General features: G+C 35.5%; 2 protein-coding genes and 2 pseudogenes across 2 annotated transcripts; 2 read left to right on the forward strand and 2 right to left on the reverse strand.

Moving 5' to 3' along the window:
• Positions 1-17,454: 17,454 nt before the first annotated feature.
• Positions 17,455-18,036, reverse strand: LOC145591896 (putative mitochondrial protein AtMg00860 pseudogene; annotated as a pseudogene).
• A 5,521-nt stretch (positions 18,037-23,557) lies between these two features.
• LOC145593171 (small ribosomal subunit protein uS9m-like) lies at positions 23,558-33,998 on the forward strand. The gene is made up of 4 exons (XM_081649679.1): positions 23,558-24,269; positions 25,567-26,007; positions 33,247-33,327; positions 33,451-33,998. Exons 1-4 carry the CDS (start codon positions 23,678-23,680, stop codon positions 33,540-33,542), a joined length of 1,206 nt encoding a protein of 401 aa, XP_081505805.1. The 5' UTR covers positions 23,558-23,677; the 3' UTR covers positions 33,543-33,998.
• A 1,099-nt stretch (positions 33,999-35,097) lies between these two features.
• Positions 35,098-37,232, forward strand: LOC145591562 (amidophosphoribosyltransferase, chloroplastic pseudogene; annotated as a pseudogene).
• A 29,501-nt stretch (positions 37,233-66,733) lies between these two features.
• On the reverse strand, positions 66,734-70,622 carry LOC145593172 (LOB domain-containing protein 1-like). The gene is made up of 2 exons (XM_081649680.1): positions 70,273-70,622; positions 66,734-67,262 (listed from the first exon to the last, which is right to left on the reverse strand). The coding sequence occupies exons 1-2, from the start codon at positions 70,567-70,569 to the stop codon at positions 66,894-66,896; spliced, it is 666 nt and encodes a 221-aa protein (XP_081505806.1). The 5' UTR covers positions 70,570-70,622; the 3' UTR covers positions 66,734-66,893.
• Between the last annotated feature and the right edge of the window lie 1,467 nt (positions 70,623-72,089).

Raw genomic sequence — 72,089 nt, forward strand, 5'->3', positions numbered from 1 at the left:
AACCTGCCCTAAACAGGCCTCTACTTCATTCTTCTCGTATTCATGTGCGCTTTCTGACTAACATGCAATCAACAAATTAACCCTAAACCTGTTTAGTCTATGTTGGTCGAATTTAATGCACAAGCAAAACTATTATTGGCGATCAATCGAATTATAATCATATTAACCCTAAACAAGATTATTAATTATCTTATTAAGCGTGATTACAAGTACAAGTTCCCTTTAAACATGCATAAAAGGCGTGATCAAGCAACATAATAATCATAAATCATAATAATCATGTTAAAGCATAATATTAATAGCAAGATCCTAGGCATGATACTAACAAGATAATAACAAACCCTAGCATGTCACTAAGCATTAAAGATCAAAGCTTTAAACCTAACATGATACTAACATGATATTAGAAAAGAGTAAAAGGCACCCTAAACATGATACTAGAAAGCAATAATAACATCCTAACATGATACTAGGAATTAAACAAATTTAAACATGCTTTCTACAAGAATAGAGCAATGAGATTACATACTTTGATGCCTCGTATCTCTTTCTAATAACAAAATACACGCGTTAGTAACTTCAAGGAAAATATAAAATCAAACAATCAAATTAAATAATTGAAATAGAGTTTAGGGACCAAACCCTCAGAAATTATAACCTTTCACGCCTAGGGCGAAGGCAACTTCGAACTTGGCTAGGTGTGTCTAGATCTCGCGATTGCGGAATTTTGTTTGTAAAAAGCTAGAGAGATGAGAGCATAGAGAAAATATGAATGATGATTTATTGATGATTGTGAATGATTGTGAATTGTTGTTTGTGAATGAATAAAAATGGAGGTTCAGGACCCTATTTATAAGAAAACAGTCCGCAAATAGGTAGAATTTAATAAGGAATAAAACTCCACTCTGTCGTTGCAAAACCGACCTTGTCGCCAAGCGACAGGGTCTGCCGCATGGTGACAGTCCTATCGTTTGGCGACAGCCTAGATTCCTACGCGCTTTCAAACACGGAGTCCACTTATCAATCAAAATCGATTTGTAAAGTCTGTATGAAAATCGAAATTGTATTTTTCATAAAATAATATTTTATTCCAAATAAAACTTATCAAAATATAATTATTAATTCTAATTCTATTAGGATTAAAAGAACCTTCTAGAGAATTCTAGAAGACTATAATTAATTCAAATAACTTTAGGAATATAATTAACATTGGGTCATCCCCTAGATCATTGGGCCGCATGTAAAGATCAAACCGGGCCCAATTTAGTATTTTGGCCATAACTTCCTCATTATTCATCGTAATTGGGCTTATAATATATCGTTGGAAAGCTCTTTTCAAGACTCATCCAACTACACTATTATTGGACCCTTGTCGTGGACCAAACTAAACTGGATTGGCTGTTTTCATAAAATAGAGTTGTTTTCGAAAACAGAAAAATAAAAACCAACCGCAACACCTGACCTTCCACACTTTCACCTCATTCGATTATCATTCGACGCAAAAGGTATTCATCAGTGGGTTTGGTTTTGGGGAGACACATTTGGGTGTCTACAGTACTACAGTTCGCTGCCTCCGAATCCTTTCCGGAGTCAAACTGCATCGATTTTGTAAATAAATAGCCCCCTAATCTGCCGATTTTCTATATTGGAGCGCTAGGCCTTTATGGGAAGTGATTACCCAAAAGGTTCCTCCTTCCTTGCCCAATGATGTGAAAAGATGGCTTCTTAATAAGCCTACCAAGGACATAAAGAAAAATCAGAGTAGAACCAATGTGAAGAACCGTCTAGGTGACAAAGTGATTCCTGTGAAGGAACGTTTGGGTGGGAAAATTGAGTTTAAAACACCTGTGATGCCTAAGAAGAAAATTACTACAAAGGACAAAGGGAAAAGAAAAGCTGACACTTCAGAAAAGAAGGTTTAGGTAGAAAGGAAACATGGAGTCCTAGCTAAAGGAGAAACTATATACTCTAAAATTGAATGTAGGTCCTCTAAAGGATGCCTACTAGCTAAAGCCATGGACAATGAGGAGAAGGAAGATAAAAATTGGAAAAGGTCAAAGAAAGAGAAGAAAGATTGAAGCATTACTGAACTCCCATTTTATTAGACTATTTTAAATTTAAAGTCAATTTTATGCTTTTATTTGAATTCCATTAATAATGTAATTTTTGCTTTATTTTATTAATGAAATTTCAACATTTTTAATTGAATCAACTTTTAAATTTAATTTATTAAAGCAATGAAAAACAAATTTGATTATTTTATTTTCCAGAAATTTAATCGAGTACAGAAGTCGAAAAGTTTCCGAAAAACGCCGAAATTTGCCCAAATATCCTCAGAAAAGCGGCGCCGCTGTTTTGCGTTTGTCGCCGGGCTTTGGTGTCTGTCGCCGGGCGACATGCTATATTGCTCTGCGCTGCAGTTTGTCGGCAAACGACAGACTTCTTTCTGTGGCGCTGCTATTTTGTCGATTTTCTTCTTATTTCTGGGATGCGAGGCTTGTAAAATTTAAAGTGGTCGCACCCTGTAAAGGGTTGCCTACGTATCCTCTCTTAAGGAATCAGGCCAAACGTAGCTCTTTTGAGTGTCCTACTCAAGTAATTATGGGTAGTACTTTTTAAGTTGGCCGAGGTTCGTCATGTTTGAGAACTCATTGTCATCCATGTCAGTTAGTTTTGTTGCACCTCTTGATAGGATGGTTTTGACGATATATGGTCCGGACCAATTAGGCCTAAAATTGCCTTTTGGGTCCAGAACGTTTTTTTCTTAGTGCTTTTAACACCAAGTCTCCTACTTTGATGTTTCTTGTCTTGACCTTCTTATTAAAGTGCCTAGCCATACGGGTTTGATAACATTGGGTATGATGTAGAGCTCATAGTCGCTTTTCATCAAGTAGGGTTAGCTCTTCGTATCTTGCTCTAGTCCATTCGACTTCGTCGAGTTTGCTTTCTAATGCAATGCGTAGAGACGGTATCTCTAGTTCTATAGGTTGCACGACATCCATTCCATAAACCAAGGAAAATGGCGTATTTCCTATTGATGTGCGAATTGACGTGCGATAACCCCAAAGTGTAAAATGGAGTTTGTCAGGCCAATCCTTGTAATTTTCTGTCATTTTCTCGATAATAGTCTCTAGGTTTTTATTAGCTGCCTCAATTGCTCCATTTGCTTGAGGTCTATAGGGGGAAGAAAGATGGTGTTGAATACCATATTTTTGTAACAATTCTTCACATTCAGCTTGAAAGTGAGTTCCATTGTCACTTATCATCTCATGTGGGACTCCATATCGACAAATAATATTCCTTTCAATAAAGAGTGTTACATGTTAGTTTAGCATATGATCGTGCTTCAACCCACTTTGTGAAGTAATCAATTGCTACTAAGATGTATTTATGACCTCCTATCCCGGGGGGGTGATTTTACAGATAATATCAATTCCCCATTTAGAGAATGACCATGGTGAAGTGTAGGTGTAGAGTAGAGACGGAGGAACATGTTGTAAGTTAGCGTAAATTTGGCACTTAGGGCATCTTTTTACATATTGATGACAATCCCTATTCATGGTAGTCCAATAGTACCCTTCTCGCATTATCTTTTGGACTAGCATTTTGAAATTAACATGGGTTCCACAAATGCCTTCGTGGACTATCCTCATAGCTCTTTGGGCGTCTTTTTTCCCTACACATAAGAGAGCTCGTCCCTTAGGTACCCTTTTATGTAACTCGTTGTCTATGAGTACGTATTGGGAAGCCAAGAGTCTTAATGCTCATTTTGCTCTTTTGTCAGCATGAGAAGGATATTCTCCTTTGGTGACGTAATTGAGTATATCCGTGTACCACGGTTCTTCTTCTTCTTATTCGTCTTGGGCCACTTCGTCATCTTCTATGGCTTGAATGTAAGCCTGTTTATGCCTTTTCTCTATGGTTAGAGGCATTTGTTCGATTTCCGCAGGAATCCTAACCATTGAGGCTAGTCTCGCCAAAGCATCAGCAAATTGGTTTTCCTCTCAAGGTAGATAGGTGTATTCTACCTTTTCCAGCTGGTTGGTGAGAGTTTCCAAATAAGTTTGGTAAGGGGCTAGGCTTTCACTCCTTACTTTCCATCTTTTGGAAATTTGGTTGATGATCAACGAAGAGTCTCCAAATATTCGCAATTTCTTCACTGCCAATGCCAAAGCTGTTTCAAGGCCTACCACGCATGCTTCGTATTCGACAGCGTTATTGGTAACGTCAAAATCTAGCTTTATAGAGATTGGAACATGTTCTTCTTTAGGTGATACTAATAGTACTCCAACGCCACATCCTTTTTGGTTTGAGGCTCCATCGAAGTATAAAGTCCACGTATCATCTTCTGTGACCATCGAGTCTTCATCTGGAAATTCGTTGCCATGTATTGGCGTCGAATCTTCTATTGGGAAATCCGCTAGGAAGTCCGAAACCACAGATCCTTTGATGACCTTTTGAGGCATGAATCTTACATCGAACTGGGCTAGATTGACTATCCACCTTGATATGCGCCCATTGAGTGTAGACTTTTCGAAGAGATACTTAAGTGGGTCCATTCGAGAAACTACGAAGACTGTATGCACGAGCATGTAATGTCTTAGATTGGTTGTGGCCCATACCAATGCGAGGCACAATTTCTCAAGCGGTGTGTAGCGTACTTCATACTCGAGCATTTTCTTACTTAGATAGTAGATTGCGTTTTCTTTACCTTCTACTTCTTGTGCAAGAATAGCCCCTATTGTCTCCTTGGTGACTATTAAGTACAACCTAAGAAGGATCCCTAAAAGTGCTGGTGCTAATACGGGAGGATTTGCGAGATAGGCTTTGATCTTTTCAAAGGCTTTTTGACACTCGTCGTCGCATATTACTGGCACATTCTTTTTGAGCTTCTTGAATATTAGTTCGCATATCGTTGTTAGCTTCGATATGAACCTACTTATATATTGCAACCGGCCAATAAATCCTCTAATTTGTTTCTCGATTTTGGGCGGTGGCATTGACATGATCGCCTTGATCTTGGTTGGGTCTATCTCTATTCCTCTAGAGCTTATGACATATCCTAAGAGCTTGCCTAAGGTGACTCCGAAAGCACACTTAGATGGATTCAGCCTCATGTTGTATTTTCTTAGCCTTTCAAAAAATTTTCTTAAGGCTACTTGATGTCCTGGGCGATCTTTTGATTTTACAATCATATCGTCTACATATACCTCGACTTCTTTGTGCATCATGTCATGGAGTAGGGCCGTTGCTGCTCGTTGGTAAGTAGCACCCGCGTTTTTCAACCCGAATGGCATTACCGTGTAACAGTAAGTACCCCACGGCGTTATGAATGTTGCTTTCTCCATGTCTTCTTCCGCCATGAGAATCTGGTTGTACCCTGCGTATCCATCCATAAATGAGAGAAGTGCATGATTTGCTGTATTATCTACTAAAATATCGATGTGTGGTAAAGGGAAATCGTCCTTTGGACTTGCCTTATTTAAATCTCGATAGTCGACACACATTCTTACCCTTCCATCCTTCTTCGGAACTGGGACCATATTTGCTACCCATTCGGGGTATTTGGATACCCTAATAAAACCTGCAGTTATTTGTTTCTGAACTTCTTCTTTTATTTTAAGAGCTACGTCGGATTTCATTCGACGCAGCTTTTGTTTTACAGGTTTTATTCCTAGAATTAGTGGTATAATGTGTTGAGCTATTTCTCTATTAATGCCTGGCAAATCTTCATATGACCAAGCGAATACATCGATAAATTCTTCGAGTAGATTAATTAAATCGGTTCTTTCTTGTTTATTAAGTGTTAATCCGATTTTAACTTCTCTTTTAATGGTTGAATCACTTGAAATATCAACCGTTTCAGTGTCCTCAGTTATCGGTGTTTTATTTTCAAGTGTTTCCATTGCTTTAATAATTTCTTTGTCATTTTCATTGTTAGTTAAACAATGCTCGTCATCTTGGGTTAATGAAGAACACGAGGAGTAAGAGGAAGAAGACATATTATTGAATTCTGAAATCATTACATCGAAAAGAGAAATGTCCTCAGGGACTTGATTGCTAACTATCCTAGGAATAGAATTAGAAACAGGGAGTGTTATGGCTAAAGACTTAGAAGACTCTACAGGAAAAGACTCTGACTCAGACTCTGACTCAGACGATTCTTCAAACATTGGTCCTTGTCCTGTTGTTATTGAGATTTTCTTCCATTCGGAGTAGTCACCTTGACCGCCTTGTGCCATCCTTGCATTGAACCTTCCGCTGGAGTGATGAGCTTTGAAGGGTCAAAGTTCTCGCTTTGTAGGACCGTTTGGATAAGTGAGGAATTATCCTCAACATATTTCGGCTCATCTTTTTCACGCCTAAAGAGGAGTCCCATAACATTAAAGTCAAAGCACGGGGGTGCTTTCTCCTTGTGAATAGGAGTTGGGATCTCGTCTAGAAAGTAACAATCCAGAAAGATTTCGAACCCAGGTTGCCTTATGCCATTTACAACAAAGGGTTCGGGAAATTCATAGCATGGATAGTCTTCTCCTTCTCTTACGAACTGTTCGTTGAGAGTAAGAGAGTACTGGTCCATTGGGATTGCTTTCTTTTGGGTGCGAGCGTTCCTACGCGCCTTAGACTTTTCCTGGGCTCGCTTAAGATCTTCCCAAGTTGGTTCGAAACCAAGTCCGAAAGTATCCAACTTAGGGAGGCTAGGCGATTCCATTTGTTTTGCTATCTCCTTTTTCTTTCCTAGAGTCATTCCGGGAAAGTGTCCCTGTCTCTTGAGAGTAGCATTTACCGTCATGTTGGAGTGGGAGTCGTAACAAGGAGGGGTCCTTTCATCCTCCTCGATTAAGGAGACCTCCTCACTAAAGCCCCACAAGTCTTCGTCATCTTCATCGTGCTCCACATTAATGATCGGATTTTCAACAGCTTTGATCCTCATAGGTGAAGCATCGATTGTAATAGGGATCCCTCCAACTATAGCTTTTACTTGTTGGTGAAGAGAAAAAGGGAATGCCTTGAGGTCATGAAGCCAAGGGTGTCCCAACAATAGGTTGAAGGAAGCCTTAATATCTACCACTTGGAAGGTAGTGGTATGTTCTATTGCTCCCGTCGTTACATTCATAGTGATTTTTCCAAGAGCTTGGCGACGAGTATTGTCGTAGGCTCTTATTCCTTATGTTGACGGGGTTAAGTCCTCATCCCTTATGCCTAACATCCTTGTAGTTCTGAGTGGACAGACATTGTTTGCCAATCCATTGTCTACAAGAGTCATTGGGACATTCATCCTCTTGCAGATTACCGTGAGGTTTAGAGCCTTGTAATGCTTATCACCTTCCGGAGGTAGATCCTTGTCGGAAAAGGTGATTAGATTGGTAGGACTAGGGGGATCACTCGTAAGGAAATTAGCCAACCCCTTAGGAGTGGTATCAGAATCTATCCCTATCTTATCCAAAGCATTCATCATCGCCATCCTATGTTCTTGAGATGTAGCTAGAAGTTTCCATACATTCATTTCGACTTTGGTCTTCTTGAATTGTTTGACAATATCATTGTCCTCTATAATAGGTATGGGAACTTGCTGCATAGCAGGAATAGGTTGTGTGGAGATGGGAGGTTGCATTCTCCCAGATCTTGTGAGGACGTCTATGGGTGAATCTTCTTCATCCCAAAAATCGCTTACAGGATATACGACCGAAAGTGGAGGTTCTTTGATAAGCTTAAGATAGACGTCTTCGTCATCGCTGTCCCAAACCCCATTAATGCTTATATCTTGTTCTTGTGGGATTTGAACTAGTTTTTTGTCATCAATCATCTTCTGAATTTAATCTTTGAATTTAAAACAGTTTTCAATGGTATGTCCTCCTGATTGATGATATGGACAGTAGAATCTATCTGTCCTCTTTAGAGATTCAAATGATCTCGGTTCGAGAGGTTTGACTTTACCATTCTCGGAGAGCATTTTGAACATTTTAGCATAGGAAGTCCTAATTGGAGTGTAGAGTTTATTACTCTTCTTGGGGGTGTCAATTACTTGGAGAGGGAATGACTTCTTCTCCCTAAGTGGAACCTTAGCATGTTTGCTTTGAAGCTCCTTTCTTTGTTCTTTCATTAATTTAATAGCTTCACGTAACAAGTCTATTCCCTTCCACATTGATCGTATGAGAATCTATAATTCTTCCTTGGTTGCAAGTTTTGTTCAGGAGGAAAATCATTAATGGCATCGAAAAAGGTTTCCTCCTCTTCTTCGATAGCATGAGTTTCTTCAATAGGTTTGATGAGAAATGAAGGATCAACATGGTTTTCTTCATCAGAGATAGCCAAGGAATCGGAGAGAGGTGCATTGTTAATACTTGGCTTCTTGCTTGCATGGGGCAATGGTAGCTTATTGTTGCCTATCAAATCTTGGATAGCTTTCTTAAGCTTCCAACAATTCTCAGTAAGATGGCCCCTACCTTGGTGATACTTGCAATGTGCATTGGGGTTCTAATTGGCTGTCCTCTTTTAAACTGGTGGATCCCCGAATGGTCCAATAGGAGTTATAAGACCTTTTGCATTCAGTGGATCGAATGCGGTGTCATAACTCATACCAATAGGAGTAAAATTCCTCCTAAATGGTTTGTTTTGTCCTTGGTTGTTCATAGCAAGGACTTCACTCAAATTAAAGGTGCTAACATTATTTGAGTGGGTGGTTTTGGAAGAAGAAGGGTTGTCATTCTTCTTACCTTTCCAGCCACTGTTGGAGTTGTTGTTAGCAGCTTTTTGTTTAGCTAGGTCATCTTCGATATTAATTCCAATGTCATAGACAGCCTTGAAAGTATGAAGATTATTTTGGTACCTAAGGTGCTTAGAGTACTTTTCTTGGAGATTCTTAATGAACATCCTTACAGATTCTTTCTCACTTGGTACTTCAATCATCCTAGCAGAGGTTTCTCTCCATTTATTGAAGAAAGAAGTGAAACCTTCATTTTCTTTTTGTTTAAGTATTTCAAGTTCCCTATGATCGGTTTCAACTTGAATATTGCATTTATACCTATCAATGAAAGCGTTTACAATTGATTCCCAAGTAGAGGTTTTCTCTTTGTCCAGGGAGAAGAACCATTGTTGGCAAACGGTCTCAAGAGATAAGGAAAATAAAGAATGGAATACTTTTCTATCAATACCCTTAATATTCATTATAGTTTCAAAGGCCCTTAAATGAAAATAAGGATTATCAGTTGCTTTAAACTTTGGGATGTCGTTGGCATTGAACTTCTGCGGAAGAAGCTCCTTGTTCACAGAGACCCCTTGCGAGCTAATGCCCTGGAACCTGTAATCATTAGATATCTTGCTCAAGCTTTCTTGCATGAGCTCCATTTATTGTTGTCTCACAGGGTCATTGATTTGGAGGGTCAAAGCCTTCAAAACCTCAGTAACGCTAGCCATTTGCTTCTTGAGCTCGTTGACTTCTTCTTGACTTGCCATTATCTTCTTAGCTTTTCTTTTCCAAGTGATTGGTTAGTCAAAAAGCTGAACTTGAACGAAGAGGTTATCCTTGATTAAACGCCCTTCCTTTCTTAACCACACGCTGTAAATTAAACCATTTATTTGTTTTGACTTGACTCAAATTGACTTTGACTTTACGGGTTTATAAAGAAAAAGGAAAAAAAGCAAAAATAGGGTATATTTTTGGGGAATATATTTTTGGGGAATCAAGTATATGGGTTCAAACAAGTGGTTAATTGGAGGACTAATATCCGACTTACCCCCCTAAAAAAAATGACGGAAAACACGCGCATACAAGACTCTCTAGACATGGTCAAAGTGTATATACATGTTAGTGTGTGCTTTATTTGTGGGTGTAAGTGACAAGCTTTCTTGCATGAGCTCCATTTATTGTTGTCTCACAGGGTCATTGATTTGGAGGGTCAAAGCCTTCAAAACCTCAGTAACGCTAGCCATTTGCTTCTTGAGCTCGTTGACTTCTTCTTGACTTGCCATTATCTTCTTAGCTTTTCTTTTCCAAGTGATTGGTTAGTCAAAAAGCTGAACTTGAACGAAGAGGTTATCCTTGATTAAACGCCCTTCCTTTCTTAACCACACGCTGTAAATTAAACCATTTATTTGTTTTGACTTGACTCAAATTGACTTTGACTTTACGGGTTTATAAAGAAAAAGGAAAAAAAGCAAAAATAGGGTATATTTTTGGGGAATATATTTTTGGGGAATCAAGTATATGGGTTCAAACAAGTGGTTAATTGGAGGACTAATATCCGACTTACCCCCCTAAAAAAAATGACGGAAAACACGCGCATACAAGACTCTCTAGACATGGTCAAAGTGTATATACATGTTAGTGTGTGCTTTATTTGTGGGTGTAAGTGACATGCTTTGACTCTTGTGTAAGACCTTGGGACTAAGTTTCTAGACTCAATTAAGGACTAAACAAGGGTACTGTTATTAACAAAATAATCGAACTGATTAGCAAACTGTTTAATTAGACTCTTCGTGATGACTCGAGCAAAATACTGAACTGTCGCCGCCCGCTGTAGTGCAGCGCCTGACGACAGGGTTGTCGCCCGGCGTTGCAACCCAGATTTTTGCGCCATTACCGGAGTATTAATCTGGGACTAGTTTCAGTATTTCTACTCTAGTGGACAGGCCTAAAGCCGTACTAAGTCAATTCTGATTAATTTATTCATCCTTGATTACCAAAATTAATTAATTAATTAATTAGGCAAAATCCTTTTAGTCATTAATTAATTTATTTAGACTTAATCACAAGTCAAACAAACGGTTAGGAAGAATATATAAAGGATGCACAACAAATAATGCACAAGTAGTCAAGTAGTCACGACATGATGCAATGAGTTTGCAACCTAACCATGGCTCTAGTTCTCTAAAGTTCGGGACATGGGTTAGTCAAAGAGGGTCCATGGTTATGAGTCCGGATGCACCGCGCGGAAGCGTTACCTTTGGAAGGGTTGGCGCGAGTGGATGGGACCCCGCGAGTTAAACTCACTTCCATGGTTTGGTGGATTCAACATTCTCGGATGTACCCTTTATTGCTCAGAGCGTTTAATCGGGTAGATGGAGCATGAATCCCCAGAGGGTTATGTCCATATGTAGAACACATATGGGTTTTAGAAAAGTGAGAAAAACTCAATCAGGAAGTAGAATCGAGCCAATAGTGCTAGAACTGGTCTAAATTAGAACTCATATTTCTGGCTCGGTATTGGAAGAACGCAGCGCCATCCAACAGAGACTGTCGCCGCGATATAGCCCTGTCGCCTGGCGATAGAATTGTCGCTCGGTGACAGAGCCGTATCTTGGGCGACATGCTCTGTTTTCTAGACGCCGGTTCCTACATGCCTCAACAGCTTTCTGTGTTTATAATATTTTCCAGTTTTTCGCAGCATTATTTCGGTTCTAGTTGTGAAAGATATTCCTCAAATTTCCTACGTGTAAAAACTCCTATGTTTTTTACTCATTACGGATGGTCTTTCCAATGAGAACCTTTTTTATGCATATGACAATAATGTTAATCAAATTTACGCACATGAAATACTTAGAACTTTTCGAGTCTCGTCCACTTATTCTAAATCATTGCCAAAATAAATTTTAGGAATTAAAATAGATATCCTCCCCAGTGGAGTCGCCAAAAAACTGTAGGGAATATTTCAAGCCATCCCAAACTTGAACCCCATTGTGATCATACACTTAAGCATGGTGGCATCCAAAGGGAAGGAAGCTAGAGCAAAAGAGTCACCAACAAGTTTTAGGAACTTGTAAACCATTCACAGGGTGAAGGTTACACCCCTTAACGATCCATGAGATCGTTAACTCCAATAGGTCTGGAACCAAGACTGGAAGTTCGAGGATGAAGGTACAAATCCAACCTAAAAGAGATTGATGTGCGCTTTCTGACTAACATGCAATCAATAGGTTTACCCTAAACCTATTTATCTATTTTGGTTGAATTTTAATGCACAAACGAAACTATTATTGGCGATCACTTGAATTATAATCAAATTAACCTAAACAAGATTATTAATTATCTTATTAAGCGTGATTACAAGTACAAATTCCCCTTTAAACATGCATAAAAGGTGTGATCAAGTAATAACAAATATATAAGCATCAAGCAACATGATAATCATAAATCATAATTATAATCATAATAACAATCATAATTAAAACAATCATGTTAACGCATAAAGCATAATAATATTAGCAAGATCCTAGGCATGATACTAACAAGATTAATAACAAATCCTAGCATGTCACTAAACAATAAAGATCAAATATATAGTCCTAACATGATATTGGGAAAGAAAATAGGAAGCATCCTAAACATGATACTAGAAAGCAATAATAACATCCTAACATGATACTAGGAATTAATAAAATAATAAACATGCTTTCTACAAGAATAGAGCAATAAGACTACATACTTTGACGCCTCGTATCTCTTTCTAATAACAAAATACACGCGTTAGTAACTTCAAGGAAAATAATAAAATCAAACAATTAAATTAAATAATTGAATAGAGATTTGGGACCAAACCCTCAGAAATTATAACCTTTCACGTCTAGCGCGAAGGCAACTTCGAACTTGGATAGGTGTGTCTAAAACTAATGTATGAGGAATTTTGAGAGGGAAGGTTTAGAAAAAGAATAGAGAGAGAGAAAGCTTCTAGCTTTAGAGAGAGAAAGAGAGAGATGATGATTGTTGATTGTAGATTGTAGATGAGAATTGATGATTGTAGATGATGATTAAAAACGGAGGTCCAAGGACGCTATTTATAACGAAAACAGTCCGGATATGATAAAAAAGAATCAGAGTTCGAAAAGGAATAAAACACGACGCTGTCGCCGCAATAGCCTCTGTCGCCGCGCGACAGAGCTTGTCGTCAGGCGACAGCCTGTGGTGCAGCGCTGCAGGCAATTTTTCCACACGTTTTCCTATTTCTAATAAAATTTAGCGTACGAGGGGTAAAACTGTAATTTTATTTAAAACGCTTCTTTTATTCTAAATAAAACTCATTTATCAATGCTAATCATATTAGGATTCAAAAGAACCTTCTAGAAATTTTTAGAACACTACAATCAATCTTAATTGCATTAGGAATCATAATTCATAATGGGCCCTCCTCTAGATCATTGGGCCGCACATAAAAGTCAAACCGGGCCCAGTTTAGTATCTTGGCCATAACTTCCTCATTATTCATCGGAATTGGGCTTATAATATATTGTTGGAAAGCTCTCTTTGAGCGCAATCCAACTACACTATTATCGGACCCTTGTCATGGACCAAACTAAACTGGATTGGCTATTTTCATAAAGTAGCGAAAACAGAGAGAAAGAAAAGAAATAAAAACTAACCGCAACACTAAACTTTCCACACTTTCGCTTCATTCGATTATGATTCGACGTGAAAAGTATTCATCACCGGGTTTGGTTTTTGGGGAGACATATTTGGGTGTATACAGTTTGTTATTAATCTTGTTAGTATCATGCCTAGGATCTTGCTAATAATGTTATTATGCTTTGAGATTGAATATTATTATTATGATAATGTTTGTTATTATGTTACTTGATATATATATTATTGTTATTGCTTGGTCACGCCCTCTCTTGCAGGTTTAAAGGGAATGTGTATTTGAAATCACGCTTAATAAGATAACTAATAATTTTATTTAGGCTAGTGTGATTTTAATTCAAGTGATTGCCAATAATAGTTTTGCTTGTGTATTAATATTCAACCAACATAGATTAAACAGGTTTAGGATTAATATATTGATTGTATGTTGGTCCAAAAGTGCACATGAATATGAGAAGAATAAAGTAAAGGCCTATTTAGGGCAGGTTCAATCTCTTTTAGGTTGGATTTGTACCTTCATCCTCGAATATCCAATCATGGTTCAGGACCACTATGGAGTTAACGATCTCATGGATCGTGAAGGGATGTAACCTTCACCTTGTGAACAGTTTACAAGTTCCTAATTGTTGGCGATTCTTTTGCTTTAGCTTCCTTTCCTTTGAACGCCACCATGCTTAAGTGTATGATCACAGTGGGGCTCAAGTGTGGGATGCTTGAAATATTCCGTACAATTAGTGTTACACTTTGACCAACACATAGTTTTAGGCAATATAATTGATTTAAATAAAATAAGAGGTATGTGGGGTAGTTTAAGGATTAAATATAAGAAAGATTATGAGATTAATAGTTTATTAAAAAGTAATGGATGTGAAAGGAAAGAAATAATAAAAATGTAGTGGTGGTTTGGGTGGGGATCACAAAGAGGAGAGAAATATTACATTTAAAAGTAGTTTTTTTGCCAAAAAAGAAGTGTAAGATCCTGTTCACTTCACCTTAAAATAATAATATTAAGTAAAAATAATTTCAATTCAGTAAAACTAATTTCATTTCAGTAAAATTAATTTCAGTTTAGTAAAAATAATTTCAGTTTAGTAAAAATAAGTTCAGTTTAGTAAAATTCAGTTATCTTAAAGAAGAATTATAATAGAAAATTAGTAAAAATAATTTAAGTTCAGTAAAAATAATTTAAGTTCAGTAAAATTAATTTAAGTTCAGTAAAAACAATTTAAGTTCAGCAAATATAATTTTGTTTCAGTAAAAATAATTTCAGTTCAGCAAAAATAAGGTGAAGTGAACGGGGCCTAATAGTTATTAAAACACGATCGCATTTAGTAAGTGTAATACTTATTAAAATACGAAGGGAGTACATTAATACATGGAACACAGGAACAAATAGTTCGAAAACAAAAAACATATTTCATGTTTCTTTTAAATAATTAGTGCTCGTAACATGTTTAGCCGTTTTGGTCTCTGAAAGGTTTCATTTTTAATTATTGCACTACTAAGCTATCATTAAAAATAAAAGTACTCCATAATATTTTTTAGGAAAAATTGCCCTGAATAATGGGCATCCGTAAAAAATAATCCCACCTTTACCCCTAATCTTCTCTCAATGGTCCTAGGTGACCGATTACCTGTTAATAAGGTAATTTTTTGTTTTTGGGTTTGAAATACATGTATCACTATACAATTTGTCTAGAATTTTAAATTAAAAAAAATGATTTGTCAGCAACCCATCCACCAGCCCCAGCCACCGTACTCAATCAGAGCTCGCAACAACCATCAGATCAGGGTGGTCTAGGTGGCCGAAATCGGAGCCAGCTATTGTGGGAAATCTGGGCGGCCTAAATTGGGGGGAAGGTGAGGAGGCCGAAATCAGGGTGGGGGACGGTGAGGAAGGTCGAATTTAAGACCGGGGGAAGGGGAGTGAGGCCGCAATCGGGACAGGAAAGGGGAGAGATGCCATGATACCGTTTTGTTAAATAACCAAGTTAGATTCTAAAGTTCTGGAATGGAAACTTGTATGATCAATCTAGAAAACCAGCTAAATAAGAATGAAAGGCAGTTTTGTTGGACTTAATCACTAAGAAATGCAATAACAGATAAATAAGAGAGGACATGGAGAGTTTTAGAGAAGGGAATTTCATTAATAATAAGCATAAAGCTGCTATTACAATGACATTGGCTTATATAGCCTTCATTGACTGCATACATGGACTAAAGCTGAAAACAGAACAAAATAAGAAAGGACAAAAGAAATAACGGTCTTCTCATTGCTGTCAGTTGTCATAGTACTAATAATTCATGTGCTTGTACTATCCTCATTCTCTCCCTAAGCTATATCACCATGCACCCTTGCGTTTTCTTCATTCCTCCCTTCTGACTCAGCATTATCATTCCCTTGTATCTCAGTTGTGCCATCTGGCATCACGTGATTTTGGTCAGCTTCTAATCCTATGATGCCAATTGCATCAATGCTTCCCCCATGGGGAGATCCTTGACCCCAAGGATCAAAGTTTGGGAAGTGCTTCTCAATCAATTCAGCGCCTTCCCATGTTGTTTCCTCTATAAATAACTGATCCCACTACACCAGCCATTGCACCACAGCCTGGTTGTTTCTCTTGACACTCCTCTTATCTAGAACAACAAGGGGAAATTTTTTAGTGTGCTGGTTAAGGTGTGTGTGGGGTAAGTCAGGTATGATTGGGTTGGGTGGAGGTGGACCATGATGTTTTTTTAGCAAGGATACATGGAAGGTTGGGTGTATTTTTGCTGTGTGTGACAGCTTTAGAGTTTAGGCCACCTGACCAATCTTTCTCAGCACCTCATATGGGCCATAATACACGAGGGAGAGCTTTTCATTTAACCTGCCCTACACAGAAGTCTGTCTGTGTGGTTGTAGCTTGAGATAAACCTAGTCTCTAATGTCAAACACTCTCTCTGATCTGTCTTTATCAGCTAGCTGCTTCATTCTATTCTGAGCTTTGTGCAGATTGTCCTTTAGCCCTTTAATAGCAATATCCCTCTATTATAAGCTCCTATCCACATCATCCACTAAGCAGGTGTCAGAGAGATAGGGTCTATGAATGGGGGGGAGGTGGCTGGTTGTACAATATCTCATAGGTGGTGAGCTTGCAAAAGGTGTGATAGTTTGTATTATACCAGAATTCAGCCAAAGCCAACCATTTGCTCCAGTCTTGAGGCTTCTCAAAGCACATGCACCTTAAATAGGATTCCAGACACTTATTAAGGACTTTAGACTGTCCATCTGCTTGGGGATGGTATGATGTGGATAGTTTGTGTTATACTCCTTGCAATTTTATGAATTCATACCAGAACTGACTTAGGTCTATCAGAGATTATGGATTTAGGAAACCCATGGAGCTTGAACACATTGTCAAGATATGCTTGTGCCATCTTTATAGCAGTGAAAGGATGTGAGAGGGCAATGAAGTGAGCATACTTGCTGAGCCTGTCAATTACCACCATGATGACTTCCTTCCCATGAGAGTTAGGCAACCCCTCAATAAAATCCATGGTAACCTCCTCCCATATAGATTAAGGTACTGGTATAGGCTGTAATAACCCAAGATAAGCACTAGGATCATACTTGCATTTCTGGAAGACTTGACATTGCTTGATGTAAGCCTTGATGTCATTTTTCATTCCCTTCCAGTATAACATAGCCTTTGTTCGTTGATATGTAGCTTTCACACCTAAATGTCCACCTTGAGGAGAGTTATGCAGCCACTATATAATGTTCTTTCTTACACTGTCAATAGAACTAACTACTATTTTTCCCTTCCTTCTCAAGTTGTTATTTTCCCAAGTGAAATGCTTGTGAGAGTTAGCATTTTGTTGTAATTCCAGAATAATCTACTGCAAGATGGGGTCTGTGCTCCATGTCTACTTAATCTACTCTCATAAATTCTGAGTTGAGTCAAGCTCAGATGTTAACATAGTGCTGAGATGGGCACCATGTACCCTAGACAAGGCATCTGCAGCCTTATTTTCTGCACTAGCTTTATACTCAACCACATAGTCGAACCCAGTTAGCTTTGATAGCTATTTTTGTTGAAATAGGGTGCCCAACTTGTGCTCTAACAAATACTTATGCTTTGCTGATCAGTCTTTATTGTGAAAGGCTGGTAGAGTAAGTAATGTTGCCATTTCCTCACTACTAGCACTACTGCCAAGAGCTCCCTTTCATAAGCAGATAGTTGCATATTTCTATCACTTAGAGCCTTGCTCAGGAAGCTGATTGGGTGTCCTTCCTGCAAAAGTACTACACCAATACCCTTCCCTGAGGCATCAGTCTCTAGGGTAAAGGGTTTAGAGAAATCTAGCATAGCCAATACTGGAGAAGAGGTAACTGCCAGCTTTAGTTGTGTGAAAGCTTCCTTTGCATCATCATTCCACACAAACCCATCCTTCCTGAGCAGCAAGGTTAATGGCTTGCAAATCTTGCCATAATCCTTGATGAATCTTCTGTAATAGCCAGTCAATCCCAAGAACCCTCTTAGTTGTTTGAGAGTAGTAGGTCTAGGCCAGTTTACCATTTCTTGAACCTTGTCAGGATCAGTAGCCACCCCTTGATGAGAGCTAATGTGACCCAAATAGTGTATTTCAGTCAAACCAAAAGAGCACTTTTTAAGGTTAGCATGGAGCTGGTTTTGCTGCATCAGTTCTAAGGTTCTTTTAAGATCAGAGAGATGGGCCTCCTATGAGGGCTATAGATCAAAATGTCATAAAAAATTACTAGGACACATTTCCTCAATAAAGGTTTATAAATATGGTTCATTAGAGCTTGAAAAGTGAAAGGAGCATTAGTAAGCCAAATGACATCACTAGATATTTAAAATGGCCATAGTGTGTTTTGAAAGCTGTTTTAGGAATGTCTTGAGGATGCATCCTAATCTAATGGTAACCAGACTTAAGATCAATCTTGGAAAAGAATTGAGTACCCTGCAGTTCATCTAATAGTTCCTCTATAAGGGGAATTGGAAACCTGTCTTTTATAGTATCTTTGTTCAAGCTTCTATAATCTACACACATTCTCCGGCTTCCATTCTTCTTCTTTACCAGCACAATGAAGGCAGCAAATGGGCTATTGCTGGGTCTAATCACCCCTTGATCAAGTAGAACCTGTACCATCTCCTCTATGACATTTTTCTGCATGGTTGGGTACCTATATGCTCTCAAATTGATGGCATCAGTACCATCTTTCAAAGGAATGACATGGTCAAACCCCTCCCTCTCTGGGGGAAGACTTGAGATTGGTTGGAACACCATGCCAAACTGCTCCACTAGTGAGGTCAAGGGAGGATCAGAGTTGGCTTCTTCTAACTAGTGGGTCATGGGAGAGTAGAAGGAGTCACTAGGGAAAATCTGCATCATAGAGAGAGAGCTATCCTGCTTCAATAACTTTTCCAAGGTTTTGGGTTGCACTAACTTCCATTTCTTGGGGGTTGCACCCCTTAACCTTATTTTCTTGCCCTAGTGCTGAAATTCCAAGATGAGATTGCTGAAATCTCAAAGAATTGGTCCCAGTTGTATGAACCATTGTATTCCTAAAACCAGGTCACTACCACTTAGGGGTAGAAAGAAAACATCAGTTGAAAATTCTGTGCCCTGCATCTTCCAAGAGAATCCCTTGATAGTCTGACTGCACTTCATTTGGTTGCCATTAGCAACGTAATCTTCACCCAAAGTGGTGGTATTGTTTCAACCTTGCAATCAAGCTTTAAGGCTGTATTATGGTCAATGAAGTTGTGAGTACTACCATTATCAAGTAGTAGTTGTAGCTTCTTTTTTCCAGGATGGCCTGCTATTCTCATGGTCTGGAAGGTGGCCATGCCATCTATTGCTTGCATTGAAATATGAGCACACTCCAGTTCTTCCTGCTCAGGACCTTCCTTTTCACTCTCCTCCTCATCATCCAACTCCTCCACCTCGATGTAGTAGAGTTGTGGTCGTTTACCCTTGCACTTATGTCCTGCTTCATATTTCTCATCACACCAGAAGCACTAGTTTTTGAAGGAGTTATGTCTTCGATAAGTGCAATTACTAGATATATCAAGGATCACTATTATGGAGGTAATAAGTTCGTTCTTTTGGGTCGTCATTATCTGTTGCTAGACTATGATTAATGATCTTTGGGCTAGTCAAATAGTCCAAAGCCCACTAGAATGGATCCTATGAGGTCACACACAAAGGTATTGGGTTAAGCAAGTGAGAGGCCCATTAATGGGCCTTATGAGCATTTAACTAATCATAATAGGATTGGGCTAGTGTAGTTTGATTGGGATTAGGAATTGGGCTTTGTCATGGACTCTTATTTAGAGATGTGATCTATAAATAAGATCCATGCCTAGGGTTGAATAGAAGTCACAATTAACTTACAGTAAATTGTGAATCAAGGCAACCAAAATTCCCAAGAACCCTAATTTCCCTCTCTCTCTCACACGGCACCCCTCTCCCCCCCTTGGACTTGCGGCCGGCCACCCCTAGTGGCGTTCGTGGTGGTTCGTGGCTAGTTCGTTGTTCATACTTCTCCGTAGAAAGTCGATTGAAGAGTTCGATCGCGACTAACTAGCATTAGTGGAGGTCTTAATCCGTGTCTGTGGACCAAGTAGAGGAATCACGCTTGGGGTTCTTTATCTCCCTTTATTCTTGCTCGATCACTTGTGGAATCACGCTTCAAAGGTATTAATTCTAATTCTTTATGTGTTATGCATGATCTTGGGATTAGGTGCTATATGAATATGATTCATGTTTTCCGCATTCGTACCTATAAACTCCTACAGTTTTTAGCTCTTTTCTCACTGAATTCAGCTGGGGTTAAGGTTCTTTTGTTGGTGTTTAGTTAGGTTGACAGGGTAGTGTTTGGGTTCTTTGATGCTGGGAAGGGTTTAGGTGTGAAGCTCTTAGTGTTGGCCCTCCAATTTGGGGGGTTAGGAAGGAGTGGGGGTTGTTTAGGGATAGGCTTAGGTTTTTTTGGCTTTGCCAGCAGCCTCCTAGAACTTGGCAAGACAGAGATCTTGCTGCAGGGTGGTGGGGGTGAACATCCTCACAGCTAGTTGTATATCATCCTCCGACCCAGCTAGATAATTGCTCAAGAGATAAGGTTCAGATAGGTCCAGTCTGCTTGCTAAAGCATCAAAAGCATCATGGTATTCCTGCACACTCCCAGTTTGTTTTAAGGATTTAAAGTCTGTCATGGAATCATCATACAAATCTCCAAACCTGGCAGTAATGTCCTTAACATAATCATCCCATTTAGGCAAAACGTGGTTCTTTTTGAGACTATAAGTCTGATGCCACAATAATGCTTTATCTTCTAGATGGATAGCAACCAACTTGACCCTTTCAAGATCCTCTACCCTATCTAGATAAAAAAAAACTGAGTGCACTTATAGATCTAAGATTTAAGATATGTGCCATTAAACTTGGGAAATTCCACCTTAGTTAATCTCGTGGAGTAGTGAGAGTGTTTAAGGGGTGGTTCAGACTCTTGATCTTTGATTACAATTGTGCTAGGATCATATTTAGTTGCATTATCAGACACAAGCTTAGTAATTTGCACAGACAAGCCTAAAAGCAGATCATTTAGTTCCGAAATTGATTTACAATTTTTATTAAATGTTCATACTGTTATTATTGCAAGCAGCATCCAGTTTCTTACCTTGCTCTTGCAGCATAACCTTTAAGGAGCTTTCCAACTTCTTCATGTCAGAAGCACCAAGCTAAGGGGAGTCTTGATGATGACCTTGTGATATGCATGGTGGAAAACAAGCCAAGGAAGGAACTGCTCTGATACCAATGATACCGTTTTGTTAAATAACCAAGTCAGATTCTAGAGTTCTGGAATGGAAACGCTTGTATGATCAATCTAGAAAACCAGCCAAATAAGAATGAAAGACAGTTTTGTTGGACTTAATCACTAAAAAATGCAATAACAGATAAATAAGAGAGGAAATGGATAGTTTCAAAGAAGGTAATTTCATTAATAATAAGCATAAAGCTGCTATTACAATGTCATTGGCTTATATAGCCTTCATTGACTGCATGCAAGGACTAAAGCTAAAAACAGGACAAAATAAGAAAGGACAAAAGAAATAACGACCTTCTAATTGCTGGCAGCTGTCATAATACTAATAATGCATGTGCTTGTACTATCCTAATTCTCTCCCTTAGCTGTATCACCATGCACCCTTGCATTTTCTTCATTCTTCCCTTCTGACTCGGCATTATCATTCCCTGGTATCTCAGTTGTGCCATCTAGCATCACTTGACTCTGGTCAGCTTTTGATCCTATGATGCCAATTGCATCATGCCGATGGTTGTGCCGTAACGGCTAGAAGATCGGCCTAAATGAGCGGAAGGACGACGATTTTGTGGATCGTTTAATGGTGGTTTTGTGGATCAACAACGGACTATCGGTGGGTTTTTGCTGGGAAATGGAAAAGAAAACAGATCGGGTTTTCGTGTAGGAGGAGGCGGAATGGTGGGGATCAGCCACGGCGTCGGCGTCGACTACGGCGAAAGAGCTGGGGTTGGGGGTCTGGGTGGCCGGAGCCACGGGGCAGGGGAGTCAGGTGGCTGGGAAGGGTGGTGGCTTGGCTTTGGTGGTTTTCTAATTAATTTTTTTTTCTTCAAATAAATTTAACTTTTTTTAAAAATTTATTTTATTTTAATTTTATTTTTTTTGACAAATCACAGGTCGACAGGTGTCAAGTAACTTGTTATAACTTATAACAAGTTACGTGACTGGTTGAGACCATTTAAAGCGGATTGATATCAAAAGTGGGATTATTTAAAAATATTCCAAAGGTGGGATTATTTTTTGCGGACGCCCAAAAGGTGGGATTATTTTGAGTAATTTTTCCTATTTTTTAACCCAACGAATAAAATTGAAAGCGAGTTGTCATTAATCGATATTCACAAATTCTTATAAGTGGGTAGCCACACTATATGGCCAACCATTAAGGGGTTACTTCGTTAGTGTAATGGGGGTTACTTGGTTAGTGTTGAAAGAGTTATTTCAGCGTTATAAGGTTAGGCCCCGTTTTTTAGAGCTGATCTGCTCTGCTCTGCTCTACTCTATTTTCAAATAATAATTAATAATAACAATAATAATTAATAATTAATATTGAATAATAATTAATATTGTATTGCTGATAATAATTTATTATTTTAAATAATTATAATAATTAATAATATTAAAAATAAGTATAATGATTATTAATATTAATAATAATTATAATAATTATTAATATTATATTAATAATAATTAATATTTATTATTCATAATAATAATAATAAATAATAATAATTATCAATAATAATAATAAATAATTCAAAATATTAAGAATTAATATTTAATAATATTATTAATTAATAATTTCTAATAATTATAACAATTCTTTCAAAAAAATAAATAATTAATTTTTTTTTTGAAAAGCAAAACTTAATATTTAATAATAATACTAAATACATAATTTTATTTAATAATTATTACCAATGATATAAAAAGAATAAAAAAGCTGCAAAAAATTGTGTGCTTTAAAATATGTTCTTCCCAGCAACCCTATTTAGTCAAATGTGACAATAAAGGTGATAACAACGAAGATCAAAGCGACAATGAAGATGATGAAAATGACTATGGAAGTGGATGGTTAATTCACCATGATGTTAAACTCGAATCTAATTATATTCCTATTTTGATATGCGATTGTAATAATTTGAAGATGTAAACCGTTGTCTTTTATCTTTCTAATTTGAAGATGGTACACATATGTTAATGTTTTCACTCACCTAAATCAATGGTATATGCACTTAATGATGATGATGATGATGATGATGATGATGATAATAATAATAATAATGGTATTAAAATGTCGAAATCTGCTCTGCTCGGCTCGGCTCTTCTCTGCTATCCTGAAATCTGCTTTGCTGAAATTTAATCTGCTCTGCTCTGCCCAGAAGTTTAAAAGAACAGGACCTTAGTTTATGTTATAAGGAATACTTTCTTCTTTTACAAGTGACCATACGATATACCCGGCCATATATAAGACAGACTGATCAATATAACCAAGAGTTATACGACCCATTACTAGCTTAACGGACTTCCTAGTAGACTCTTATCGACCCGTCTCAGAGGGTAAACAAGCTCATCTCGATCGTTCCACAATATGGTCTTGCATTCTTGCCAACTGACTTGCAACAAGATAATCGCCTCCTTTCAACACACCTCCAAACTTTCATACTCATATTATTGCTGAAAAGCTTTAGAAACCCTTGTTAAACCCTCATACTAGAGCAATGCTCTCACGCTTCATTGCAATCCATTCTCGGCAACTCCGACACCTTTCTATCAGTCTTTCTCCTCGTTTCCACCCTCCTTTTCAATCTCCTCAAATCCCTAAATTTCAATCGACCAATTTCATCAATCACAGTCGCTATTTCTCCAGCAATGGTGAAAATGGAAATGGGGAAAAACCCACTTCAGATTTATGGAAAATCGGCCCAGAAACGAGTAATTTAGATGATTTTTTTGGTACCCATGAAGGGAATTTGACGGGGGATAAGGAGGAAGTGAGGAGAGAATCGAGGGTTTCTCAAGAACAATCATGGGTTGTTGGAGAAAGTGGGGATGGTGGTGATGGAGGTGTGTTTGATGAGTTTGAAGGGGGAGAGAGTGGTAGGGTGGGTGGTGAGAGGTTATCTCCGTCGCCGGGGTTTCAGCCATGGAAATTAGGGGAGGAGGGGAGAGGGGAGGATCTGTTCGGGTTCGAAGGCGGTGTCCGAGGTGAGGGAGTAAGTGATGAGACTGTGGAGGAGAGGGAAATGGTGAGTGCTGCTCAGAAATTAGAGCTTGAGAAGGAAGAACAAGTTCTCATGGATGTCCTTAAAGGTGAATTCTTGACCTTTATTTTTCAGTTGATTTGTATGATTGTATATTATTCCTTGTGTTCTATCAAAATTTCTGTAAGTTTTTTTTTTTTTTTTTGATGCCAAAGTGTGTTTATCAATTTCTATTGCAATGTAGATACAAATACTAGACTAGATACATAGGAGGGATTGTTTCAATTTCCTAATGTCTCAATTCATCAATCCTCAATGCCAAGCGTACAAATCCATCTAATAAATGTATTCTTGCAAGGGATGTACCTGCAGCCGGTAGTTGAGGTTGATAGTTAATTTGGTTACTGAAGCTTCTAAATGCAAATGATAGACCAATGCTCTGTTGAATGCCGTCAAATTTGCTGAATTATTAAAAGATGATTCCTGCTTAGGCTGTTATACACTAGATTTTGTTTAGATAAAAGTGAATCAAAACCAATTTCCTTATGCAAATACGTCACCTTGCCATTTACCTGGTTGGGAAAACAAATTCCTGATCTTGGAATATGTTGTAAAAACAATTTGATCTTCGAATATGTTGTAAAAACAATTTGGGTGGAGGGGGGGGGGGGGGGGTGGGGGGAGGTGAAGTAGAGACTTGGGTAGGGAGGGAAGAATATAATAGTAGTATACAGAAACTTGTTTTCAATTTCGTCATTAATCCATCGAGGAAAGTCTAGCACTTTCTCAAAAAAAAAAAAAAAAAAAAAAAAAAAAGATAATAGCTAGCAGGACGCATTAGGGCATTGAGTGCAAAATTGAGGAATAAACTGACCAAGATTAAAGGAACTGTCTTTTCTAACAATTGAAAAATTAACACTCACTGACAATGTTCTGGCTTGGCTTATTGCTTGTTTGTTGTAACTTGTCTACCTTTTCTGTTATTTGCATCTAGTGATAGAGAGATCAAATGCCATGTAAATTGAAATTGAGGTTTTTACATCTGTGGGTTTCTTGTGTTAACAAATAACAAACAGTTTTTGTGAAGTGACCTTATCTCAACACTTGGATGCATTTTGTTGTAGTTAGAAAGTTATATTAATGGAGTTGGGTGGTTCTTAAATCTTAAGAGATATTTCATGCCAAAGTCATCTTCTGTTGTAGATTGAACATAACTTGGGATGATTTAGATCACATGTACCCCTAGTTATAGATGTCTTTCTGGTTCTCTTCCTGTTTCACCTTAATGCTATCTGATTTCAATGTCAAGATCTGCCATTTTGTGTCCCTATCGTCCCGCAGATTTAGAGAAGCAGCTTTTTCTGTTTTGTTGTTTATGTTATTGAAGTCTGTGTTGCTTTGTTCAGGTCCAGACCGTGCTTTTGGTGACCTCGTTGCTGCATCTGGAATCACTGATGCAATGCTGGATAGCTTGATTGCCTTGAAAAATTTCCAAGATATTGATGGACTGCCTCCTTTGACACAAATAGAAGATGAGCGTTATGAGAAGACTTTTAGAAAATCATCGAGATATGAATTGGAGCTTCAGAAGCAGGAGGAAGCTGCAAAGGCAAGGGTTAGACAAGTGGATGAGAAAGGAAGAGCTTATGGGACAGGAAGGAGAAAGTGCAGTATAGCTCGAGTGTGGATTCAACCTGGCGAGGGAAGTTTTTTGATTAATGACAAGATGTTTGATGTCTATTTCCCGATGCTTGATCATCGTGCAGCTCTTCTTCGACCTTTTGCTGAGACAAAGACATTAGGTCTTTGGGACATCAAATGCACTGTGAAAGGAGGTGGTACCACAGGTTAGCTTTTCTTTACCCTCTTCCCCCAATTCATATGATTTGGGTTGCTTTTTAACTATGAATGAAGGAAATCTCAACACTTCATTGACCTTGTGATATCAGTATCTGAACTTAATAAGAGTTATTATTATCAAATGCACGCTGCAATATAGTGGTATAAGATTCTGCTAAAAACATGTATATGGTGGATTCCCACAATTTGATTATTGACTGATTCAGATCAATTGATGTTTTTTAGACTAGCAATTGGCGAGTAATGTGTTAGCTTTGAATCTGTATGATGTGCTTTACCTATTGAATTGGGTCTGCATAGCATATTGTTTTTTGAAATCTCCATAATCTTAAAGGTGGAGACTTTCTCAATATCATTGATATAAAATTTCATAGTTTTGGTTTGGCTTTAAAACTTAAAAGGGAACTTCAAAAGAGCTTTGAGTTTCTTCTAAAATTTAAAGATAAATGTTGTGGATGTGTTAATTTATATCTTTCTAAGGAGTTATCAATTTGATTCTTAAATTAGAACTTTTCTCCCTCTATCTCATAGAAATTGTCCACCTTTCTGTTCTCTTTGGCTAATGAATGCTTATTTACCCAATTTTATTTCCTCTGGTCCCACTTATATCATGCTATTTGTTAATGCCCGCTCATTAAATCTAAGTATCTAACCCTTAATGACAATTTCTTTGGAATAGAATGGTGGAGGAGATGTAGATGTCACCAAGGGAGGGCCAAGAATAAATTTTAATTGATTTTTCAAGAAAGTGCCTAGTATCACTCAATGTATAAAAAAGCTCCAGGCGCACTAAAGGGAGAGGGGTTCTGCTGCGCCTAGGTGCGCCTAAGCCGCGCCTCTTTGAAGTGAGGCGCACTATATGGGCAGTTAAAAAATTTTAGCTGAAGTGCGCCTCGGGTGCACCTTAGGTGCCCCTCGGGCGCTTTTTGTGCGCCTAACCCAAAACACCTTGCCCAGACTAATATAAGCGCTCACCCTAATCGCCTTGCGCCTCAACGCGCTTTTTCAAACACTGGTATCACTCAAAGACTAAAACTTGACCCAGCTGTACAAAAGCCACTAAAAAGAGACATGAATTGTTAAAGAGGGGAATCTGTACCCTTACAATTGTGTTTGTTTCTTTTCATGTATTAACTTGGATAAAAATATTATTAGTTGTTTAGGGCACGTTCAGCACCATTGCTAGTTTCTTGTTTTTGTTCTATAGATTTTAAAAGATATATAAGTTGTATTTTGAACTTAAAACTAGCTATACCTGTACAAATCATGTTAGTTTTGAATACTCATAACTGAAAAGGGGTAATTACTTTTTTTGGTTGTCATATTTTTGTTTTTAGTTTTCAAAAAATTGAAAATTGAAAACTGAAAACTGGAAACAAAAAACGATGATGAACAATTTCTTAGCCAAAGGTATTTATATGTAGATGTATTCTCAAGTATCATTTGAGTGAAACACCCTTTCGAAATTTGTTTTTGAAAGTCATGGAATGATAAATCATCTTTTATTGCAATGCCCACAATGTAGAAATACTACTAGAATCATATGCTAGATTGCTAGGCTGTTTCCTTGAGGGTTAAGAAGATAATAGGCAATATCTAATGCCCATTTTCACGTGTTGACTGGAAAATGAGCATGTAAGGATCAAAGAAATTTCGATATAGTGGTTAGTGTTAGGCTGTGTTGTCGAAATTTTATCTATACTAACTACAGGGTTTCTTTTTGTAGTTTTGCTCTGTTCTTTTATAAATTTTCTTCTATCTTGCTTCACTCTGTACCTTCTGTCTTGCCAGACAGAGTCTAGTTGGTGATATTGACACCTTTCAACCACTGTGACAATGATTTGACTTATTATGGCCACTTCAAGTTTGTAGAAGAGTTAGTGTGGTTGGGGTCTGACTCTTAGTGCTTAAATGGATAAATAAATTCTTTGAATTAAATTTAAGGTAGTGTTCATTATCCAACTTACTTGGGTACTAAGTCCACTTGTAATTGAGGGTTAGCGGTCTGTTCTTCAACCATTCCAAAAGAGGAAAGCGTTCCATTTTTTGGTCATCATATGCTGGAGTATGTAATTATTATTCTAGTTTGGTTAATTTGTTACAGGGGATGATGTGTCATGTGTGTGAAAAAGATAGTTTAGCATTAAATTATTAACCCTTACTCGATATAAGCCACAATTGGCGTCAATGACTAAGTAAGAACAAGAGCTATAGTTTTAGGAGATTGCTACATGATGAGTTGATGACTACACAGGAAAAGAAATTTCAATATTAATCTAATGTATCAAAATATAAAAATAGATGTTATGAGTGTGTCCTGAAGGCACTTTCATATCAGGGACTTTGTTCCCCTTCAGGCTTGCCATATTATGTGGCTAGCTCTTAAAGATAGTTGCAAGTTGGCCTCAATAGACAGATTAGGGTGTTATTTTCCTCTTTGGAGATTAGGGTGGTCTGGTCTAGATGAGGCGATGGAGGTTCACTTTGTCTTGTGTTTGTTTTGTTGTAATCACATGGAATTTCTTGGGCTTAGGTTTGGCTGTAAGAGGTTTTTTGAGCGTTGTTGTTGATAATTACTTACTTTGTTTACTGTTAGTGCTACCCTGTTGTTTTGTAACGTGTTCCATCACACAGCTTTCTCCTTTAGTGTCAATAATTTTCTATTATTAAAGTCTGTTAGGAATTTGATGAATTGAAAATATATCTATGGAGTCCAGCCTAACAAGATCACCCATAGTTATGTTATTCCTTTGGTATTATCAACCAAAGAAGGTCAAAGTTGATTATGTGTTTGGTGTCAAAAGTAAATGCGGTAGAACTAATAAGCAAGGGACAAGATAGTGATAATCTATGTTACTTGGACTCTTCATTTTACCTTAAGTACCCGTGTCGGACTCTTGACACTCGGACACTTAATTTTAGTTCAAAATTATAGAATTTTTTCACTAAATAGCCGAGTAGGATACTTGGACACATATCCGTGTCGGACATGGGTACCATAACATAGGTGATAATACAATAGTTGTACCATGTGCATGGTACAACCAAGGTTATTTTTGGACACATCTACTCATTTGGAACTCTCCTAAATGAGTAGATTAGCCAAGAGAATAGTCTTGGTTGTACCATGCACATGGTTTTACGGGTTGTTCTATAGAAATTGCTAAAACTTGAGAAATAATAAAGAACATCCAAGTATAGCTATAAGATTTGCTATGCATTGTGGTGTATAGGTATTGGGGTGTAGATGGAAAGACTGATGAGAATAAGAAATTTTTTGGTCAATGCTGTTTGGTGCTTTTGTTTGTGTAAAACGTAAGGATATTCAGAAATAAAAAGGTTACGTATGGATGGAGTGTAATGGTTGTGAGTAACAAGGATGGTAATAATGGTTAATAGGAAAAGCAGCAAGTCTTAACAGCTAGCTTGCTAATTATTTACTGAATGATATTTTTTATATACTAGACTTGTTGAGTATATTAAACCAAGTATTTTACTAGTGTTGGTTATAGTATGTAATTAAGTGGCGGCGGCTGATTATTTAATTGTTATTCAAATGAGGTTCTGAGGGAAGAAGGATTGATGCTGATCAGCTGATGGATATTAAAGAATGGAATTTTATTAATTATATCATTGCCTATGATCACTTTGAAGAGATGTATGTCATGCATCTAAACAAAAGGATCAAAGCAAATTATATACCTAACCTGACACAGTAGTTCTTTTTTTTCCCTATGAAATTTTGTCTCTCCTTGTAACATGCTGTACCTGGTTCTCTCCTATGTAGCAAGTTTTACATGCCTCTCCATCAAAAATGGTCTTCCCGTTGTCACTTAAGTAGCGAAATTATGAATGAATCACCACTGACTGTCAGTTTCTTTCACCTCTCTCTTGATAAGTTTAGCCCTGATGCTAATTCCTCAGCTTGTAGAATATCCTTGGAAAGGATGGTTTCTTAGCTCACTACCTGGATCAGACCTGAAAATACCTGCATTACCTGTTATGTGGCTTTGACGCTTTGTATATTAAGCACCTGAAGTGTTGGGAGTAGAAGGGGAAATAACAGTATCCATGCTTAAAAATTGCTACAACATTAAATATCCTAGGGTTTTGTATTTAGCCTCACTCTTAAGTTTGTTTAAAGCATTGCTAATGAAGCTGAATGAAATTTTATTGGCATTTGGCAATATGGTAATGTTACTACTTTGGGTTATTGGAAATATTAGATCAAAATAGCTCAACTAACTTTGTATGGCTGAAGTTAGTCAAAGCACTAAAAGTAAGGGTTTAAGCAAAACAGCCTTTGTGCATTGCAGTGCTAGGCATACATTATCATCAAAAAGGCTGCATGCATCATCTGACCTTCTTCACCCTCGAGGGAAAGATTATGATTTGAATTGCTGGGATAATGATTATGATTTGAATTGCTGGGATAATGATTATGATTTTTCTCAACCAAATACTTTGTAGGGATTGTGGTTAAAGTGTAGGCCAGGTTATATTATTGGGGCTGATTTTCTACTGTCATGTTTTTCTTAAAGTTGTTTAAGCGGGAAAGATTTGCCAAACCACACTAGCTCTGCCCGTTAGGACATGCAACAAATTCTTTATACATCTGTGGAGCGAGTACATGTGATTGATTGCCTTCCTATGTATAAAAGTGTTTTTAATTTTATCATGTGTAATTCGTTTTACAAAATCACTTCATAGACCAAGAGTTTCTGCTGACAAAGAGGGAAAAAGAACTTTTCGGGCAGAAGTTTTCCAAATTTGTATACGATCTTGAAGCTACCCAAGTAGGGCTTATAAATTCTCTTAGGAATTAAATTTTTACTGTCACCTATTATATTGGAGCAATAATCGTTCGTCTTACCATATGGGTAGAGGGCTGCACTAGCGGTGGCAAATGGAAAAATAGAGCCTCAAGATCTTGGTGAGGAAAAGTATAAAAAAAACTCTAATGGCCCATCTGGTAGGTAGTAATAAATAGTGGTACTGAGAATGAAATTTTTTATGCAATATGCTCATGGTAATTCCCAAAATTCTCTTTTTCTTTATAAATTTCATTGCCATCCATCATCTCTTGAGAGGTGGTATTGGGTGTGATTGTTATTTATGAAGGAAAAAAAAGATTGGAATTGAGTTGCATTAATGTGTACATAAATTACACTTGAATTCATTCACAATACTATAATTTATTATTACCTACCAAATGGGCTGTTTAAGAAATACTCTTAGTCTTCTCTCCAAGTATCCTATCACATGCTTTACTAAAAGACCATGCCTCTAGTTATCCTTGAAAGGGAAATGGTATCCCCTTTCCTATAACCCTATGGAATGTGCTTGCAGATGACATTCTATTCCATGTATGGAAGCCTTCCAAAAGGTAAGGAGCCCTTGTTCTGATAACTGCTTAGTAAGGCATTCTAGTTTATCTTTGTGTATTAACATTTCTGAAAACAGTTTTTGGTCTTCAGCAGATTATTGAAGACCTTAACCGTTCTAAGGTTTTGTTTTAACAGTGTCCTTGTCCACTAGGTGAAACTTTATTGATATTATTCCCAACTCTTCACATGTCACAAACAGCAGTTGTGTCACCACCGTTGCCAAAAATGATGACTACAATGCTATAAATCACCTGGGCTGTCAGTACATGACAACACTGCTCTCTTTCTCTGAGCTCCCCTCCTTTGTTAGGTCAGCGAGAAAAACAAGTAATATTGAGAACCACTAGTGAAGAATTATTTTAAAATAGGCTTATGGAAATACAGTTGGCAAGGTGGGAAGCAGCAAAAAGTCAGTGACCAGTTAATGATTGTCGACTGTGATTAAGTAGAAGGTTCAGGAAGTTAATAAAAAGATGTTACAAGTCATATGTTTCTGGTGCCGCAATTTTCTGGTGTATTCTCTTTTAAGTCTTGACGCATGCATTCTGTTTCCCTCACAAACTCTAGTACAAGATTTGCGGAATTTATGATTTGGGGGGGGGGGGGGGTGGGAAGTGGGAAGTGGGTGGTTGAAAGGTATGGTTGGAGGGAGTATTGGCTGCAAGGGTAATGGTGGTGGTTGGGAGGTGGGATGTAAAGGAGAGGTATATTTTGTATTTTCTTGCCTTTCTTTTTATTTTCATATGATATAACCTATTTATTTAGCTTTAAGAAGACCAGGAAGATGGGAGAGGATTACTTATTGTGTTACTCTTCTGTCATCATTTACGGAAATCCATAACCTAAACATATTTTTTAAAACTCAAGGTCAATGTGACCACTTTGCTTAACACCAAGGTCAATCTGTAAAATTTTCTAATATAATGTACTATTCCATGTAAATGATAATGGACTTTTAATGTCTATTGTCTATTTGTGAGTTAGTGAGGGACCAAAGGTTAGGCCGTTAGACCATCAGTTACGGAGTTATCATGCATTGTTGCTGTCCTTGCTCTCATTGTTATGAGTATTATCATTGAGAATCTTTGAGATTCATTTGATCTCGTTTTACTCGTTGCTGTCCTTGCTCTCATTGTTGGAGTAGTTCAGACTTACAGAGTTACAGCAGTGCTGTTGAACATGCTCGAAGGCATCTGTGATCTTGACTGTCACCTTGTTACAGAAGGCAGAGGGATCATAGGAGCTTGGTTCACTCTTCTTTTGTTAGTTTGCTGTTTTGGTAGTGCATCAACTCAGTTAGAAATTGAAAAGTGTAATTCATGTCGGTTTGTTTTGCAATTCCTTGAGCTGTTATGCTGACATCATGTGCTCTATCTTTTAATAAAGCACTGGTGAAGTTCATGTCCTCTATCAAAGCAATCTCCACTGTTTTTTCCCCACCTTTTGGACTAATAGGTTTTCTAGTATTTGTTCCAGCAATTATTGTAATTGAATTTTCAATTTTGAGTGGTTAGTTTTCATTTTGACAGAAGTGTGAACGACAGTTGCTTATTAAAGCAGCACTCTAGCAATAAACTATATGTTGGCTGCTTGTTTCTGACATGTATTCCCATTTCCCAGTTCCTTTTCAATTGGAAAATTATCTAAATACTTCGCATGAACTTGTCCAAAGTCTAAACCTATGTTAGTTGTGAATCGAACTTGGGTAGCCTTATCTGAACTCAAATGAATTCAATGGAACTTGTAGAACCTTTGTTTTTCACTTTTACTTGATTTTCCCGGAACTTATTTGGCTAAGGAGAAAAAACTAATCCTAATTTAATTTTTGGTCTGAAACAGGTCAAGTTGATGCAATTCGTTTAGGGATTAGCAGAGCATTGCAATGTTGGGAACCTGGGTTGCGCCCTCCACTCAGAGAAGGTATAGAATCCTAGTCACTCGCAAAGCATTTCTAAGCTATAACATTATTGTTTTGGCATTGTATTCTTATTCTGCTTCTTTTCAATGCCTAACAATCTAATGATTCTTTGCATCACAATTCAGCTGGGTTTTTGACAAGAGATCCTAGAGTCGTGGAGCGTAAAAAGCCCGGTAAAGCTAAAGCAAGGAAGAGCTTCCAATGGGTCAAGCGTTAACATGTATCACTTCACAACACCCTCAGTTATTATTATTGTCGTAGGGGGAATCTATTTGCCCCATGGATGTCGTAACTCCATAGATCAGAAGTAGTTGCATCATTTTGCTGGAAACGCGATTCTGGAAACTGTTGACGCAGAATTTATCCCTTTTTTCATCACTTTCATTTCCTACAGGATCCTTTTTCGTGGTCAAAAGAACAACATAATTTTATTTTTTCGGGTCCCTGGAACGATAATTTAATCTTAAATGTTCGGTTAAAGACTCTCATATAACACGGCTGCATTGCATGCACATTGCACAGCCATTTAGTGTACACAAAGGCCAAAAGGCAGAAAAAAGTGCGATGATATGTGCTTATTCTTTTGCGTTACAAAGATAATGATGGAAATATTCCTGAAAATGACATTTTTGAATTGGTGATATTAGTTGTACAATTAATTTAATTGCATAGATTATACGGCTATTTTTGGTGGAGTATAATTTATGGAAGGACTATTTCGTTTAGTTGATTATTCTCCGTGCAATAAATGGTAATCTACCACTTCTAATGGAACAACCTGAAAAAGAGAGAAAACATTTATTATTGGAATCTAGATTAACTAAACCCAAATTCTATTGAACAAACTTTTGTGAGCTAAATTATTTTTTAGCATTTAAACGGGCTGATTGGATAGTCAATGTATATGTGATTATATATTTAGAAAATACTCGTACTATTTAAAAAAAAAAAAAAAATACGGAGTACATATTATGAAAATGTCTTTTATTTCCATTTAACAGTTTCTTTTTTTCAGAGTATTTATAATTGTTGTCTTTTACTCTTTTTGACCTCAAATGATTGAATTGTTTATTTCTTTTGAAAAAAAATGGATTATTTTTTCAAAATTCATCTTAAGCTAATCAAACACCACTCATTTTTTGTACTTGTATTTATCTTTTGAGTTACGATAAGTGTGATTTTTAATGAGCATGATGTTATTGGGAGTAACAATGTAGATTGGACTTGTAAAATCTTTGAAAAATGAGATGCATTTTTTTTTTTTAACGGAAATGAATGACATTAATACATATTTAAAAAATAATAATATAAAAATGACAATACAATAAACAATTATTTTTGAATTAAAAAAAAAATTATTGTACTTTCCATTTTTTTTAAAGGAAATCACACTACATTCCAATAAGTTTAAACAAATTTATCAACCCTACAAAGATATATAGAAAACATCAAACTTATAAACATCAACTTACATACTAAGTTTTTATTTGCTGTCAGATAAAAAAAAGTTATTTGTTTTTAAAATTGTAATATCTTTATACAGAGTATCATTTTGTATCCAGATATTATTATTTTTTGATTCAAATCCAGATATTATTTTGTTAACCGATATTTTTTCCTTATTTTCTGGAATAAATTGTGCCCAACACAAGTCCCACAACAAAACCCCTCAAAACGCAGCGTTTTAACATCCAGAATCCTTCCCCTGACCCTAAAACGCAGCGTTTTAAATATCAACAATTTGAGTTCCCTCCTCTACAGCCGAACACCACCACTCACTCCTCTCTTATCACCCTTTCTCTCTCAAAACCCTAGCCCGCCATAACCAATCCTTCACTTTCTCTCTCTTCACTTTCTCTCTCCTCAAAAACTCCAACCTTCCATCAATGGCGTCAACAGCTTTACGCTCACCATCTCTCCAAAACCCCACTTTTCTCTCTCATCACCCTTCTCCTCTGTCCTCTAAAACCCTCTCAAAACCCTGTTTTTCCCCCTTTTCACCTCCCCAAAAGCCCACCTCCCTCAAATCCTCCATTAACCCTATTTCCCCCTTTTTCTCCCCCAAAAATCAACACCCAGATGACGACGAAAAATTCATCGATGTCTCCGATGATAAACCCCGCGAAGAATGCGGCGTTGTCGGAATTTACGGCGACTCCGAGGCGTCGCGTCTCTGTTACTTAGCGTTGCATGCTTTACAACATCGTGGGCAAGAAGGTGCTGGGATTGTCACCGTAAACGATGGCGTTTTGCAGAGTATTACTGGAGTTGGGTTAGTTTCAGAGGTTTTCAATGAAACCAAACTTGACCAGTTACCGGGAAAATCAACAATTGGACATGTTCGATATTCGACTGCTGGGTCTTCTATGCTTAAGAATGTTCAACCTTTTGTTGCCGGTTACCGGTTCGGCTCAGTGGGTGTTGCTCATAATGGTAATTTAGTTAATTATAAAGCTTTGAGACAAAATCTTGAAGAAAATGGTTCAATTTTTAATACTAGTTCTGATACTGAAGTTGTGCTTCATTTGATTGCTATTTCTAAGGCTAGACCGTTTTTTTTGAGGATTGTTGATGCTTGTGAACAGTTAGAAGGGGCTTATAGTATGGTGTTTTTGACCGAGGATAAGCTGGTGGCGGTTCGAGACCCGTTCGGGTTTCGGCCGCTTGTTATGGGTAGGAGGAGTAATGGGGCTGTTGTTTTTGCTTCTGAGACATGTGCACTTGATTTAATTGAGGCTACTTATGAGAGGGAAGTGTATCCTGGTGAAGTTTTAGTTGTGGACAAAGATGGGGTTCAGTCATTGTGTTTGATGCCTCATCCTGTGTCCAAGCAGTGTATTTTTGAGCACATTTACTTTTCGTTGCCGAATTCGATTGTTTTTGGTAGGTCTGTGTATGAGTCTAGGCGGGCATTTGGTATAATCTTGGCTACTGAATCGCCGGTTGAGTGTGATGTGGTTATTGCTGTGCCTGATTCTGGTGTTGTTGCTGCTCTTGGGTATGCTGAGAAAGCCGGTGTGCCGTTTCAGCAGGGTTTGATTAGGTCTCATTATGTTGGTAGAACGTTTATTGAGCCTTCCCAGAGGATTAGGGACTTTGGTGTGAAGCTTAAGTTGGCACCCGTGAAGGCTGTTTTGGAGGGGAAGAGGGTTGTGGTTGTGGATGACTCGATTGTTAGGGGAACTACATCATCGAAAATAGTTCGATTGATCAAAGAGGCTGGTGCAAAAGAGGTACATATGAGGATTGCTTGCCCGCCAATCATTGGTTCTTGCTATTATGGTGTGGATACTCCTAGTTCTGAAGAGCTCATCTCAAATAGGTTGGATGTGGAGCAAATTAGGGAGTACATTGGGTCTGATTCGCTTGCGTTTTTGTCTATTGATAGCTTGAGGAGAATGTTGGGTAACGATTCACCCAGCTTTTGCTATGCTTGTTTTTCAGGGGAGTACCCTGTTGAGCCCAAGGAGGGAAAAATAAAAAGTATTGGTGATTTTGTTGACGATGGCTTGACTGGAGTTCTCGATTCCATTGATGGTGCTTGGGTTCAAGGGCCTAGGCATAAATAAAAAGTACTCGTATTTGTAACCTTTTCAGATAATTATCTATCCATGATTGTCTTACACCCCCCCCCCCACCCCCCCCCCCCCCCCCCCCCCCCCTCTTTCCCCAACTTTTCTTAGGAGCGTACAGAAATTGGATGTAGGATCATTTAATTTGTTGCGAAAGAGAATGAAGAATGACTCCAAGATGCAGAAGACTAGAAAAGGCGCGTTCTGAGCTTTGTCTCAGAAGTAGTTCTGATTTAAGGACTGTTGTTACTATAGATTTTGCATTTTGACAATTTTGATTTTTATGTCCTCATGTACTCTTGCTTCCATAATATTGCTGAGTAAACTTCCCTGCACCTTTGTAGCTTTGCCCCCATCCTCCCTTTCCTGGTGATGAACAAGGCTAGTTTAAGTCCTCAAAAGCAAATGTGGAGTGTGATGCCATCGCTTTAGCGTTTGGCATTGGCTTTTCATAATGACTTGACTCATTTATGGACCGTGCTGGGTTCCCTGGCTAGCTTAAAATCCAAGGTTGTCGTCGATATTGATTATTGAATGTAGTTGAGGAAGATTAATTGAAAAATAGTACTGTTGTCGATATCAATGGGTTCTGATTTTCTGCTATTACCATGAAAGTCCTGTGTCTCTGCTCCTTGTCCTCTCTGTTTTCCAGCCAAGTAATCCAAGGTCATGATGAACCACTATTTTCACTGGTGTTAATTCGGGTGTCTAGGTTGGGTTGGGTTCAGTGAGATGCACTTGAAACCAAACAATTTTTCCCTTTTACTCTCAAGCGTTGACATGCGTCTTAACCTGTGAGAGGTACTAATTCGATAGGATAAAGAATAATTTTACGAGTAATACCTAGTTAGCCAGTTAGGCATTCAGACTTTCACTTTTGCATTTTCACCCATGACAATCAATGTGACCTCTTTATATTTGCCAATTTCTCATTTACCTTTATTTATTAATAGGGTGGCTAACGAGCGCATCAATCTACCTTTATTCATTACTAAGGTGGCTAACGCGCGTGATTTGGGCGTCATAGCTAGCTGTATCGAAAAGTTTTTTAGATTAGGCGTTATGATATAACTTTAGTTAGTAGCATTTATGAGCAAAATATAAGCAAATAATTTTAGAGTTATAAATGTTAAGAGCTTAAGATAAAAAAATAAATAAATAAAAAGAAAAAAAATTAATATTTGTAAATAAAAAACAATTAACATTAATGAGGAAAAATATGTAAATAAACATTTTTGGGACATAGTCGCCTTAACACTATTCATAAAAGTGTGGTTATATGAGAGTGAGAGATAGCTCAAATGGTTAGGCTTTTTCCTGATTCCAAGAGATCTTAGGATCGATTCTCACCCCGGCCCTTGTTGCTCTCCAAACGCCAAAAGTAAAAGTGTGGTTATACTTTTAAAAGGGGTAAATATATAAATAAACAATTTTAGGAGAATAATCGTCTCAACACTATTCAAAAGAGTTTACTCATTTTATTTTAAAAAGGTAGGAATTCAGTTTCAATTAATGTGTCTAATTTTACATTGTCAATGCGCAATTTCAATTTCTCATTTACATTTATTTATTATTCAGTTGCATAGAGAAGATTGATTATCATACGACACATACTTCATAGTTATTCTCTTATTGGGACGATTTCCGTAGAAATTGGTATTACATAAGAAAAGGTATCAATATCCCTTCACTAAGCCTTCGACATAAAACCGCTAATTAAGGACTTGTTTGGTATCACTGTAGAAGTTTGGTTTTTATTTACCTAATTTATATAATATTTGTCATATAAAGAACAAAAAATATGTTCAAACCTATTAAAATTCAGGAGATTATGTGTGTTGCTAGTCATATGGTGTGGCCAGTTAACACATGACAAAAGTAACCCCACCAACCTAATAACCCCTGACCAAGTAACTCCTCCGACCTAGTAACCCCTGATCGATCTAGTAACCCTGACCTAACCTAGTAACCCCTGACCCACCACGAACGAAAAGCTACCACCTAGAACCACCACTAGGGATGTCAGTAGGTCGGGTCAAATAGGAGACCCGCCCCAGTGGAGCGGGAATGGGTCTTGGTTTGGCGGGTGGTGGACGAGGATGGGAATAAAAACCATACCCGCCATGGGTGATGGGGCGGGGGTGGATTTTAAGTTGTACCCGCCCCGCCCCATCCCCACCTCATACCCACATTTATATATCTTTAAAAGCAAAATTATATACTTTTATACTATTTTATAAAATAAATACGTGAAGTAATTTATAATACTTTGTACTACACTTATATTATAAACAAAAATGTGTGTAATAATAAGAATTTTTTTTCTTTTTTATTATAACTCGTATTAATTATGTAGGATTGTATACTTAAGAGACGAAGATTAAGTGGGTCTTGGGTGGGGATTAGGCGGGTCTTTGGTGGGGATTAGGTGGGGACGGATATCCAAATAGGGGGTGGGGCGGGGATGGTTTTGGAGTTGTACCCGCCGGGGCGGGGATGGGGATGAATATTGGACTCACCACGAGGATGGGGATGGGGATGAAAATGTTAGGTGGGGATGGGGATGGGAAGACCAACATCCGCCCCCCCCCCCCCCCCCCCCCCCCCCCCCGCGGCCCCATTGACATCCCTAACCACCACCAACAAACCACTACCAACCTAAACCACCAATGAACCCAGATCTAGAACCCAGAACCACCACCAATGAACCACTACCAACCTAAACCACCAACAAAACCATATCTAGAACCCAGAACCACCACCAACGAACCACTTCTACTCGAACGAAACCACCATCAAACCATCACTACCCACCCAGCAAAATCACCACCTTTTGAAACTCTCGCCACCCAGAACCACTAGCCACGAAAACCACCATACTCGACCTGGAACAACGAACATAACCGCCACCAAATATGGAACGATGAACGAAAATACCACCCACGAAACCACCAAAAACCACCACCACCACCAACGAACGAAGCACCCACGAAGACAACGAAGACGACCATCAACGATTGAAATTGGAAACCATAACCCTAGGTCATGCAATTTCGTCTTCCATTGAAAAAGGTAAAGCTCTGATTATCGACGACAATGACGGCGAAACCGTCGATTGTTGTGAATTGCCAACAAATGATGGTTGCGGAATTTGTTTCTTGGAGAAAATGAGAGAGAGAGAGAAAATTAAAAAAATAATTGTGGTTGACCATATAATGTGATTAGCCACATATCAAAGTTTGTGATTTAAATTAGGAAAATTTGCAAATTGCAGCCCAAAAGTTCTTATTAATTGTAAATTGCAGCCTGATTCAACTTTTTCATTGGTTTACGTGTCGAAAAAGTTGAATTGTAAATGGCCCCTAAAACCTTAACCAAACACGTAAATCGATGAAAAAGTTGAATCGGGCTGCAATTTACAATTGATAAGAACTTTTGGGCAGCAATTTGCATTTTTTTTTAAATGACTGCAATTTGCAAAATACATACTTTAAATGGCTGCACTTGACAAATTTTCCTCTAAATTATAATAATTTTGGAAATTGAAACAACCACTATTTCGTTTAAACTGAAACAATTACTATAACAAAATTGAAAACTGTAACAACCACTAATTGAGGGCTTGTTACAATAATCGTACGAATTATATTTAATGAATGTCATTCCTTTTACAACTCCTATCATAATACGGAGTAGACGAGTAGTACTCCCTCCACCTCCTTTTATTTGCCACTTTTGTTATTTTGGTTGCCCCTAAATGTTTGTTACATTTTATATTTTCATAATTATTAAGATACATAAAAAGGCTTTTATACCCTCATTTTTTTTTTGTTCTTATTAAGTCCTCTTTCTATTTTACCCTAATATTTGCCATAAAAATTGTATCAACTTTTGACTAATTTAATGTTTTACACTCTTGAATCTCTCAATTTATTTTTTTCATGTATTTTAATTACTTTTTTAATTGAAAATGTCTATTTTCCATGCATTTTTATTACTTTATTGGTTGAGAATTTCACTTTCTTATATACTTTTATTAATTCACATTCTCTACCTTAATTCTCATAATTTTCTTTTAAAAGTGATAAAAAAAAGGGGACGGAGGGAGTAGAATAAATCACGCGTGCCGCGGATCTTTCAATTTTTTTAGTTGATTAAAAATTTCACAATTGGGCATAAAAGATTAAAAGCAACGAATTCCATGCAATTCTGAATTCTCACACTGATACCGAGATTTTATCAATGTTTTGTTCCAAATCTGTCATTTTTGGAAGTGACCATGTGAGAGTCTCGTTAAGGTTTCCTTCCCTCCTTGGTAAGTGGTAACCTATTTGTTTTGGCTCCATTCTACCCTCTTTTAAAATAAAAGAAATTTTTGATAACAATGTATTCTAAACCGCTACTTCTTTCGTCTCTATTTAAAGTCTTTGGAGAATTGTATCAATCGTAACAATTATACTCCGTAATTTTCACTAAAACTGATTTAGATTATTTGTTGATTTATTTTTAAAAGTGTCACTAGAAAAATATTTTTTGTTTATCATAAAAATAAATGGGGATCCTTATAATTTAAATATTCCTAATTATATCTTTAATTTTTTTTTAAAATTGTGCTGAATGATAAAATGGAATGAATCCTACAGAGTATCTCTTCTATTAATGTCACTAAAACATTGCTCTCTATTTTTTTTTTTAAATGCAAAAGGGGGCTAGGCCTATAAAAAAGAAAGGCATATATAGGTCCATTAAAAAAGAAAAGCAAAGAACAATTACAGAGGAATAAAACAATGAAAAGCTATACCTATAAGATCATTATGTAAATAGGACCTAAACCTAAATAAGGAACTTAAATCAACTAAATTTTGTTGTTATGTATGACAACCTTGATCGGCAAGCCAATTGACAGCTCATTTCCCTCATTGTAGAGGTGTTTCACCTCTACTTGCCAGTTTGGTTCTCCTATCAAAATTTCTGCAATGTGCTTTTATGAGTGCACATTCATTCTCCTCCATTTTCCTTTGTTTTCTTTCAATCATCCCTCTCCTTAATGTCCCATCTATAGGACACAATCACACAATGTCTCTTATATGAAATATTGACAAGAAAATATTCAAAAACTTGTGATGCCGAATGCAATCTCAAATTCCTTACCTTCATCCAATACCCCCACGAAATCAAATTGGAATCTTGGTGAACGTGAATGATATAGAAATACAAAACTATGGTGACGAAAACCGTCCATTAATGAAGTAGGGTGTCATAACTTTTGCCAAATTTTCTTATATTAGGGAAGCCCACGCGCGCGATGCGCGCACACTACTACAAAAACACCCTAAGAAGTCGCCCTTTTCGAGTCGCTTCAAATTAATACGTGATGCGTAAAGTTTTAGAGTCGCCTCCTAGAAAGCATGTGACACATAAAGCTTGATAAAAAGATACCTAAAAATGAATTGAAAGGTATAGGCATCACCTACGCTATAATAGGCGACACGTAAACTATACACATCCCATCTTTCATTATGTGTGACTCATAAAGTATTACTTTACGAGTCGCCTTTAGTCCTGCACTATTACACGCGACACCTTTGCCAAGTTAAGAATCAGCTTAAAACAAACACCCTAGAATAATCTTCATTTATTCAATCCCTTGGTCTTGTTTTTTTTTGCTTCATCTCCTCGCCTCCCTCATTCATTCCTGTAGGGAATATTTCAAGCATTATGATAACCCCAAACTTGAACCCCACTGTGATCATACACTAAAGTACGGTGGCGTTCCAAAGGGAAAGAAAAAGAGCAAAAAGAGTCGCCAACAAGTTTTAGGAACTTGTAAACCCAAAAGACAATCCAAAGGACCGTCAACTACTCCATAAGGTCTTGAACCAAACAGGGTCCGGGGATGAAGGTACGAATCCAATCTACAAAATAAAGGATCCGCCCTATAACATAGGCCTCTACTTTGTTCTGCTCGTATTCATGTGCGCTTTTCGAATAACATACAAACATTATATTAATCCTACCCTGTTTAATCTATGTTGGTTGAATATTAATGCACAAATAAGACTATTATTGGCGATCACTTGAGTTAAAATCACATTAGCCTAAACCAAATTAATAATTATCTCATTAAGCGTGATTTCAAGTACAAATTCCCTTTAAACCTGCATAAAAGACGTGATCAAGCAATAACAATAAAAAATAAATAATAATCAATAAATAATAATAACGATGGTAATAGCATGATAAGGAATAATAAAGCTTAATAATAATAGCAAGATCCTAGGCATGCTACTAACAAGGTTAATAACAAACCCTAGCATGTCACTAAGCAATAAAGATTAAAGCTTTAAACCTAACATGGTACTAACATGATATTAGAAAGAGTAAAGGCATCCTAAACATGACACTAGAAAGCAATAATAACATCCTAACATGATACTAGAAAGCATAAACAATAATAAGCATGCTTTCTACATTGAAAGAGAGTAATAAGATTACATACTTTAAAGCCTCGTACCTCTTTCTAATAACAAAATACACAAGTTAGTAAACTTCAATGAAAATCAATAAAAAATAATTAAAGAATCAAATTGAAATCAAATTAAATAAAGTTTTGACTAGTTTTGGACCAAACCCTCAGAAATTATCAAACCTTGCACGTCTAGGGCGAAGGCAACTTCGAACTTGGCTAAGAGACTCTAAGTCTTGTGAATGCGGAATATTGTATTTTGTAAAAAGGTTGGTTTAGAAAGAGAGAGAAAGAAAAGAATTAAGTAATTCTTGAGAGGGAATAGAGAGAATTGAGAAAGAGTTGATGATTGTGAATGATTTCTGAAAACAGGGATTCAGACGCTATTTATAATGAAAATAATCCGGAAAAACATAGAATTTGATAAGGAATAAAACTCCACGCTGTCGCCAGGAACTAACTCTGTCGCGACGCGACAATGTCTGTCGCGCGGCGACAGACTTGTCGTTTGGCGACAGCCTGTATTAGCGCGTTTTTCTTCACGCGGAATCCGATCTTTAATCAACTTGATCTACGGAATCCGTACAGAAGATAAAATACGTACTTTTAAGATAACAAAACAATATTTTATTCCAAATAAAAATCTTTTAAAGATAATTAATTATTAAATCTAACAATATTAGAATTAAAAGGAACTTTCTAGAAACTTCTAGAAAACTATAATTAATCCTAATAATTTTAGGAATAATAATTAATATTGGGCCCTCCTCTAGATCATTGGGCCGTATTTAAAATAATTAACCAGGCCCAGTTTAGTATTTTGGCCATAACTTCCTCAATATTCATCGGAATTGGGCTTATAATATATCGTTGGAAAGGTCTCTTCAAGCCCCATCCATCTACACCACTATTGGACCCTTATCATGGACCAAAATAAACTGAAATGGACGTTTTCAAATAAATAAAGTCATTTTCAAAAACAGAGAGAAAAGAATTTAATTAAAACTAAACCGCAACACTTGGCTTTCGAATCACTTTCACCTAATTCGATAATAACACAACGTGCAAGGCATTCATCACTGGGTTTGGTTTTGGGGAGACACAATTTGGTGTCTACAGAAGCCCCCACTTTGACTGAGTTTGAAGAAACTTATGTTTCGAAAACGAAAGTCAAAGTATCGATAGGGACGGAGAATAATTTAGAACGTTCTGCGATTCCAAATCATTCTTATAACGCCGATACCTGCAAAACAATCATTAGTTAAAACAGATAAAAGAGTTAAGAAATGCGTATCTTGCACCGTCGAGCACACGTCTCTGAAAGTAACCATTTTGCTGTTGCTTTTGTCTTGTTGTTTGTGACAACACCCACAGTGCCTCGTGAACGCCATCGTTGAAGATAACCATATGTTGTCGCCTTCAATAATCTTGGTGACAATCCTCCACAGTATTTCGGGAACATCGTCGAAAATAACTGTATGTCGTCATCTCCAGGTTGTGGCCGTACATCGCCACGGCAGTGCATCGCCGCTATAGACAATCTCTTCTTTACCTTGAGGAACCGTCGAAGGTGACCTTACTTCGCCATCTCCAAGATTTGTGACAACTCTCCACATCCTAGGGAACGCTGTCTATCATTGCTGCTACATCTCGAGCTTTACCTTAAATCATGGTGACAACTTTCACAATCTTAGCGAATGTCGTCGAAGACCGCCTCATCACGAACCGCTCTTCTCAAATATAGGTGACAACTTCCACAATCTTAGCGAATGTTGTCGAAGACCGCCTCATCACGAACCGCTCTTCTCAAATCTAGGTGACAACTTCCACAATCTTAGCGAATGTCGTCGAAGACCGCCTCATCACGAACCGCTCTTCTCAAATCTAGGTGACAACCTCCACAATCTTAGCGAATGTTGTCGAAGACCGCCTCATCACGAACCGCTCTTCTCAAATCTAGGTGACAACCTCCACAATCTTAGCGAATGTTGTCGAAGACCGCCCATCTCGTGCTATCTTCTCAAATCTTGATGACAACTTCCACAATCTTAGCGGGCGTTGTCGAAGATTGCCCATCTCGTGCTATCTTCTCAAATCTTGATGACAACTTCCACAATCTTAGCGGGCGTTGTCGAAGATTGCCCATCTCGTGCTATCTTCTCAAATCAAGTGATAACCTTCACAATCTTAGCGAAAGCTATTAAAGAACGCTTCATCTTGAATCGTTCTTCTCAAATCTAATAATAACCTCCCCAATCATAGTGAAAGCTATTGAAGGTCGCTTCATCTCAAACCGTCCTTCTTAAATCCAAGCAATAAACTCTTTTTAATCTTAAAGCCCCCCGTTGAAGGCTTCGTCATCTCGAATCTTCAAATCTTCTTCCATCCTAGGAAATCGTTGTGAACCGTTATTTTGGTGCTTGCGATGAGCCAATACTTAGGCGCTTTAAGCTAAGTGAGACGATCTTTTGTCAGGCCGATCACTTATTGTTGATTGTAATCGAGCCGATTACTAAATCATGTCAAATTGCTTATAGGGGCTAACTGGCGTACCAAGGAACCCAAAATTGCTGTATAAGATCCATATGACCACATCATGAAGCCACGTGACCTGTCGCCGCACCAGCGCAAGCCAAAACCTTCTGTCGCCGCGATATCGTTCTGAACTTTCAATTTGGTCGTTTCCTTACAACCAAATCTGCTCAAATCTTTTGCAAATCAAGGTTCTTCATCTCCATATAATTTTGCTCAAACTTCTCTCATCTTGAAAGAATCTCATATATCTATACTCACGGTTTTTCAAAAAAATCCGGAAACATTCTTGCTCGCTGGAATGTACCTGCATCTATATTTATGACTATAAGACTTTGCTCATCTTTTATTTTATTATATTAGGGTTGACCTAAGGCTTAGTGTTTCTTGACTCATTGACTTGTCATGACTCGACTCAAAGCGTTTGACACATGTGTTAGACTCCACTCGATGTGATATGACACAACATGACTCAATGTACATGACTCGTGTGTAAAGTGCGACTTGAAAATGCAAAAAAGCAAAAATTTTCCGTCATTTTTGTGGAGGGTACCGACTTTCTCCCGAAAAAGAAAGACGTGAAAAAGAATCGAAGTGTTTGATGGTGCATGTTGAATGAGCTTAATCAAGTATATGCATTTGATACTATCCCTCAAGGTGCAAGGATTAATTCCTCCTAAACTATCTTAGTTGACTTGATTATGAAAGTATTTAGGTAACTTAGGCATGGAGGCTAAGCACTTCATACTTCTTGATACAATGATGATTATGAGTGATGAGTGATGTGTGATATGACAAAGCATGCTTCAACATTATGCTAAGACTTCATGACAAAAGGTTCCTAAGGGAAGTCTATTTAGTCATGTATCCGTGCAGTGTGTGAAAGTGACACTAAAGTTAGGCTGCAAAGGCTAACGGTGTGAAAAAGTATTATTTGATAAGAGTCAAATAATGATGACTCTTAGGCTAGGTAGGCTAATGATGTAAGGATCAAGCCCCCAAGTCTAGCTCTAAGTGAATAGGGATGAGCATTGGAGATCCCTTGACATGATCATGGTGTAAGTGTGTGAATGTGAAAATGAATGCATTTTTATTATGGCCGCACCTCAATATGAGGTTGCCTACGTATCCGTTAGGAATCAGGCCAAACGTAGCTCTAGCCGAACCTCGCACAAGTGTATGTATACCTCAAAAAGGTCTTTTAAGGGTTGTAACGTGGTTAGGCTAAAGGTTAGAGAAGAAGGGGATAAAGGCTCAAGACCCTAGAATAAGCCCCCAAGGTGTGCAACCTTGCTTTTGAATCTTTATATTTTTTATGCTTGAGTTTTCTCATTTTTGAGCTTTTTTTCTTTTTTTTTTATTTGCTCTTCTTTTTTTGCTTTTGCATTTTTTCATATTCGCATTTTTTTTATAAGTGTGGGCAATCCCGATCATGCGGTCTATCACTCACTTGGCATTCATGTTTCTCAGGCACGGTACCGAGCACTCGATAAGAAACGCAATCTGAGACATGTTCTTATCAAAGATATTTTTATATCCAAGACATTGGAACACTTTCCCTTTTGTACACTTTTATTCATTTTTGCTTATTTTTTATTTTTTTTGAAATCACTCAAGCTTTCATATTTGGAACTTGCATAAGTTACACACCATCCCATCCCAAGGTTAGTAGATGTGGGTTGAAAAAAGAAAGGTCTATCGTTAGACGAGGCTCAAAGTGGTTTATCAAGAAAAGGATTATATATTTAAAGGGTGAGAGATATGATATGGCTACAAGAGGTGCCTCCCATCATTGGTATACCTTGTGCTTAATTCGGCGTTTTTTATTTTTATTTTTTTTTATTTTATTTTTTTTTTATTTTATTTTTTGAATAATGCAATGCAATGATCATATGCAAGAAATTAAAATGCTCATTTTATTAAAAGGGAAAAAAAGTAAATAAATAAATAAAAAAACTATGTAATAAATCTAAGGTAGACAAAGGGTGCCTATGCTAGACTTATTGGGGAAAAGAAAAGAAATAGAAAAAAGATGTCACGAAATCTTGTCGTTGAAGCTCGCCTCTTGTCTTGTGCTTTATCATCACTCGGTCTTCTTGCCGACTGGAGGTATAGGAAGCTTGTTATTGTCGATCAAATATTGGATGGCCTCCTTTAGCTTCCAACAGCTCTCAGTAGTATGACCCCTACCTTGATGGTATTTATAATGTGCATCTGGATTCCAACTAGGCAATCTCTTTTCAGGTGCGAGATCTTGAATAGGTCCAATGGGAGTAATGAGCCCCTTAGCATGGAGTCGATCGAAGGCAACATCATAGCTCATCCCAATAGGAGTGAATTCTTTCCTTAATTCTTTCTTAGATTCTTGGTTATTCATGGCTAAGACTTCATTGAGGTCAAAGGTACTAACATTGTTACTAGAGTGGGTGTTTTCAGAAGAAGAAGGATTGTCGTTCTTCTTTCCTTTCCAGCCACTTTGGTTACTATTATTAGTAGCTTTTTGTTTTGCAAGGTCATCTTCAATCTCAATGCCTATGTCGTAGACTGCCTTGAAAGTGTTCAAGTTGTGTTGATATCTCAAATGCTTCGAATACTTCTCTTGTAAATTTTTGATAAATAACCTCACAGCCTCTTTCTCAGTAGGGACTTCAATCATTTTTGCAGTAGTTTCCCTCCATTTATTAAAGAAGGAGGTGAAACTTTCATTTTCTTTTTGTCTTAGCATCTCAAGCTGTCTATGGTCGGTTTCAATTTGTATATTGCATTTATACCTTTCAATGAAAGCACTTACAATAGATTCCCAACTAGAGGTCTTTTCTTTATCAAGTGAAAAGTACCACTGTTGACATATAGCTTCTAAGGATAATGAAAATACATAATGAAATGCTTTTCTATCTATCCCCTTAATACTCATTACAGTTTCAAAAGCTCTTAAATGAAAATAAGGATTGTCCATAGCCTTGAACTTAGGGATGTCGTTGGGATTGAACTTTTGTGGGAGAAGGTCCTTATCCACCGAGACCCCTTGGGAGCTAATCTCTTGAAATCTAAAGTCGTTGGACAGTTTGCCCAAACTTTCCTGGATTAGGTCCATTTGTTTTTGTTTTTCAGGATTACTTATTTGCAGTGATAAGTTTTGTAACATCTCAGCCAAGTTGGCTACCTGTCCCTTGACCTCATTAAGTTCTTCTTGACTAGCCATTGCCTTCTTAGCTTTCCTTTTCCTACCGATTGGTTTGTCAAAAAGTAAAACTTGAACAAAGGTGTTGTCCTTGATTAAACGCCCTTATTTCCTTGACCAAGTACTGCAGAAAGGGAAATTAAGGATAAGTTTTATACCAATTATTTTGACTCAAGCTTTATTCAACGTGCAATAGATGGGAAAAGATTATGGAAGAGTGAGAGGTATGATATGCATGGGGAAAGAATAATGGAGATGGAGAAATATGGAAGAATTAAGAATAGAATGGACCCCCAACTCAAATGACGGAAGAACGACTCATGCATGGACCTAAGACATGGTCACGGTGACATATACAAAGTGTGTGCTAAGACTAGTGAGTTTAGGTGACATGTTAAGACTTGTGTCATGACCATGTGGCTAGACTATGTGACTAGACTCAAGCAAAGACTAAATTAAGACTTCACGTATGTGCATTAAACTGGACAGGCTGTGGTATTTTATTCATAACTTTTAATCTGTGACTCTGATTGGGACGAAACCAACGCCAAATTAAAGATAAAACTCGGGGCTACAGATCCATAGGTTATACGACTCGTGGTTCTTCCTAGAACTCCGGCTATGACCAAAACAAGTTGACACATGTGCAGTATGCGGGAATAAAAATCCGGGTTGGCTAAAAGGAACTATGACTCGATTTTAGGCTTATTTATTAGTTGAAATTAATTAATTAATTAATTAAACAAAGTCTTTGAGTCATTAGTGTATGACCATTGGACTTTAAGTGCCTAAACTCAATTAAAGACTTAACATGGTTTGAGCCATTAATAAATCGATAAACTGATTAGTAGACTGTGAATTAGACTCGTCGTGATGACTCGAGCAAGAAAACTGGACTGTCGCTAAAACAACAGGACTGTCGCCACGGTTTAGAGCCTGTCGCCAGACGACAAAATTTTCGCCAGGCGACAGACACTAAACTGCAGCGCCACAGTCCAAATTCCTGTGCCATTGCTGGAACATTAATCTGGACTGTTTCCAGTAATTTTACTCTAAATGGACATGCCTAAAGTCATACTAAGTCGAATTGATTAAATTATTAGCCTTTAATTAATTCAAAATTAATTAATTAATTAGACAAAGTCCTTTTAGTCATTAGTCAATTTATTTAGTCTTAATCACAGGTCAAACAAACGGTTAGCACATATATAATAAATACAAGCAAGGGTGCACAAGTAGTTCACATAGTCACAAGATGAGTTTGCAACCTAACCATGGCTCTAGTTCTCTAAAGTTCGAGGATGTGGGTTAAGTCAAAAGGGTCCATGGTTAAGAATCTATATGCATTGCACACAAGCCTACCGGGAGGGTTGGAGCGAATGGACAGGATTCCGCGAGTGCGAGATGAAATCGGACTCGACTCCATGGTTTGGTGGATTCGCAAACTTTGCACGTACCCAAATCTGAACTTTGCACATGATAGTGGGATATTCCATTGGGCAGGTGAAGCAGGAACCCCCAGAGGGTTATTTCCATATGTAGAACACATATGGGTTCAGAAAAGTGAGAAAATGACTCAATCAATAAGCAAAATCGAGCCAACAACACTAGAAATGGTCAAAACAAGAAGGCAGACCCCTGGCTCGGTATTGGAAGAACTTGGCGCCAGACTACAGCCGCAAAAAAGCTTCTGTCGCCAGGCGACAGAACTGTCGCCAGGCGACAGAAACTTTTTATGGGCGACAAGCCCTGTTTTCTAGACGCTAGTTCCTACATGCCTTGGCAAGTTTCTGTGTTCTTCGAATTTTCCAGATTTCGCATTATCTTTTCGATTCTAGTCATGAAAGATATTTCTCAAATTTTCTACGTGTAAAATTCCTATGGATTGACTCATGGGGTGCTCCCATGAGGACCTTTTAATGCATATGACAATAATGTTAATCAAATCACGCACATGAAATACTTAGAATTTTTCGAGTCTCATCCGTTCATTCTAAATAATTGCCAAAATTAAATAAATTTCAGGAATATAAATAGAAATCCTCCCCAGTGGAGTCGCCAATAACTATAGGGAATATTTCAAGTATTATGATAAACCCAAACTTGAACCCCACTGTGGTCATACACTAAAGTACGGTGGCGTTCCAAAGGGAAAGAAAAAGAGCAAAAAGAGTCGCCAACAAGTTTTAGGAACTTGTAAACCCAAAAGACAATCCAAAGGACCGTCAACTACTCCATAAGGTCTTGAACCAAACAGGGTCCGGGGATGAAGGTACGAATCCAATCTACAAAATAAAGGACCCGCCCTATAACATAGGCCTCTACTTTGTTCTGCTCGTATTCATGTGCGCTTTTCGAATAACATACAAACATTATATTAATCCTACCCTGTTTAATCTATGTTGGTTGAATATTAATGCACAAATAAGACTATTATTGGCGATCACTTGAGTTAAAATCACATTAGCCTAAACCAAATTAATAATTATCTCATTAAGCGTGATTTCAAGTACAAATTCCCTTTAAACCTGCATAAAAGGCGTGATCAAGCAATAACAATAAAAAATAAATAATAATCAATAAATAATAATAACGATGATAATAGCATGATAAGGCATAATAAAGCTTAATAATAATAGCAAGATCCTAGGCATGCTACTAACAAGGTTAATAACAAACCCTAGCATGTCACTAAGCAATAAAGATCAAAGCTTTAAACCTAACATGGTACTAACATGATATTAGAAAGAGTAAAGGCATCCTAAACATGACACTAGAAAGCAATAATAACATCCTAACATGATACTAGAAAGCATAAACAATAATAAGCATGCTTTCTACATTGAAAGAGAGTAATAAGATTACATACTTTAAAGCCTCGTACCTCTTTCTAATAACAAAATACACAAGTTAGTAAACTTCAATGAAAATCAATAAAAAATAATTAAAGAATCAAATTGAAATCAAATTAAATAAAGTTTTGACTAGTTTTGGACCAAACCCTCAGAAATTATCAAACCTTGCACGTCTAGGGCGAAGGCAACTTCGAACTTGGCTAAGAGACTCTAAGTCTTGTGAATGCGGAATATTGTATTTTGTAAAAAGGTTGGTTTAGAAAGAAAGAGAAAGAAAAGAATTAAGTAATTCTTGAGAGGGAATAGAGAGAATTGAGAAAGAGTTGATGATTGTGAATGATTTCTGAAAACAGGGATTCGGACGCTATTTATAATGAAAATAATCCGGAAAAACATAGAATTTGATAAGGAATAAAACTCCACGCTGTCGCCAGGAACTAACTCTGTCGCGATGCGACAATGTCTGTCGCACGGCGACAGGGTCTGTCGCGCGGCGACAGACTTGTCGTTTGGCGACAGCCTGTATTACCGCGTTTTTCTTCACGCGGAATCCGATCTTTAATCAACTTGATCTACGGAATCCGTACAGAAGATAAAATACGTATTTTTAAGATAACAAAACAATATTTTATTCCAAATAAAAATCTTTTAAAGATAATTAATTATTAAATCTAACAATATTAGAATTAAAAGGAACTTTCTAGAAATTTCTAGAAAACTATAATTAATCCTAATAATTTTAGGAATAATAATTAATATTGGGCCCTCCTCTAGATCATTGGGCCGTATTTAAAATAATTAACCAGGCCCAGTTTAGTATTTTGGCCATAACTTCCTCAATATTCATCGGAATTGAGCTTATAATATATCGTTGGAAAGGTCTCTTCAAGCCCCATCCATCTACACCACTATTGGACCCTTACCATGGACCAAAATAAACTGAAATGGACGTTTTCAAATAAATAAAGTCATTTTCAAAAACAGAGAGAAAATAATTTAATTAAAACTAAACCGCAACACTTAGCTTTCGAATCACTTTCACCTAATTCGATAATAACACAACGTGCAAGGCATTCATCACTGGGTTTGGTTTTGGGGAGACACAATTTGGTGGCTACAATTCCCCTAGGCTTTTTGTTCCTTCCTCACATCGCCTCTCACCGGCAACGACTACAACTACAACTACTTGTCTTCGATCAATTTCTCATCTCTCATTCCTCTTTCTATCAGTAACTATCACTCCAAATTCCTTTATTCATTATACATACAGAACGTACTCATATTCTTCTTCCTAAAAAAAAAGGCCAACTTCAAAACTTCATATCGAACTTGTCGTCGTCGTCTTCATCTACCGCCGCTGCGCCTCCACATCTCCTTTACGGTTAGTTACACATTCTTCCCCTTCCTACCGCCCATTCCATATTTCTCTTACTGCATTTTGCTAATTGCGAATTTTAGGGTTATCATTTAGTTTTTTGTCCAATATATTTTTTTTAATCTGGTTTACATTGCGAATTGAGTTAAATTTGATTATTGATTGAATTGCGGATTGATGGAGTTGCGAATTGATTGAATTGATTTCATCTGGTTTCCATTGCAAATTGCGAATTGATTTTAATCTGGCTTCTAATTGCGAATTTAATGTAATACCATTCAAAATTTATTGATTATACAGAAAGCCCTAATTACTTTCAATGTTAAGATCCCAAGTCTGATTATTCCAATTTTTTATTGTTTATTCTAATTTAGGTGAAAAGTTAGGTTACTTGAGTATGAGCTGCAGTCGTTACTCGTTAGTGTGGTCATTAGCTTTCTGTGTAGCAGTTGAGGTAAATACTTCGTGGTGGATCTTGCAGCTGAGTAATGGATTTGGTGGCTAGCTATAAGGTATACATTTTTCGTCGTCTTCGTGTATTTGTCACTATTTATTGTGTTATGTGATTGAAATTGATTGATTATACTGAGCTTGCAATACTGAAATGGAAAAGTGATAGTATTGAAGAGATTAATTAGTAGTCTAGTGATGTTGTTTATTTATGGTTGTGTAGCATTTCTCTGCAGTCTTTTATGGTTAGAAATGCCGCACTTTATTGTTGATGGTTATCGATGAGTGGTGCAATGAAGTATATTAGCTTATTTGTTTGGTGTCATGTGTAGTATATTATTCATTTTAAGTTCCTTTGGTCGTATTCCCTTATTGTTATGTTGCTAGAATTCCTATAGGGAGCTAGTATATTATTCATTTTAAGAAAATGTGATTTGGCCTCTTGGTGAAAGGCTTAATGTTTGGGTATTACAGGGAGCTAATATTCATTCCTAAAGGTAGGGCAACTGCACCAAATATACAATTGTATTAAATTTCAGTTTGGAGGGTTTAAAATTTTCAAATTATCATGTTTCACGAGAGTTTTGAGGTTGTTTGAGTAGTAGTGTACTAGTGTAGTAGTGTGCCAGTGTCGCATAAATATGGTCTCTTAGACATGGAACACTGTAGATTTCATACTAATTAATGATTTAAGGGAATAATTTTAAAAACAGAAAAAGATTAACAGTTTACATGGTGGAGGAGAGAACTGCAGGGTTTGTTATAGATGGTTTAAGAAATCTGATTCTGAAATGTCGTTTCTTGTAATCTTCTCATTTTATTGCATATGTTAGTTCTATTATTTGAATTAAATATAACAGAATTATATACACTGTTTTGATGTGTGACTTTATGCCTATGGATACATCTCAGATATTTGAACAGAGTTTGCTTGTTCATTGGTCATGGCACAAGGAGAGCATGTTACTACTCACACAGAACCTGTACACTTGTACAGGCTAATGACACACCTAGGAGACCCAGGATCCTTCTAGCTGCTAGTGGAAGTGTTGCTGCGATCTGGTTTGGGAACCTCTGTCATTGCTTTTCTAAATGGGCTGATGTGAAAGCAGTGGCAACTAAATCTGCATGCATTTGGCAAGGTAATTCAACTCTGTGCATAATGCATCATCTGGTCACGTATCTAACTTTTCTCATAAAAGATTTAAATATTCTATTCGCGGAATAGTCAATGCACTCTTTTAGTATTAAGCATTAATGCATTAACCTCACTTCATAAAAAGATGTGAAAACTGTAATTCATCTTTAATTTTCCACTCTATTGGATTGTGTTTGTGTGTTATATTTTGATAGGAGTATGACTTTTGAGGTTTAGCCTAGGGGGCTGTTGTAGTTGAAGGTATAGTGCATTTAAAAGACGATACCCTAGCAGACTTACCATGTCACTAGTGGCCCTTCCAAATGTTACATGTAAATGCACGATAAGACAACAAAAAGCATACTTAACTTTATATCATCTTTAACAGAAAAGAAAGAACACATGAAAGTTATGTTGATTTTGCTTATTGGTGATTGTTCATATTTTTATGGCAGATTCTCATTGAAGTTTTGAAAGCCTATTAGCTCAAACGGTAGAGCAATGTGCTATTGCACATAGATGTAGGTTCAAGTCCTACATAGGTTGTAATTATAGTAGCAAGTATGAATTTAATGAGGAAAAAAAAAAGAAAATTGTATTTTGGGCATCGCTAAGGAAGAATTTTACTTTTTAAAAAAATACATTACGCGTCGCCTCATAACAAGCAGGGGACTCATAAAATACACCTAACGCGTCGCTTATAATGAAAAAGGTGACTCATAAACCAACCTAACGCGTCACCTGTAATGAAAAAGGCGACTCATTAATCAACCTAACGCGTCACCTATAATGAAAAAGGCGACTCATAAACCAACCTAACGCATCACCTGTAATGAAAAAAGCGACTCATAAACCAACCTAACGCATCATGTCATAGGCGACACGTAAGGGGTTACCTATTGTGTCGGTGCCTGTAGTGTCGCCCTTGAAGTGATGTGTAAGATGGTTTAGAGGCGACTCGATAGGGGTTTTTTTGTAGTAGTGGCAGATGGCTAGTTGTTACATTAGGCTCTTTTGGCTTGCGTTTACACTCCACACATTAGTAATGGATTGGTAATGGAACCGTTCGCTATATGTCTTCGTTTATAATGTGAATATATAAAGTGAGACATATCGTCTTATTAATGTTATATATTACAAATTGAATGGAAGAATCCTTTTGGCACATTAGAACAGAAGCATCACTGCTTCACAAGTAAAGCTTAAGCCTAGCAGACTTTTTTTTGAAAACAAACCTAGCAGACTTTAGATAAATAATTTAAAAATAAGAACTTCTTCACTTGAGGAGCATATAATTTGTTTTCTGCGCTCTTGTGTATTAATTGCTTTTGTATCTAATGAGCAATACTATGTTTCTAATCAATATGTTTCTAATTGTAGCATTGTGAAACACGACCATACTTATTATGTGTAATGCAACTACAAAAACGCTTTAAGATGTGAACCGTAAGTTAACTAATATCATAACCATAATAGGCTATTTAATTGTATGACAAAAGAGTAAAAAAGTGATATGAGTCTTTTCAAAAGCAACTATTACAACCAATGACTCATAAGCAAATTTTAATGTTGCTAGTACGCAATATATGTATAGTCTTTGCCAATGTTCTTGTAAGAAGCCACGCCGTGTAAGTATTCATGTTAGTGCAATAGCATAGCTTGCTCGAAGAAAATGATTTTCAGAGCTCATTTAGAGCCCAGATTTTATTCAGGTTTGTTGTTGGCGCAATCTAGGAAAACATGGGCTTAGTCGCTAAGCTGGTAGTTATTGGTTCAAATTCCAGTCAATCACCCTGTCCAGTAATACAGTATATGTGTTAAGGGTAAAGACAATGGAGTTAATCAAAGAAGCTACTATTGTTAGACATTTTAGTTCAGACAACTCTAGCAAGCTTTAGAGTAGATAAGCAAACGCATATAGTTTATAATATGGCATATATAGAAAATAGATAGTATGTCAAAACTACCTACAACTCTCAAGTATACGTTCATATAGAGATTGTAGTAGGTAACTCTAGATGGGTGTAGAAAATGCTAAATGTAACCACTATTATTTTCAGATTATCTTTTCCTAAGATTAATTATCTGGTTACTGATTTGCATAAGTTTGGGTAAGGTAATTTTATAATAAGAAAAGTTTTCTTATGAAAAGTTATCTAAGTGGTTTAGTCAATTTATTGTGTAAGGAATAACTTTTTTTGTATTATTTCTGCAAAGAAAGAACGAAAGTTAGAACACAAATGATGCTAATTCTATCTTCATAGGATAATAAACCAAAAATAAAAATAATACTAATGCATATTGCTTACCTGACTCTTCTTCGTGGGGATACTTGTATTTCAGCATTTGGCTACCCAAAAAAATAAAAAATAAAAAAATAATACCCATTTCATAAAAAATCAAATATTTCAAACTTTATTATTCCATTTAATTCCTCATTAATTGAGTAGATTGTTTTGTGAAAAACCAAAAATGAAAATCCCTAATAATTAAATTACAAAATAAGGGTAAAAAGGTAAACAAACATTTTGAAGGTCATAAACGTCCGTGCACTATTCATAAGTGTAATCTTCCACTTTTTATAAGGTAGGGAAAAGACATTATTTTTATGATTCGATTGAGCTAAATGTGGAGTATTTCCAATAATAACGTTATGTGTGGGAGGTTATCCCACACGGAAAGAATAAGAAGGTGATGTATTGTTTATATCGTAAACAATTGGATATGACTTATGAAATGAGCCTTAGTGGTGTTTTGCACAAGTGGGCTAAGTGTCTTATATATATTTATAATCAAAGACTTGGTCACTTGACACGAACACGGAAAATAAAAGCCTGATACGATAATTTATTTTTATCTAGAAGATCAATTTTGGTTGAATAAACGTTAATTCAGTTTTTATTTCCTTTTCTCTGTCTTCCTCCAAAACTCAGTGAACTCATGATCGTTAGTCCTAAACGCTCTTGAGTGTATAATCTTTGTATCCCAAAGACGCGCGTGTTCATCATAGCCTTGTTAGTGCGGTGGGGCGAATTACGTTTTTAGAAAAGTGTTCTTAGTACACGCCTAGATCCATTATTTGCTTTTGTTGTTCCGATTATTTTCCACCAAAACTAAGAAGGTATTGCAGTGAACTAGTGTCTAGTGATACAAGTATATGAAGAGAACCGAGAAGGTTGTTTGAGATGTATATATTAATTACATGTCATGTTTAATAACATCATTATAGCAGCGATATGTATGGTTTGTTTGCTTTGTAATTGGCATAAATTAACCACTTTATCTACCCAAAGAGCCAAAGGAGGGATAAATCATGTCACCAAATTATATGCTTGACACTCTTTGCTTGTAATTTTGGACCCTGTTTCTCTTCATCTTATTTTGCTGAAGTGAAATTATTTTTACTAATTCTCTATCTTCATACTTCTTTAAAATTACTGATTTTTCATTAAATTGAAATTATTTTTGCTAAATATTTGTTTTTAGATGAAGAGAATTGGACTTGAGCATTAATTACGTACAAGTGTAAATTATTAAATAGTTGATATTTAGATTGATGGAGATAATATAATTAAAAATAGCTTCAATTTTTTTTTAATGGTTTAAATAATTTAATAAAGCACGTTGCAAAAATTGATTGGTTTAGTCACTGTTTTCTTTTAGGAATTTAAACAATGCATGTTTAGTTTGTCGATCTACCAATCTCCTTCAATTCACCATCGATCCCTTCAGAAAGTTAAAAATATCGATTCTGACAGTATGCCAAACTTTTTGAAAATTCATGCATACTGTTAATTTATGAAGTCCTGGAGCTTCATTAATTAAGATGCATTTGAAAGAGAGTTGCTTTATTTCATCCTATGTGCCATGTCGTTTCACTATCTAACCCATTGTTCATGATTTTAGTCACAATATATATTCCAAAGGCCTACAAGATTATTGGCATCATATCCGGTTAGGGTTTCTAATTTGAATAAGAACTTGTTCTCATTCACCTGAAACAAAGAGATCTAGTCTAATTTGGTCTGATTTGATTTTAAATTTTGACTAAACTTTGACCGTATTTTAATACTAATTTATAAAGAAAAACATTACTAAACATTTCTTGTTAGATTCGTCTCATTATGAACTTTTAAAATATGTAATTTTCATGATTTTTTGTAATACGCAATTAACGATATTTAACAATAAGTAAATGATAATTTAAAGTTATGTTTTGGTATGATCTAAATAATGTTTCTAATTTGGTCTGATATGAATTTATTAAGGAATAAATAATAAGTACCTAAAATAAGTTGAAGAGAACAAGTCCTAAATTGAAAAAGTAATTGACATTTGACAGCAATGTACGTTATTTTAATTTCGTGATCATCGTGCCACACATTATGTTTATCATGTAATTAAGTCCTTGTATGCTACTCCTTTGGCATGCTTTACGATTAAAGTATGATGTGTTCTTGTTTCCGCCCTTCGTCTCATTTGCTTGAGACCTAGCGTGCCAGAACGATTCTTCAATCAAGCTTGTGTAGCTCATCAAGTTGAATAATCGGGTTTGTTTTACCAGTTCTGGTAATTACAAAGAAGTATAATTATTATCAAAGGCTGATGCTAATAAGAGCATGAACTGATAGAGTTGTAATGGTGATCATGATTTGGTGAAAAAGAAATATTAATGTTGGATGTAAAATTTTATATACACTCGGGTATAAGTTGCATTCAAAGGTATCTTCTACCCATTAATATATTTTTGTTCACTTCAAAATGAGTAAAATAAATAAAAATAAATAAATAAGCAAAACACCATCCTTTGATGCACTTACCTCTTTGTGCATAAAAAGTTTAGATGATGGGAAGGTTGATTCATGCAAGTCGGTCATATATGAGTGTATATGACTATATCAGCGGCTCAGCTGCATAATCATTAATTCATTAATATTGTGAAATCACGTCAACAGTCCACCATTAGGTCCAATGAAATCCAGTTAGCCCAAGCCCAACTTACTATGGAGAGGATTAGACGATGATAAAGTTAGCCCAACTTACTCTTTATTTATTTATTTGTTATTATTATCTTTTAACATCAATTAGTCTCTATGTCTTTTTTAGTTAGTCTAATTTGTTTTTCATATGATTTCCAATATAATGTTGTAATTAAAATATCTCAAGTTTTGTGTTAAATAAATAGAAAAATCACATATACATTGGAAATTAGAAATTGAAAAATCAAACATATTCACCCGACTACAAATTATGTTTAAAGGTATATATATTTATGCTTTAAATATACAATTATATAAGCATTAGAATCACTACAGAAATCAAATTGAACAATTAATTACTTGCAACATAACTTCTTGACACATAATCCAAGGAAAGATTTTAGAACATATATACAGGGCCGTCTTAGACATTTTGGAGGCCCTGTTCTATTCTTAAAAATTAGGCCCTATTTTAAACAAATGTAAGTAATTATTATCATTTATTTACCAAATTAAGCACTAAAGCTCAAATAACTTGATAAGCTCTCCTAGAAATTTCTAAGTAGTCAGAAATTTCGCATGCAGTGAACTAAAGTGGTAGCTAACCTTTTCCCAGAAATTTAAAAGCAGAAGAATGAAGCAAAGGGAATTGGAGAATGGCGGAATAAATATAATGATGTATGATAATGTAACCGATTTCATTCCCTTTTGAAACAGATGATTGAGAGTTTTTCTTCCATTAGTGGTAATAAACAATCTTAAAAAAAAAAAAAAAAAAAAAGAAAACCCTTCGTAGAAGTTTAAAAATTAAAGAATTAGATTCTTCACCGTTGCTAATAAATTTTTTAGAATGAAAAGTGAAAGTGTTTAATGAAACTGTTGGGTATAACAAGAAAAAACAGTATGTGGTCAATTTTTTGTCAAAAAAAACAGTACACTATGTGTTGAAATTATAGGTTGTATGGAATTTAGAAGGTTTTAATTTTTAAAGTTATATTATGTGAATAAATCTAACTCTTTGAGAATTGTGTTAATTCAACAGAAGTCAAGAAGGCACATTGACTTCTACAGAGTACTTTTCTAGGATAGTTAATACAAAAACGTTGGGCTTCAAATACAGGCATAATTTTATTATCTTGGGTAATTGGGCTCAAGATTTTTGAGGCCCTGAAACATCTGGGGGCCCTGTGCTGAGGACCAGGATGCACAGGGCCTTAGCCGGCTCTGCGTATATAAATAATTATGGTAGAAAAGCATAAATGCTACGGAGTAGCGTAATAAGAGGAATGGGTTCAGATATCATGATTTGATGTTATTTTCATGAATTTGTTTGTTTAGCCTCTCTAATCTTTAATTTTCATAATTAAAATGCATTTCAGAAGGTTATGTTGCAAATTTTCCACTTGCAATTAGAAAGAAAATGGAGTGGTTTTTTGTTTTATTTTATAAAATTGGATTCCAATGATTCAAATCATGCATGGCATAATTTGATGACTACAAAAGTGTCATGTGCACGAATGTGGACAATTAGGGTTTAACTAGCTAGGATGATGTCAAAAATCAAACACAACTAAAAGCATCCACTATTCTGAGTTAATTAATAGTTAAATACAATGTTATGCTTTAAAAAGGGTATAGCACAACAAAAATAATTATCTAGAAAGTCAAGTAACAAAGCTTGTATGAACAATCCGATCTATGATGCAGTAGAAGTCGAAAGCTGACAGCAAGAAGCTAATGGTTCGATTGTTACGTTGGACATGAAATTTTGGAAGTGTATGGTCAGATTTTGGATCCCAATTGAATTGACTACTCTACTTGTGTAGCATTTTATTTCTTCTGTTGTCAAGAATCAAATCCATTTTGGCCTGTTTTGTCTGTCGATTATCTACTTAGGTACAATACAACTATCATATTACATACTCTTCATACGTACCATACCTTTAGATTCGTTTAAGATTTCCCACAAGTTGGTAAGATACGATTGTTTAATATTGTATTTTAAATCGACAAATATTATTGTTTATATGTAAATATAGGAGAAATAAGTGTGTTAATATTGACATTTTTAGTCTGAAAAACACTAAAATATGCTACACTATATCATCAATCACATACATCATATTTGACCAAAATTTTGAGTTACCCTAAACTTTTCGACAAAATAAACATATAAAAGAAAAAATTGAACACAAAATGAGGCTAAACATTAACCAAAATACTACGTAAATACTTTGTAAGAAAGAAATACTTTGTATATACTCCATGTTTCATATTATCTGCAAAAATCGCCAATAAAAATAGATAGATGTTTTATATTATTTGTAACAAATGTTTTCTTTCCTTTTTTAAGTTGTCATATCTCTCTCTTCATCACATGCATTTCTATCTTCCTCTCTTCATTTTACACTCATAAACCCTTCAAAGTTGCAACCTTGCAAATAATATGAAATGAAAGTAGTAATAATTTCAAGACTAAACTAACAAGTAGAGAAGGAAGCCTAAAAATCAATATAAACCTCACTAATGTGCTTATTTAATCAAACAACTTATTTTGGGGTCATGGTGAAACTAAGAGCATGTTCTGATTTACTGAACTGAACTGAATTGTTTATAAAAGAAGCAAATTAGGAACTGAACTGAAATGAATTGTTTATGAGAGAAGGAAATTAGGAACTGAACTGATTGGAGCTGAATTGATTGGAGCTAAACTGAACTGAACTGAACTTAACTGAAATTAAGCTGAAAAGAGCAGGCCAATTAAGGGTATAAACTGAAAACTAATTAAGGGTAAGTATAAAAATTTGTTTATCACCTTCTATTATAATCTTTAATTTTCACAAAACTCATTTGACTTTTTGATTTTGATGTTATAACACCTTACACATTTACACGGTTGCAATTTAATTATTAAATGCAAAAGATATTTATTAAGTTTTAAACACAATCTAACATTTAGGGTGTTTTTTCTATGAAAGTCCAACCGATATATAAGGTAATATGAACATGCATAATATGATAAAATTGAAAAAGGATTTGTTGTCTCCTTGCATGCACAACAAAAGCGATATATGGTAGATGCTTTAAGAAAGTAGACTTCCATAATTTCTCATTAGTTTTACCGACACGAGGGACAAAGATTTTGTGTTATGTATCATTATTAGTACACTAAGCTAAGATGATGAATTCGACTGTTGTTTCAAAGTAAAGTTTTCCTTCTTTGAAAATCACACGTGAAATCACTTTTAGAGCTAGATTGACATTGATGATTATTTTGGAGTTGTTATATTCTCTCTTGTATATTAAGTGACCTTTAAATGTATATAGTCACTGATTCAGGATGACCTTTAAATGTGTATAGTCACTGATTCAGGATTATATAAATTCGGTGTATTTTTCTCTACGTACTCTACGAGTAATACAATTGCAATATTTAGACAACTTTCATTCTGTTTGTATAACGCTTTTGCACCCATTATAATAATATAGTATGCAAAAAAAAAAAAAAAAAAAAAAAAAAAAGGTACCATCTTAATTAAGGGTATGTTCACATTTACTGAATTGAGCTGAACTGAACTGATTGGAGTTGAACTGAACTGATTAGAGCTGAACTGAACTGAGCTGAAATGAATATTTTATGAGAGAAAGAAATTAGAAGCTGAACTGAACTGATTGAAGCTGAACTGAACTGAACTGAATTGAACTAAACTAAAATTAAGTAATTGTGAACAGGCCCTAAATTAACATATACATACGTGTCATACAAAGTAATATAAGTGGGGCTTAGCCTCTCGTGTGCACCAAAAAAAAAAAAAAAAAAAAAAAAAACAAAGTAATATAAGTCCATGCAACACTACATATCATACTACATACTTCATATAATTTTGTCCTAATTAAGTGATCCAATATCAAGTATACATGTTTTTTTTTTCCTTTTAATGCATGAACTTAGAATCATACCTTAAGACAAAACATGACATTGAATCATAAGATAAATTTATTTTTAGAAAAGGGTTTACAAAATTTATTTATTTATTTAATTCTGTACAATCAATTCATCCAATTCTTTGACCAATCATCTCATTAATACGGAGTAATAGAGAAGAAAACACTAGAGTAGTGTGTAATATTGTAATTGCAGTAAGCCAGTAAGCAAATAAGCAATCACCATTACAGGCCTACAAGTCAGTGTGGAATTAATAACTATACTATATATACATATATATATATACATACATATATATATATATATATATATATATATACATACATATATATATATATATACATATATATACATATACTTCCTCCGTTCTATTAATATTGCAACAATGGACTTTTTGCACTATTCATCACTCTTGTTTGACTATATAATATGAGTTATACGTTAAGCAAAATATAGTCAAGTGGGATCTTGTTGGATTCGTCTCATAAAATACTTTCACAATATCAACTTTTTATAATTTTTACTCTTACACAATTATAGATATTTAGCATATAAAAGGTGTTTTGGGATGCGTAATTTCCTCCTTGTTGCAATATTAACAGAACGGAGGAAGTATATATATACATATATATATATACATACATATATATATACATATATATATATACATACATACATATATACATACATACATATATACATACATATATATATACATACATATATACATATATACATACATACATACATATATACATATATATATATATACATATATACATACATACATACATACATATAGATATATACATACATATATATATACATATATATATATATATACATACATATATATATATATATATATTTATATAGTCATTGTACAAATTGAGAAACAAGAAGTCAAAAAAAGATTGTGTTTGTTGGCATCATACCTTTCATAAAGACACAAAAAAAGACCAATAGTAGCTAATAAGATTAGTTGCCAAATTGTTTACTTAATTTAACATTTAGTAAAGAATTTCTTTAATGGATTAACAACTAGGCTGCTCAAAAATTTGTTTTGTAGGCGATTGTTTTTCTGTTTTCAAACCTATTATTGTACTCCGTAGAATTTAGAACAATATAAAGTGAGCGGTCCAAATGGGTCACTAAATTCTGCGGTCAATAGTATTACTTCTTCATTCGTATATACATTAATGGACAAAAGACATGCATTGTTAATTTATTATACCTATAGTAGTAAACATATACCGACACAAATATTAACATCAATATATACATGATTTCAACCCATTTTTATGACGTTTCAATGACTTGTATACATAACATGTTAAAAGAAAAATTAAATTAGAATAAGAAACATGTTATTCGAAGGTTGGACGTTGTCATATCTATCGAGATCAGAAGATATAGCAACTAATAAACTGGCTTGGACATTGTGTTGTAACGTATGTTGAAAAGTTTAGTGATAGAACAAAACAATCATGCATAATTTTACGTGGTTTGCTTACTAACAATGTGTTAGGTATGTATCATGTATGTGCGTCCACATCCACAATTGGCGAGACTAAGTTTATACAGATGTTGAAGATAATACATACAGTATTACTGAATGATGTAGATTTATAACATGAGAAATTTAAATAGTACTCCTAAAAAGATATACTCCGTAGAATAAACCTCATGATAGTCCCAAAACAGAAAATGTAGCCCACATAACTATTGCCCCTAGACTCCGAGTCCACATAACCATTGCCCCTAGACTCTGAGTCTCCGACTCATTGACAGTTAGCTAAACCTTATATTGGTTGGCCGTCGAGGACTGGAGGCATGACAGATTCAAAGCATATTGATTTTTATTGGAACATATATTTTAGACTTTAAAGTATTTTTAAGGGTGTGTTCTCTCCACTGAATTTACTAGACTTGAGTAGAATGGGTTAATCTTGATTTTCATGTCACATGTGCATCTAATTGGACTTGATTAGCCCTAATTAACCTTGATTTAACCTAATTAGTTATAAAATTTAGCTTACTATCTTAATCTATAAGGTGAATAGTATACATCCTCTATTCACACTCGTAACATGTTCCCCTCAATAGGAAACTTCCTATATATATTCTACGTTATATATATATATATATATATATATATGACATTTCAATACTTAGTCAGTTATTATGTATAAGATGTTAAAAAACTTAAAACATGCCGCGTTAAAGAAAGAAAAAAGAACATGTTATAGCTAGGAGTCATAGTAAGCTGGAATAGATCAATGATAACGTCCATAAGACTATTACATCGACAGAAATTTCTTAGTCCACTGTTTGACAGCAGGAGAATTTTCTCGTCTATGTTTATTCTAAAAGAACGAATAGTTTGTACTTTTTTCACAATTGCAGAAGTCTAAACGCAACACCAAGTTAGGAGACATAAAACGTTGACATTAATAGCTTCCATTTTGTCTTTATCATATGTATCATCCTTCCACCTTTGTGGACCTCGGCTAGTTTAATCGGTAAAATATTGATTGGTCATAATCATTTCATAATCAATATTACATACAAGTATACAATCGGTCACAATCTGTCACTCATCAACTGGTCAATCGAGCCCTTCTTGGATAGGTTAGCTAAGCTGTGTAACAAAACAGCTCAGAATTACTGTTTTTTATGGTTCTCTACACGAATAAATATATATATCTCAAAAGAAAAGGACATAAAAATCAATTAATTACTTGATACCAATTGCAAAAATAGAGTTCCAAGTATAAAATTAAATAAAAATCATATTTATATATTAGATGATAAAATTAGGTTACCAAATAAGAGATAAGTTTGATACAAGAATTAGTATACTAGTTATAGTAGCTAACAAGTGCGTTCGTTGAAAGGACATCATTACCGTCATTTTTTCTCCTTTCCAATTTCAAAGTCTCTCTTCTTCTAATAAAACTATGACTTAATGAAACAACTTTTTTTGTCCCATTTAATTTCTTTCCTAAGTAAGAATTTTAGGCTTATTTTGTTGAAAAAAAAATGTCTAACATCAAATATCATATCAAATTCTTCTAAGTCCAAAGAGGCTCCCAAATTGAGCCTAAAGTGTTGTTATCGTCATAGAAATGCAAGAAATTGTTATTATTAGGGCTCGTCTCGTACGTGTCTTGAGGTGGCGACGATGAGGACGTAGTGTTAGGCATGACAACATCTTGAGAGTGTGTCATTTCCATGCAAATAAAGGCTAGTAAATTAGCTTGTTGGCATTGCATGTTCACAACTTCTGCCTTAGCCTTTGCTAATTCTGCTTGTAACTCACTAACTTGTTTCTGAAGCTGGCATATTGCTCCGGCACATCCGTAGACCGGATCACGAAGCCGAGCATTCGCCTCGTAAACCATACTGCTTGCTGCATCTGCTCGTTGAGATTCTGGAAGATCCTGATGAACAATTCACACATAAAAATAATAGTTAAATGTCATATGATGTATAATATATGATCCTAAGTATACGGATTTTATAACATATCATAAAAAGTACACTATCTTTTTGAATAGTGCTTCATCTAACTATTATAGAGACAATAATATATGGTACAGTCAAATGTCCTTCCCCACCAAGAAAAAAAGGTCAATTTAAGCCCAGTTTTTTGTCCCTCAAGTTGGTGAATATTTATTTGTAAATTAGTTATTATTGCATAATCTTGTTAGAATTACCTTGAAATTGTACAATATGAAATTATTGCAAAAGTTAAAATATTTGTGATAGAATAAGACACTAATAATAAAATGCACATCAAATCGTTTTCTCCTTTCCTTACTAATTAGACAAGTTCCAAAATTCATTTTTTAAGATACGAAATACTCGTTTATCAACAATAATTCAAAGTCATGCATGCATATATTACCATCCCATTTTAACCCCAGTTTTCAAAATTACTACTTTCAAGATAGATAAAGATTGATTTTTACAAATGTGTAATGCTAAAATAATATACAGAGAACATACATAATCTCATTTTATTACGAAGCGCATATATATATATATATATATATATATATATATATATATATATATATATATATATATATATATATATATATATATATATATATATATATATATATATATATATATAATTAAAAATGACAGGTTCATTACATTATTAGAGATTAGAATATTAAGTATAAAGTATAACTAAGTATATTATGCAATTGGATCACTACAAATAGATCTTATTTTTTTAAATTACAACCGTGTAATGGTGACTTTAGTAGTATGAAATAATTTTGTGTTCATACAAAATAACAAGGTCTAAAACTATAAATATGAAATGCATCAAGTTTAGGGTGCTACAAATTAATGTGAAAATGCAAGTGTACAACTATTGGTGCCCGCCCTTATAAGGACAATGTACTTTTATGGATTGTGGTTGTAAATGCTTGGACAATATGCATGGTTAATTGACCCACATAATTTATAATAGTGTTACATTTATTTATTTTCATTTTTTTTTAGTATATAGTTTATCCTGATTAAAGTGATAGGACGAGTTGACCATTTTGCATGATGAAATTAACACTTGATACCGTTTAATTAGTGGGTAATGTGTTCCCTTGTCATTGGTCCCAAATCCTCCTCGTTTAGTGTGAAAATTGAGTATTTTATTCGTAATCAATTATTTCTTTGAGATTGACATATTATTGATCAAAGAAAATTTGATAAGTATATGTTAACCAATAGAATTTTAACCCGCTTTATCATTAATCATGCTTTTTTATGCATGTTTTGATTGGTAAAAGTATGAAATTTTGACTTTGTGATTTTACTTTAAAAAAGAAAAGTGAATTTCATTATCATAATTTCATGTATAAAAAAGACTTTATAAATTTGATCATATGATTTTATTAGTCAAGGATTACCAACCTAGGACCTTGTATTAAACCAAATGGTACCTTACTTTTTGAATTAATGTGTAGTAACTATCAAAATTTGAAAGTATGCTACAAATTTTATCTAAAATAGTTAATACCTAGCTCCCTAGCTTAGGGGGTTCAGGTTTATAGCTAATACTTGATCGATAAATTAATTACTTATTCGCTTTAATTTCAAAAAAAAATTATTTACTTTTTTACTTGGTCAAAAGATTTGAACTTTATTTTTGTCTAATTAGCTTTTTTTTTTTTTTTCTCTACTTCTTGTTAATTTTGTAAAAGAATTGTTAGCTTTCTATGATCTTATCCTTTACTAATACTGCGTTTTCATTTATCAATCCAAGATTGCTAGGCATGAAATAATGAATTTTTGATCTTATATTGCTGGCCTCATATTGATAAATGCAAAGAATGCAAAATTTTCTAAATAATTGAATTCTCAATTCTCATCGCTGGATAATGTAATTACTTTTTGATGGCAAATGGTAATGTAATTATGTAATACATAGTCCTTCATAAGTCCAATTAAGATTGTTCAATATACCTGCAAATGGATATTTCAACGAGTTTTGTCTCAATCCTTTCATAGTTTCATGGTAGTTTTTTTTCCCCTTTGTTACTAATTAACCCAAGTTCCGAAAAATAAAAATGCATGCTATAGAGTGAACCAACTCTTTAACAAAAAACAATTGAAGGGTATGATACAATTTTAGTTAAGACAAAAGCTACAAAGATTAACAACCAACATGTGTTTTTGAAAATTGAACATGTAATAGTTGTGGTTCTCTCCTTCCTCTACAATTTCCTTTGTAGAACCTTCTGTCAATGGCAGCGCATTGACTCACATGCCCTAATGACTATGCTAACGTATTCTCCACCATTGTTGAGTACACTATATATTATAATTGACTTTGTATTAATTTCAAGAAAGGAGTTTGACTCTATTATTTTTTAAAAGTACTTAATTGTTATTTTATAAAGTAATAAAAACATTTTACTGGTTATTACAGTATAACTTTTAACAATAACAACAACAATAATAATAATAATAATATACTAATAATAACGTGTTTTTTTTTTACGGATGACCACACTATGTGACAGCTTATAAATTAAAAAAAAATAGTTTTTATAACATTAATCGAGTAACTCCTATTATACTAACCGAGTAACCCCTATAACATTGAAGAGACACCTTTTTAAAACTGACCGAGTAACTCTTATAACACTAACTAACTAAGTTCTATGATGACTGGTCATAAAATGCGGCCAAACACATATAATAATAATAATAATAATAATAATAATAATAATAATAATAATAATATTTTGAACCATAATAATAATAATAATTGCCAAATAATAATAATAATAATAATAATAATATGCGGTATAATTTATTGATTATTATAGTATAGAGGGATTAAAAATTATATAATTGAAAATGAAATTTGCTGAAGCCATATAACATCGGGGGATAACATCACTATAAAGACTAAGGAAATAGAATGTATACCTGGAGTAACTTGATGATATTGCTAGCACCAAAGACCTTATGAGCAATAGTAAACTTGAGGGGATCAGTAGGAGGAAAGTAAGGAGCCAACACACATTTGTCAGCGCAACGACGTCGGAGGATTTTACAAGCCGCACACGGGCTCATTACAACCGGCGGACTACCAGAACTTGTCTGGTATCGTTCTGGTAGTCCGTGGCCATAAGAAGGAGGAGAGTTTGGAGACTGGGGGGAGCACGGCGATGCTCCCCCTCCTACAGGTGATGACATTACAATATCGTTAGTGCTACCTTCCATTATTTTTTTTAGAGAGAGAAAATGAAGAGACGATGTAGTTGTGTTGGTTTACTAGTGTGAATTGTGAAATGAGAATATTTTGGTTAGCAAAGTACATGAAGTGATGTACATATATATATAGTCATTATGTGTATTAAGAAAATTAAGGAATAGCCCGCGAAGAAAGTTTTTGGGTCAGGATTACGTAAGCTAAGTCTTGGATGACGTCATCTAGTATTTAATTTGCCCAATTTTTTGGGTTTACGTGGCCTTCGGGTGGTGATATTTTTCCAAGTAGAGAAGTGGCTGTCTAGGGGTAGTTTTGGCTTTTCACATCTCTTTTTTTTTTTTTTTTTTTCAAATAAAGGGTATGGAAATTAGAAATTTGGTAGACTTTTGGATTTTCTAAGTCTATCCTACACCGTTTTCCTTTATTCTAGAACAATAAGCTTTGGTTTAGTCGCATGAAACTATTTTGAGTCAATATTAGTACTTCGTGTTAAAAATTCTAAAACAATATTATTCCTCTTATCCAAATTATAAGTTTAGAATTTTTTTTTTTTTAATTTTTATTTTTAAACAATAAATTTAGAATTTTAGATCTCTTGATTTCTTTGAAGAACAATCAACTTAAGGGAACTGTTGCATAAAAACTTTATTTAAGTTTGGAGGTCAAGAATGGAGGGGGTTTGAACTTTTATCATGCAAATATACAAAAAAAAATACTACTCCGATTTTTTTAGTTTACTTTTTTTATTATCACGTATGCCAATGCATATTTTTAATGAGTAATATCTCTAATTATGAACATTATAAGATTATAAAAAGTGAATATTAATAAAATATACCTTTAGGCAATTAAACAGGATCCTATATGACTATATTGTTTAAAAAGAATAATAATAATAATAATTAAAATTTAATAGTAATAATAAATTATTAATAATAATATTTAATATTTAATATTAACAATTAATATTTAATAATAATAATTAAATTTTTAATAATAATAAAAAAAATAAAACGATAATAATATTAATAATGATGATGATGATAATAATAATAATAATAATAATAATAATTTCTTGTAAATTGTATTGATTGATTTTGTAGGTTTTTGTTATTTATAATAATAATAATAATAATAATAATAATAATAATAATAATAATAATAATAATAATAATAATGCTGAAATCTGTTCTGCTCAGAAGCTCAAAAAAATAGGGTCTTACTAGATAATTAAGGGAATACAGTATGAAACACATATAAAAAGAAAGTGTTGCGATTATTAACGGAGCTCTTACTATGATTCACCCTTTTATCTGAAATGGTTCAAAATATAGAATTAAAGTTGGTATTAGGCCTAATAATAAACAAATTCGAAAAAGGATGTTTATTACAAGATTCTAGCAAAGTTGAGCACTTTTAATATAACAAACTAGAAGAAGAGTTTTAATCACACTTTTTTGATTAAATTTGTTACTTACAAATGTTCTTAGTTTTTTTTCATTTGACATATATTTTACTCTGTTACTTTATT

The sequence above is a fragment of the Chenopodium album genome, chromosome 18 (genome assembly GCF_948465745.1).
Source record: "Chenopodium album chromosome 18, dcCheAlbu1.1, whole genome shotgun sequence".
Lineage (NCBI taxonomy): Eukaryota > Viridiplantae > Streptophyta > Magnoliopsida > Caryophyllales > Amaranthaceae > Chenopodium > Chenopodium album.

What these genes read in the sequence shown, in the direction of transcription:
- LOC145593171 (XM_081649679.1), top strand. Translation starts at nt 23,678, where the DNA reads ATGCTCTCACGCTTCATTGCAATCCATTCTCGGCAACTCCGACACCTT. An exon ending in GAAAGGAGGTGGTACCACAG is followed by an intron (nt 26,008 to 33,246) that starts GTTAGCTTTTCT and finishes GGTCTGAAACAG; the next exon opens with GTCAAGTTGATGCAATTCGT. An exon ending in GCGCCCTCCACTCAGAGAAG is followed by an intron (nt 33,328 to 33,450) that starts GTATAGAATCCT and finishes ATCACAATTCAG; the next exon opens with CTGGGTTTTTGACAAGAGAT.
- LOC145593172 (XM_081649680.1), bottom strand. Translation starts at nt 70,569, where the DNA reads ATGGAAGGTAGCACTAACGATATTGTAATGTCATCACCTGTAGGAGGG. An exon ending in ATATCATCAAGTTACTCCAG is followed by an intron (nt 67,263 to 70,272) that starts GTATACATTCTA and finishes ATTGTTCATCAG; the next exon opens with GATCTTCCAGAATCTCAACG.